Source organism: Camelus dromedarius, chromosome 32 (assembly GCF_036321535.1).
Source record: "Camelus dromedarius isolate mCamDro1 chromosome 32, mCamDro1.pat, whole genome shotgun sequence".
Lineage (NCBI taxonomy): Eukaryota > Metazoa > Chordata > Mammalia > Artiodactyla > Camelidae > Camelus > Camelus dromedarius.
This window is the reverse complement of record NC_087467.1, coordinates 15,439,279-15,510,904: the sequence shown is the minus strand read 5'-3', so window position 1 is coordinate 15,510,904 and position 71,626 is coordinate 15,439,279. Positions and strand designations below refer to the sequence as shown.

Below are 71,626 nucleotides of genomic sequence, written 5' to 3'. Positions count from 1 at the left end.
CCTGCAGAGCCAACTTCTGCGGGGCAGACATTCTGAGTGCGATGGACACAGCGATTCTGGAGACCGTTTAGACTCCAGGGCCATTGGTGAGCACTCCAATGACCTCACTCCAGGATGGAAAGCGTAACCGGAGAAGTAACTGCTAGCTCAGAATCACAAAACTTTGAAGGGGGAAGGGACTGCAAAGCTCAGAGCCTAATGTCACTGTTTCACACCAGAGGACACTGAGAGACTTTCCCAAGGTGGAACTTGGTTCCTGCTGAGTGAGTCTAGGGTACTTGCAGCCCACAGGGATCGTCCCCACATACTGCAGGCTCCAAGGACGTTAGAGAACAACAAGGAAGATTAGAGACACCGCCCAACACAGTTAGTTCCCCAGGTCACCGCGTTCTCCTCATGCTCAGGAAGTTCTAGGCATCCTTTCATCAACCTCAAAAGTTGTTTTAATCATGAAGCGTCCCCCAGTGAAGACAAGAGCCTTTCCAGGTACAAGTGAGGAATGTCTGTTTTTCAGGGTCTCCAGGGGGGCCCTTTTGTTCAGGTGAAATGCAAAGACCTTACCTTTTCTTAGTTGGATAAATAACTAAAACCATCTTTTCCCGACTCTGGTCATCACCTTAGTAGAATCCTAACTCCAAAGGAGTGGTAACAATCAGGTTTCAGATGAGAAAGCTTTTCCTCACCCCACCTCAGGGCACATCCTTTCTGGGAACAGTCTGTACTTCCTTTGGGAGTCTCACTAATTGTTGCTGTTTTGGAGGCATTGGCTTTCCTGGGGACCTGATCGCAAGCATCTGTACCAGTCTTCCCTGAAAGGTTGACTTCTGGCTGAGTAGTAGGCTGGGAGGTTTGATAATACTAGCGGGGACGGAGTGTCGGGGAAGTGAGGAAAGAAGGGGGATCCTGGCCTGGTCCTGGACTAAATCTTTTGGGAAGAGACTTACTGGGAATGTTAGTGGGGTAGGGGCGGAGCTTGCAGAATTGCCATCTAACAGCTGATGTTCTTGGAGCAACAAGACAGAAACTTCCAAGGACCAGGGCTACCCCACTCCACCTCAGCACTTTGGTCCTGCCATCCCTATTGTTAGAATTTGGAAAATATTTAGAATCCTCCTAGGGCATTTATCCTTGAGCCTCTCTCATCAAAAATTCTACCAAATGGTCTTCCTTTAAAGAAAAATAAAAGGTAAATCTGCAATTCTGGTTTTACTCTTATTTGGAGTTAAGAGTAATTTTGATACTTTTGACAGTAAGAGGAGAGTAAAGGATAAAAGATGGAGAAATCTGCCCTGCCTCACAACTCCCAGATCCCCTTTCCAGCTCAGAGGTGGAGCAGAGGGAGCCCGAGTGTGTGAGAGCCCTGCCGGACAGGACCATGGGGCTGGGAGGGAACACATTCGTGACCACCCTTCCATGGTCCTTCCGTGACCTCTGGACTCGAACTTCTCTAGAAGGGAAGACAACAGTATTGAGAGGGGAGGGGAGAGGGGGCAGGAGGCAGTGGAGAAGGATCGTTGGAGCCATTTCTCGGTCGTTTCTGGCACAGGCCGCAGCAGGGCACCGAACTGCCCTGAAATAAGAATGGTGTGGTCACCACTCACCAGAAGCCCAAGTGAGGCTCCAGCAGCCCAACCAGAGCTGATCACTTCTCCTGGCAGAACCGTTCCCATTTTCAGCATCTTTCAGAATTCCAGGTTGCCTTCAATCACCAGAATAAAAGCTGTTTTAAAACCCCACACGTCCGTGCAGTGCACCACCACCAGAACCATCCTAAACCCTCCACGCCCTGGCGTGTGACTAGCCTGCATGAGGTGAAAGATCAGCCTTCTATTATTTGTTGAAGCACTCAGCAACCCAGAAATAAACACGGACGCTGAAGTTGATTTGAGAACTAAGGATATCTTTCAAGTCTAATAAAAGTGATAAAAATAAACAACATCCTTTCATAAATTTAATGGAGCATGGCTCTGTGTTTATCTTGTGTCATGTACTTGAGATTACCCCTTTGGAAGAAGAAAACACTTGATTAATGCAGGGAGTCTATTTTGTAATCTGCAGTGGTTGGAAAATATTTTTCTACTTCCTGCCATGCTCTTTTTTGCTTCTCTAAGGAAGTTGTTAGTGGTATTCTTTATAATAATGAAAACACAGCAATTTCTAGTGAGAAATTGAACACATTCCTGAGTCACAGCTGCTCTTCCATTCGGCAGTTGGTTGAAAAAGGATTCCATGTTCTTTTTCTTCCATCCTGTGGCTGAGGAGTTTGACTTTGGGTGTTTATTATCTGAGAGTAACAATAGCAAAAACATTAAATTTAAGTATCATTTATTGAAGTTCTGGACAAAGCACTCTCTAGAAATTATTTAGCCACATAATCCTACGAGATGGGGACTGTTACTATTCCCATTTTACTGATGAGAACCTAAAGTTTTGCGGTTAGGTGTCTTGCTCAAGGTCATACAGCTAGTAAATGGCAGCCAACAGGGTTTAAGACCAGTACTAATGCCTATTTTCCCTTGAATGACATCAGTCCCCTACAGGACTAAGGCACTGAATGAAGGGTGTTCACCTTTTTCATTTATTTATTGAGCTTGAATATGATTAGAGCGTCTCCTAGGTACCAGACATTGTTCTAGGCCCTGGAGATATGGGGCCAAAGCAGACAAAACCTCTTCCCTTCTTACATTCTTAGAGCTTACATTCTAGTGAGGTCAGTGAGATGAGATGTAAAATCAACAAATGATCAAATATATACTAGTTAAGTGGTGACATATGATATGGAGAAAAATACATCAAGAAATGAATATATAGAATAGGGTTGCGATCAGGGAGGGGTTAGTTAAGATGGTGAGATTTTAAGAACTGAAGGAGGTGAGGCAGTGAGCCATATGGCTATCTAGGGAAGGGCCATCTAGGAGATGGAACGTGCAAAAGCCCTAGGGTAGGGCTGTGCTTGGCATGTTTGAGGAACCAAAAGGAGACCAGTATGGCTGCAGAAGTAGCTGAGTAAGGGGGAGAAGAGTAGATGAGATGAGAGAGGTACACGGAGGCCATACAGTCACCCTCACATCCCCATCCTTGGGGAATACCTTCCAAGACTCCCAGTGAATGCCTGAAACTGCAGATAGTACTGAATCTTCTCTAAGCTATGTTTTTCCTATGTATACACAAAACTATGATAAAGTTTAATTTGTAAATTAGACACAGTAAGGGAATACCCAAATTGCCAGTATCACTACTTTTGTGTTTTGGGGCCATTATTAAGTAAAACAAGCCACTAGAACACAAGCCCTGTGACACTGTGAGTCATCTGATGACCACGTAACTAATGGGTGTGATACGTGGATGATTCACCTCCCTGGAGGGACAGAGCCGGGTTTCATCACACGACTCAGACCAGCGGGCTATTTAAAACTTACAAATTGTTTGTTTCTGGAATTTAATATTTTCAGACCACAACTAGCCGAGGGTAACTTGAAATCACGGACGGTGAAACAGCAGATAAGGGGGGCCAACTGTACAGGGACTTCACCATTTACTCAGAATGCGATGGGGAGTCATTGGAGGGTTCTGAGCAGAGAAGTGACATGCGCTCTGACTTAAGTCTTCCAATGATCCCGCTGGCTGCTGTGTGTGATGGACTCGAGAGGGGCAGGACTCGTTTTTGTACCGAGTATTTTAGATGATCAGGAACTGGCGGGGAGCCCAGTTAGGAGACTTTCGCAGTAAACCGGGTGAGGTAATGGTGGCTTGTCCCATGGCTGGAACAAGGGAGGATGAGCAGAGGATGGGTTCTGAACATAAATGGAGGTGAATTGGAATCTGCTGATGGACTGTGGGATGTGAGATACAAGTAGAATGCCCTGGAGGTTTTCATTTCGGTTTGAGTCCCCTGTGAGGAGTTCTGAGACAGTGACTTAAAATCAAACTAGAAGTAGAGGAGGATATATCTCAGCGGTAGAATGCATGAGGTCCTGGGCTCAATCCCCAGTACCTCCAATAAAAAATAAATGATAAATATTAACCCCAAATCAAGCTAGAGATATATTTTACTGTGGAAGCGAGCATAGAGGCTTGAGGAAGGAAAGGGGGATTTATTAAGACGGGCTCTTGTGAATAACTTTGACTCCATGCACTGAGCTCATTGTCAAGCAGGAGTCACTGGAAGGGGCCTTCCGAGACTATACTTGGTGCACGTGCACTGACAGGTTATCCTGTGTGATAGAAAATTCTCCAAAGGTAAGACCTTTTCCTGTCTTTTTTCTTCTAGAGACTATCTTGTCTAAGCCAGCCTGAGGGAAGAACGTTTGTCACACAAACCCTCATCACGCAGGAACCCATACTTTTGCTTGAATGGGGACCGGTCAGTTTGTAGCTTACAGAGGAGAATATTCTGAGGTTGAGGGTGGGTTCTGAGATATGCAGAGCCTGGCTGCGAATGGAGATAGGCTTATCAGACCAGAGGAAGTAGGGAGCAAGGAATGGGGAAGGTTTAGGGGCAGCTGGGGAAGGGAGCAGAAGGACCTTTATCTAGGTTGGGAGGCCTAATCCAGAAGCCATTGAATACTCTAAACAAGCCTGGAGGTCATTTCCATGGATCAAGGTAGTTTGGGGATTGGGAAACTAAATCAGGCCGGAATTTCCAGGAAATTCTTTCTTCTATCCCCACCTCCACCCTCACCTACCAAAGTGCTCTACATTCGACAGAGATTTTAAAATGAACTCTATTTCTTTAAGGGCCTTGGGAGGCTTTCTTGACACTCCATGGGGATAACTGCAAAACTCTGGGGTGCCCAAGATTGGAAAACTCTGGGGAAAACCAGTGGTCTGTGGTATGGTGATAACCAGAGCTTACCTTTAGGAAATGCTTGCAAAATGCCAGGTGCTGTGGAGGCAACGAAGGTGCATTTTCTCATCCAGTCCTCACACAGTCTGAGGAGACAAGTGCTACTATTTTCTGTATTTTGCAAACAAAAAAAAGGAGACTTGGGAACTCATTTGCCCAATCTCATCGAGCCAGTTAGAGGCAGATCCGAAAGCCTAACTAACCTCCATCCAGGTGACCCTAAATCCTCCTCTCACTCTGAGGCCGGGCAGGGGACACGGCAAAAAGAGACGGAAGGACTTTTTTGGGGGAGGAGGAATTTCTTTTCCCTAACTTTCTCAGAAATAAGCCCCAAGAGGCTGAAAGCCAGTCAACCTCGATTTCAAATTAAGGAGTTGTTAGTTTTCTCAACATCTGATCAGAAAGAAACACCTCCCTTCTTCTTTCTTGCAGTAATTTAATTTTCACATTATACTTGAAGGGAAATCCTCTATTTACCTAATGCTTTCCTGTTCGGTCCTTTCAGGCTATGAATCTTGTATATTTTATATACACAAAGGTGACTTTTCCTTCCTTGAATAACCAATGCTTATCAGCACGAGCAACTGATACCAAGCTCATAAATATGTCACTCCAAGTTCACCCTCAGCCCTTCTCTCCTCTCAGCCGAATTCTCTTATGACAGCGTTTCTCCTCCTTTCTTTTCCTGACCCCGTGCAGACAGCGCTCAGGCCCCACGGGCACCCCTGGAGTCTGATTTGGTTTCACTCCCCACCAGCAAATAGAAGAGCAAGTGGCCACTGCTTACACACCAAAGTCGTTTTGGTGGAAGCCTGCAGACGATATAAAACGAGGCCCGTGGAGCCAGCGCCTTCCGATTCCAATTAAATATTTCCTGTAAATCTGTGCCAATTGTGCATCTTGGAAGAACATTTGAAAGCAGAAGTTTGAACTCACAGGGACCCTATTGCCTTAAAAACCTGTTTCCTGTTTGACAAGATTTTACTAGGAGGAGCAAAGTAGCACATTCAGCAACAAAAGTCATTGTTAGTGGTTCAGATGTGCAAAGGTGGTGGTTTCCTCTCCTGCTGGCCCACCAGCACAGCTGCATTCACTTGAGGATTTCTCTCTTCCAGATAAATCTCTCTGAACATTAGATCCTGATTCCCAAGGGCCCTAATGACATTTCCAGGATTACAGGAAATATTTGCTTATCTCCCTATCTGTACATCCTACCCTGTGCTACCTTATCAAGTTTGAAAAGCTCTTCAGGACAACCTCGTAGATGTTATTACCTCCATTTTACAGATGAGAAAAGTGAGGCTCAGGGTTCCTATGTTATTTCGTTTTTGTACCAAGTATTTTAGATGATCAGGAACTAGATGTTCAAGGTGCCCTGGTGTTATAACTTTTCATAAGATACTGAAACACTTGCTGTCTTAGTTTCCTGATCCATAAAACAGGATAAATGGCAGCAAGAATTTGATAGCATGGGCTGGAAAGACCTTTAAGTTGGTCATAAGAAAGGCACCACAATAATCACAACATGGCAATATTGTTATTTTTTAAATCATCATTATCATTATTAAAAATTATCTTAAGCTTGAAACTTAAAGCACTCCATGATCTGGCCCTCACTGGCTAGTCTACCAGTCTTTTTTCCAACCACGATTCCCTCTTCCCACTCCCCCATCACACACACACAGAGGCTGTCCCTTTTGTCAAACTTTGTCCTCTGGATCTTTGTCCACATGATCCCTTCTCCTTGGGACTCTTAGTCCTCCCTACTGTGGTCCCAGGAACTTCAGGAGGCCTTCCCCTCCCACCTGGGGATCAGGCTGGTGTGTAACAAAGTGTTAATATGACAACTGGAAACATCTTGTTTTATCAGTACGGCTTCAGCATGATACTCAGCCTCTCCGAGTCTCCAGGCTCATCTCTCAGCTAGGCTAACACCCTTCCCTTCACGATAGCATGAGGACTAAGTGAGACAAGCCACGTAACACCCAGAACCCAGGATGGCACAGAATACACCTGAGCCCCTGCTTCCCACCCCCGCGGATAAAACTCTCTCCCCCCTTATACTGTGAATGTACTTTGCTTATACCTGTCTCACAACAATCTCTGAATTCTAGTTTTCGTTATTGTCCCTCATGTACATCTTGTTGCCTGCATGAAACTGTAAGCTCTTTGAGAGCCAGGGAAATATTGATTTATTTTTGTGTCCCCCACTGTCCTTGCCTCACAGTAAGTCCTCCGTGCTATTGATAGAACTCCAGGAATGTTATCGACTGGCTCTCCCTCTCCCAGACCTGCTTGCCTTGTTGGGTGGGTGTGACTAATACTCCCGGCTGATTTGTAGGGCATGGAAGCTAAGCCACAGAGGGTCCAAGTGAGTGAGCATTCCAGAACTCATTCCAAGGCTCTGCCTCCAAACTGCCTGCTCTCACTGTGTCCACTTTGCACAAATTCAAACAAGTGAAATTTCTGCATGAACATGTGAGTAAAATTTGATAGAGGAGATTCAAGCATTCATTTAACAAACATGTCACACTGATACTTTTAATGGATAGGTCTACATTTGAGGCAGTCAGATCTCCTACCCATACCATATTCATCTCATGAAAATCCTGAGAGGTGGTATCCCCCCCCCCCATTTTTGCAGCACAATGATGCTTAGACAGTACTTGTGATATCCCTTGCTAGTTTCTAGAGCTATCCTTCAGTGAATTCCAAGCTCCTGCTTGTTAAGATCACAGTGTAGCAGCAGAGACAGGCAAACAGATCATTAAATGCATCATGAGGTACGTATACTAAGTTATAAAGCAGGGACACAGAAAGGAGAATTATGAACATTTTTGGGAATGAGAAACTATCAAGAAAGCAGGCAATATTTGAACAGAGTCCTGAAGGATGAGAGTTCAGAGGACAGATAAAGGAGAAAAGGCAATTCTAAGAATAGAGAACAGCATGTTCAAGGTCAAAGAGGAAAGAACAAAGCCTGTTTCAGGTGCACTGGGAAGAGGGGGGTGAAACAGGCTAGGGCAGGACTATGTGCCATGCCAAAGATCTTGGCCTTTTTTCTGTAGGCAATGGGGAGCCATTGAGGGTTGTATACCAGGGGGAAATTACTCTGGTGTTTTCTTTTTTTTTTTTTTTTTTTAATTGTGTTTTCTTATTATTTTTATTTATTTTTTTACACTGGTGATTTCTAATGATTACTTTGGTGGTCTTGGAGCAGGAGGAGATCATTAAGATGCCCTGAGCACACTGGCTATAAAGTTATATCAACATTGAAAGTTATTCTCATACAAATAGAAATTAGTAATTATTATCTTTCTGCATGACCATGTGAGTAAAATTTGATACAGTGAGACTCAAGCATTCATTTGACCGGCATATAATATTGATACTTTTAACAAATAGATCTGCATTCTAGGTAGCTAGACATTTTACTCATATCATGTTAATGGTATGGATATTAGCAAAATTATACTCTTTCCATTTCAATGCTTATTTTTTCTAAAATTGAGAGGAAATATGCTGTATATCCAAAACACTTCTGATAGAGGCAAAAGATCTCAAAGAAAGTTCACTTTGTGGAATGTTTTGGGCCACAGGATGGTAATTGTTCATCTTTTGCATGACTGTATTTCGTTCTTTAATGGAAATTCAGTTTGTCTGAGGGGATCTCTTAGGACAGGTTCCCCGGCATTCTCTTCCCAAAGCTGCCACCCCCACCGCTGCTATAGGCAGGGCATTTTGTGGCATCCAACTACCCTGACCCAGGCCCATTTGCCCAAAACAAGTGAAATCTTCAGACACATACTATGCATGCGTGTGTTTCCTGTGCATATGTATTTGTATATTTTTAAAATGGGGATGGAGAAGAATACATAGGGTTTGGGGGAAAGAAAATCCAGAAACTTCATTGAGCCCAAAGTTTCCAAAAACTTCACTTGATTTGACCAGCCCAATTCCCGCCCAAGCAGCATCCTGGCTACAGAGCCCCTATGTTCCCAGCCCTCGCAGCCCCAGGGAGGGCCCGGGGCGCTTGCCCCTCTCGGCCCCCTGCGGCTGCCTCATGTGACCAACCCTGCCTAGGAAATGTCCTTGAACAGTTTTTTTTCTGTCTATCTTTTTAAAAACCACTCCTGACTGATCTCATGTGAAATGTCCTTAACAAAGTGAGCTCACCAACTGATGGAGCTGCTGGGACGGGTCCCTGTATAAACAACCTCCTCATCCTTGGCATCAGGTGTATATTTTCAACGATTTCTATTTATGGCAAGGATTAAAAGGTCCCCAGGCTGGCGTTAACCTGATGTTTAGCAGTGTATGAGTGCAGGCACCTGCTTTGTAAATACATTGGGTGTTTCCCTTGATGTGTGAGATACACAGTGTTCCGTGGGAGCATTTCCTACATGATGCCATGGCTTACTTTGTATGAATTGCTGCCACACTTATTTTATCTAGGGTTACCTGGAACATTTGGGCCTCCTTGATTTGTATGAGTGAAAGAAAACCATTACTATATCTAAATAACAAAAAGATAGCAGATGAGGCAGCCAAGCCCAGTAGTGAGGACACCAGATTCCTGCAGAGTTTCCTACTTACCATGGACACACTGGAGGTGGCCCTGTGCCTGGAGATGACTGGCATTGCCCCCGGGTCACCAGTCCAGAGCACTCTGGGTGTTCAGCCTGAGACTGGGGGACCTGGTTTCACCGGAGAAGCACTGAGAGGGTGTACTGCTTCCTGTGACGGGCGGTTCATTCTCCCTATGCGGTAAGTGGTACCTGGCTTCCCTGAGGTCTAAAGAAGATCGCGGAGTTAGCTAGTTAGCTGAACTTTGGTCATTAAGCTCTTGGAGTACCAAAGAGTACCAATCACTTGGAGTACCAAAGAAAATGGGAGTGAAACCCTGAGGTTTCTTTCCCTGCATTTGAATTCCTATCCACGAGGCAGCCCAGAAAGGGAAAATTACGGTGCTCCAATATTTTATTTAATAAATTTTGGAGCATCCATTTATTATGGGGTGGTTCTGTGTATATAGGTTGTATGTCTTTAGATCCATCCCCTAATAATCAGCACCCTGGTCCAGGAGGCAAATGCCCTGTGCTCCTCTGCACCCGTCTGGCTTAGTGTCGTCCTCCTGAGGCATCTTCCCTCCCTCCGCTTTCCTCTCTTTGCAGAGTTCACTAGCAGCAGAGTTCATCTGGAAGAACATATTCATGGAAAGGAGGGAGTTGTTCGGTGCCTCGTACCCCACCGGGGACAGCAGCTTCTCTAACGTACTGTTTCTAGGATTGGGAGTGAGTTTCCAGAAATACCTATTTGAATACACTCAAAGCATATGGACTTCCTTGCTGCTCTTTCATCAGATACCTTTAAAAGCCTTATTCATAAATAGAATGATTAACAAATAGAATGGTAGGTGTAGACCAGTGGTTTGTGGCTCTGACCAGGGGTTTTATAGCTCCTCTGATGAACTAAAAACAGAAAACGGTGATCCCAGCAGGCTATTTCTCTCTGAAACCGCCCACCAGTGCCTCGCTTGCCCTTAATTAATTTTATTAGAGTTGACTCAAAGAAAAACGAATCTCATTCACCTCCCTTACCTGCCACCCACTGACAGTGTTAGGAAGCAGCCTGGTGACACTGTGCATACCTGCTAACACCCAAGTCAGTGGGGATGCTCTGATGAGTCAGGAGCAGCCCTTCCCTCAGCTGGAGATTCTTCCTGCAGAGTCAGAAACACTGGCACTTCTAACCCAGCCATTCTCCTGAGCCACACACCTGCTTCCAGTCACTTCAATGGGAAGGAAGGTCAAGAGCAGGAAAACAGCCCCTTTCTTCTGCACAAGGCATCTCAGTGAGGGAAGTGGGACTGCCTAAATATCATCCTGTACTTTGCAACAAAGAAAAATAAAAAAAAGACCCCAGGAATGTTACTGAGAAAAGGGGAAAATTTCTGTCAGTGATGATGGTCACCGTATCCTAGCTGAGAAGGAATCGCCAGGGCTGGATGACTGGAGAATCAGAAGTCGGGAGAGCTAGGGATTGACGTGTTCTTCTCGACGTGTGATTTTTAAGTGTGTTTGGCTTGTGCTTCTGCAGAAGAAGACATAAGTAAAAAGAAGGGGAGGTTAAAATTGAGTCTTGAGAGAACTAAAGGCTCAAGCAATCCTTTTTTTGGTTGATGCTATGGGTTATTTATTTTACAGTTAGTCCATAAACAGGGCAGATGTGCAAGGGGAAATTTAACCCCTTACATCACTGGTTTTCTGAGCAGCCTGGTTTGAGTGAAGCTTTAGTTGCCCGGGAAGGGAGAGCAGACAGACTGTATGGGGAAACCCTCTTTCAGATTGGTTTGGGAATCCGGTGTGCTTTTTTCACTCCAGAACATATTTGTTGTCATCCCTCTAGGTAACCGTAGTTCGACAAATATCTTAGTGGTAATGTTGTAAAGGAAAACCTGAGCGACAGACCACTTAGCTTCATTGTAGACAGCATTCACATCACTTTGAAAGTGTAGGACATTAGGAGAATCTAGTTTAAGTCACACAGAGGACAGTTTCACACCCTGTCCTTTAGGGCTCGCTTAGCTGTATAATAGGCAAGGTTTGATCTTGTCATAGTTACAGAGATATTGCAAAAAAAAAAAAAAAAACCCAAAACTAATTCAAAACAAACAAAAACAAAAAAAGCTTCAGTGTCGACTTCATTGAGGAATATAAAAGGGTGGCAAAGGCACTATGGTCATGTGACTTTACAGCTTCCGAAGTCTGTGCTGGTGCTTTGTGAATATTTAGGTAGGAAGGAAGGGTTTGGTCAGGCTGGAGGGGAGACTCAGAGGAAAGGGGTGGGGGAGCTGCTTATTGCCTTGGGAACATGAGAGGGGAGCGTGGCACCTCCTTGGCTGGGGCGGGGGACCCAAGACAAGATCCAGGTATAGGCGCAGGTATATGTCCCTGAAATATGTGCATGGCACTCTAGAGAGGGGCTCATCACGTTTACTGAGCCAGGCAGGGTCCAGAAGTGATCCAGGGATGTGTGTGACCCCTTCAAGCTGCCTAGGACTGTGGCATCTTTTCTCAAACACTTTCCAGATTCAAAAATGAATACTTTCAGCAGAGAGGGTATAGCTCAAGTGGTAGAGCACATGCTTGGTGTGTATGAAGTCCTAGGTTCAATCCCCAGTACCTCCACTAAAAAAAAAATAAATAAATAAATTACCACCGCACCTCCTGTGAATACTTTCAAAGAGGAATTAACATATTTGGGGGGCAAAAATCAAACTTTGCTTTAAACTTTCAAACATAGAAATTTAAAGAAATGGTATCCCAGTGATCATAGATGCAGAAAGAAGGTACTTAAGAATCTTCAGTCTTCCCACCTTGTGTCCTGTTCCCTGTTTTACAATTGAAAACTATAGTTGGGAAATACTAAATAAGGAAATCCGTGAGCCTCTTGGAGTGTTTAACGTTGAGGGGGTGGTGTGGAATAGAAAAAATAGAATTGCTGTGTTTCTAAGCAGTCAGTAGCAGTTTCCAAAAACCTTACGTGTCACATTAAAAAAAAAAAACTTTCCAGGTCAAGGATATTTCCAAAAGTTATTAAGTAATGTAGGAACGTCATTGTATCCCCATAAAACAACTCCATTCAAAAGAAGAAGTAAAAATATCCTATAGGGGTGGCAAAGGAAGGACACTGTGACGTGTATCCAAGCACAAATGGGTGAGAATAGCCCGATTAAAAGGGGGCCACCCCACCCCCACATTCTAGAACCTCCACTTTGGGGACTGGGAGCACTCGAACTGTTTGTCTCTTGAGAAATTAGGAATCCACAGTATATCTTTGCTCAGATTTTAGAAATCTTCATTCTAGGGCTCAACCTCTTTTCTCTTTCACTTAAAATCAAATGGTGACCTTGTCCCAGTGATCTGGGCTTCACCACATCCAGCCCTTTCTAATGTAGTTTCTTCCTCCAAATTGTGAGCTCTCTCTGGTTGATGTCAGTCGTAGTCACAGAAGAACATTTGAGAAATCAAAACATTCACCTAAAGAACTCTTACCTAGTGAAATTATTAGCTACCATCCAATGAGCTCTAATAGTCTGATGTGGGATGGCCAGATCGAGGCTGTGGATCACCTTGGCTTACTCAGATTAGTAGGTGCAGCCTGGTAGCAGAGGATTCTGAACCTGAAAAAGTGATCCCTGAGGCGGAGATCTGTGGAGCCAGGCAAGGTGGCCACTTCCCAGGGGCGGGATTTGCTGCACCTGTGAACAGTGAATAGCGTGATTGCTCCTTGAGGTAGAGTGGGTGGAGTTCTGCATCTCAGATTTTCCCTCCACTTACAATGTCCTTATTCAGGCCTTCCTTGGCCAGACCCCAGGCTGGAGAGGGTCCCCTCCCCTGAAGGAAGCTAAGAGGTTTTACTCCATAATCATGCCCCTGCCTGGTGGCTCCCGACCATTCCTCTCCCGCCCCCTCCAGTGCACACTCACACCAGACAGAACCACCTTCAAACATCTCAAAGGAATTTTAGATCCTGGAAGGACTGCTGCTCTTTAGGAAGAACTATATTCATCGAACTTAACATCCTAGGCACAGTGACTCAGAACTTTAGGGACCCCCTTTCAATTCATCTTTTTTTTCCCTCAACCTTTTTTTCCTTGAAAATTTCAAGCTTACATAAAAGTTGAAAGAACAGTACAAGGAATAGCATGATATCCTTCACCTAGATTCACTGATTCCTTCAGTTGACATTTATTGAGCATCCGTCAAGGACATTTTCTTAATGTCCTTCAGATAGGATGGTGTGGGCGGTCTCACTTTAGGAGGGGCTGCGGCAGACAGTAGGGCAGGGGTTGCTGGAAGAAACCTCACTCTTTCAGCTTCTGGGCATTGGACTTGTTAAATACGGTGCTGGGGTAGCCTTTGGATAAACAAATATGAGCTGGTTGTGCTTTGTGTTGCTCATGGCCTATGGGAAAAGTGAGACCATAAAACAAACAAACAAACAAATACTATGATATGGCCTGATCATGGTGATATTCCAGGGAAATGTATTTTGGGCAAACAGAGCAACATGGCTGAAAGCATGGGAATTTGACAAGACCTGGGAAATTTGGGGGAGTGAGTCTCAGTGATGGACTAAGTGATTCTGAGCAGAGAGAAGCCTGGGAGGCAGTGAAGGATCCACCCACAGAGTACAGCCAGCTCTGGAAGATACTGAAGCTAACCACTCTGTTAAGTGTTAAGCCCCCCTTTTTTTTTTTTTGAAATTAGTCGAGAGGTTGCCTATGCTTTTTTGGGAAAGAAAAAGAAAATGGTTGCCAGAGTTAGTGTCTGCCAGGGATCCTGCCTGAAGTTTCTTAGACTTACTCTGCTGATGTGTCAGCCCTGGCATTGTTAATGCACACATTTGGGGACCCCTGGCCTTAATGAGTGAGATCTGGGGGCCTTGTCCTCTACCAGTAACTTGCTTCCCATATGCTGGAATCTATCAGGAGTAAGCCTTATACTATAATTACCCTAAATTGTTATAACTAAGTTTTGAATGAAAGAGGATAAACCTCTTACTTATTTGAAAAAAAGAAAAGGATGACAATTGAAATGTAAGAAGACTTTAAAAGGATGCAGGACTCCTTTCTCCTTCACAGGGGAACAGCATCTCCTAGTTTTTCCAGTTGGCTCTGAAGTGACTGATGGTACAGCGTAGTCTTAGCTGCGGCTTCTCATCTCTGGGGAAGACTGAACTGCTTTTCTTATATTGCAGTCAGATGGACCAAGTCCCTTCATGCATATCTGTATTTACTTTAACTTTTTCATCTAACACTTGAGGAAACAACGCATAAGGACTAAAATTTGTGGCCTTTATCACCTCATCTCAGATATCTAAATTTTATTTTATAGGAAGGGCTGGTTTACTTTGCTTGATTTGTTTAAATATACTACAGACTTTTCCTTAATGTCCTTCAGATAGGATGGTGTGGGCGGTCTCACTTTAGGAGGGGCTGCGGCAGACAGTAGGGCAGGGGTTGCTGGAAGAAACCTCACTCTTTCTGCTTCTAGGCATTGGACTTGTTAAATATGACCTCTTCTCTGTATTTGAAATTTGGTTCTGCAACCCAGTGGGATCTCACTTTGACCCTCAAGCTGTGTCACAGTGCCTTGCTGCGCACAGCAGAGGAGATCTGCTGGCCAGATGGCAACTCTGCACCCAGGGGGAAAGGCTGCTTAGCATGAGAATCTCAACTGAGAGCCTGAAGTTTCTCTCTTAACACTGTGCGGCTCCAGGCTGGCTGTGACTAGGGAGAGGTGGGGGCCTTACCTAACTAAAGACATGCCAATAGATCGCAACTTAATCTGTTTCCTTGTCTTTAAGTCCCTGACCAAGGCACTGTGGTACCCTGAGGAAGCTGAAGTTGTCCTTTATATATATAAAAAAAGAACTCCCCACCAAGTGCTTATTGTTTGCATACCTTCGTATCTAATGCTATATTCAGACAGCACTGGATGATTCCTAGCAGGTTTTGGATCAAAGAATGAAACAATCGACATTTTTGAGGATCTATTCTTTTTATTCTATTTAAATATTTTTCCAGCTTTATTGAGATGTGATTTGATATATAACAGTGTATACGTTTGAGGTGTTCAACACGATGATTTGATAAACATATGTATTGCGAAATGATTACTGCAATAAAGTGAGTTAACACCGTCATCTCATATAACTACCATTTGTGTGTGTGTGTGTGGTGAGAACATTTAAGGTCTGTTCTCTTAGCAACTTTCAAGTATATAACGCAGAATTGTTAACTATAGTCACTGTGATATATGTTAGATCCTTGGAACTTTCTCATTTTAATGAGGGTTGTCCGATCAGTAGAAAATACAGGCATTTAATGGTATCTTTCTCCAAACAATTGAAAATCTTACTAACAAAAAGCACACAGAAGTTAGAAATGATGTCATGGGTGCTGAAGGCAGTCAGAGGAAAGTCACAGTAATGATGGAAGGAGCAGCTTGAGAAAGCTTCTTGGCTGAGAGGTCATGAGTGCACAGGCTTACACTCGGCAAATGTTACAATACACAAAACGTGTGGAAAAGGGTCTGGAAAATGCACACCAAACTGTTTAGTTCTGGGGAGGATACTGGGACCGAGTATGGGAGGTTTTAAAGGGGACAGTTGATTTGGGCGGCAGTCGTGTTTTAGATGTACATTCAGTGATGTGCTGGTAAATGTTTAAGAAGCAACTCTCCAAAAGAAAAGAAAAAAGCTTCTATTGGAGTGTTGTCCTAGTGCAGTTTTCCATGGTATAAATACTTTCACTATGGCTAATTTCAAACAACCAACGTAAAGTCAACTGGCTCACAAACTCTTCGAAATTTAACAATTCAAGCAATGATTATGTGCCAGGCTACCTGAAGTGCTGGAGAAGATGGAGGAGAGAGTTTGAGGCAGTCCTTGTTTGCTAGACAACAGAAATTGGGGTGGGGGAGCTAGAAGACGAACTAGAGGAAGAGGAGATTAACTTCAGCAAGGAGTGGAGAAGGAAGAGAATTGAAGGGTCCCAGAATGAGCTCTGAAAGATGGAATAATAGGTCACTGGAGGATGGGAAAAGGCCCCAAAGCACAGAAGCACATGATCCATTCAGGGCATTGCAAATTGCTCACTTTGCACAAATTATTGGCACAAGATGTAGGATGAGGGCAGAAAAGAAACCCTCTGAGGCCATGTTGTCAAAGGTGATGAATTTCATTCTGTAGTACTGTGAGCTACTGATTGTCTGAGAACCATCAGGCAATGATTCTGATGGTAGTGTGGAGACTAAACTGTAAAAGAGACCAGTGCAATGTTTCAGACAGGATATAAGGAGGGCTTCCATTAAGACAATCCAGTAGAGACAGACATGGGGCAGATCAAGAAACATTTCTGAGGAAGAATTAACAGGGTAATGGATAGGCTGAAGTGAGTGAAAGAGATCGGTTGCCTGACAGTAATACCCAGGACTTTGAAAAATGATCACACTGTCTCCTGTTTGAATGAATGACTTCATCAGCAAACAAAGGAAGCATTTTTAAGAGACTATAAAGTTTAAGACTTGGGAGCTTACCTGGTTATTTATTTTGTATCTTACTAGTGACGTGTAAGTTTCAAGGTCTGAGATTTGAGTGGCAGGCTGTGAAGATGGTTTTGTTTTCCTGTATTTGGATTTATGGATCTTGATTCTGGATAGTTATGAAAATGATGCACTTTTGATTTGGTATGGAGGGCAGCTCACAAAATTAGGAAATAATAGTTAACTCAGGGGTTTACCTGATAAATAATAATTTATACATGGCACTTGAAAAGAGAATAAATAAGGGAAGGGAGGAAAGAACCTAGGTAAATCCAGTTACTCTGAAGAGTAATAGGCGTAAGGTAGACAGAATAAGGGAGCGGGAGGTGCCTGATAATTCATGTGAGAAACCAGCTGAGAAGGAGGAGGGAAACAGTACTTAGGGCCTTAGCTGTCTGTGTACAGACTCACAGGGCACAGGCAACAGGCAGAATAAACTCGAGAGTCTAACACCAGGGGTAAACAAGACGATCACATTGAAACTTTGTAGATGGGACTCAAGACTGACATACAGTGATGCAATCAAATCTATGCCTGTTAGAGAGCATAAAGATGACTATTTAGGAGAGGGATCAGAGCATTAAAGCAATTACTATACACCATTTGGCCAGAAGGTAATAGGGAAAAAATTGAACATCAAATTTGTATATAACATTCAGATAAAATCCTTTCAAAATTGTGAATGGGAAATCTGACCCTGATTTTATGAACATAGCTTTTTTTTAATGTCCATTTTTATGTTTGAAATAGCTACATGTAGATCCTAAGGAAGACTTTAAAAATGTCCTCTTGAAATTCTCCATAATATCTGTCAAGAAAAAAATTTCTTTGTATAAGTGGGTGAAGAAAAATTAAAATGTTTTTATAAAGATTTGTAAACATACAATTGAGACTATAGAAAATTGAACAGTACTTCCTTGTTTTCATTGACAAATGTAATGTTGAAATTCATGTGAAAAGGCAAACTTTTTTTTTGTATATAAGTATTTTTATTAAAGTATAGTCAGTTTACAATGTTGTGTCAATTTCTGGTGTACAGCATAATGATCAGTCATACATGAACATATGTATATTCTTTTTCACCAAAAGTTACTACAAGATATCAAATATAGTTCTCTGTGTTATACAGTGTGAACTTGTTGTTTATCCATTTTATATATATATTAGTGTCTGAAAATCTCGAACTCCTAATTTATTCTTTCCTATCCCCTTCCCTGCCCCCCTCCGGTAACCATAAGTTTGTTTTCTATGTCTGTGACTATGTCTGTTTCTGTTTTGTAAATAAATTTGTTCATCTTTTTGTTTGGATTCTGCATATAAGTGATATTATATGTTATTTTTCTTTCTCTGTCTGGCTTCCTTCACTTAGAATGACATTCTCCAGGTCCATCCATGTTGCTGCAAATGGCATTATTTTATTATTTTTCATGGCTGAGTAGTATTCCATTGTATAAATATCCAGTCATCTGTCAATGGACATTTAGATTGTTTCCATGTCATCTGTCAATGGACATTTAGACTGTTTCCATGTCATCTGTCAATGGACATTTAGATTGTTTCCATGTCTTGGCTATTGTAAATAGTGCTGCTATGAACATTGGGGTGCATGTCTTTTTAAAAATTTTTTTTTTATTGAGGTATAGTCAGTTTACAATGTTGTTTCAATTTCTGGTGTACAGCACAATTCTACCTGTGTTTTCTTGAATTAAAATTCTCTCTGGATATATGCCCAGGAGTGGGATTGCTGGACTATAAGGAGTCTATTTTTAGTCTTTTGAGGAATCTCCATACTGTTTTCCATAATGGTTGCACCAAACTACATTCCCACAAGCAGTGTAGGAGGGCTCCCTTTTCTCCACAGCCTCTCCAGCATTTATCATTTATGGACTTTTTAAGGATAGTCGTTTTGATTGGTGTGAGGTTTTTTGTAGCTTTGTAGTTTTTGTAGTTTTGATTTGCATTTCTCTGATAATTAGCAATATTGAGCATTTTTTAATGTGCCTATTGGCCATTTGTATGTATATCTTCACAGAGAATTGCTTGTTCTTGTTATCAAAACACACGCGGACTGCCAAAGGTGGAGTTGCCTAGACAATGGCCAGGAGGTGATGCAGCACCTTCATGTATCTGCACTGACCCCTGATTTTCTGAGTCTCAGCTAATTATCACTTGTTCTGCCAAGGAATCACAGGCACTTTTTAATACATTATTTATCCTTAAGTCATAAGGATAAATAAGGAAGTAGCCATTACCAATTTCCATTCTACAGATGAGAAAAATGAAACCCAGGTGTGTTGATACACTGGCCCAGATCAGATAGTCACATCACTGGGACCAGTTTTCAGTGACTGAAGTTTTTCAGTTCCTATCTGGGCTGTCTAGACATTATATTGCTTCCATTTGTATTTGACAACAAGATATGCCTTCAAGAAAAGACATCACTTTTGAATAAAGTTATTATCAATGAGACTATCATTCTTTTGGCTAATTATTATGTATATTTTAACTCATTATAATCCAATCGGTCATTTGCAAAAAACAATGATAACAGTTATTTACACAGAAGCTTCTTACAGACATAAATTCCAAAAATTTGTTTTATCTCAAGCTGAATTCTTGATGATCTGACGTTCTAAATACAGACTCTTCCATTTATCTAGAATGGTTAAGAGGTTCTGGTTAACTAAACATTACTCTATGTAGCACTCTTCAAAGAATCTAAACCCAAAGATGAAGAAAAAGTATTCTTTCAAATCAAATATACATTTTAAGCCATTCCTCAGATGTGCAAGATTAGTCAAGTTACTATAAATAAGAAGAGAATGAGATTTGGCTGGGAAAAAAATCGGACAATATCTTATATTAGTATGAAGGCAACTCTCATCGCATAGTTCCATTAAAAAGGAAGTAGGAGGTGAGCTGATTTTTTTTTTTAAATTCACTGTGTTACCTGGTTTCCTTACCATTTATCCTTTTCTTCTAGAAATGGCATATAGGAAAAATAAACTTTAGATTCGGTTGACTTTTTGGTGATTGGTATCTTGGATTTTTTTTTCCTTAGTGGAGATACTTGGGATTGAACCCAGAAGCTTTTGTTATACCAGCTTTTTTCCTTAGGGAACTAGTAATTAGAGTTGGCCAATGGGACACCAAGCACCACACTGGTGCACACAATCAAGACTCACCGTTAACTGTAGGGTGCCTTAGTCCAACCACCTCACCTGGGTGGTGGTGTTTTGGTTTATTTTTAAGTCATTTTTGTGTCATGAGTGTTTGTCCCCATGCCTGGCACAAAGCAGGCACTGGATATGTACTGCTCCCTGATCCACTGACCCACTGACAGCCAGACTTCACACCCAGAGTGAGGGTCCAGCCTAGCCCTCCTGAATTCCTGGAATTTTTTTATTTCAAAACCAATGAATGCTCATTATAGACATTTGTGAAATAGAGAAACTCACGCTCACACATAAGAGAAAATAAATGTTTATTTCACCAGCCGGTAGGCATGATGATGCCATACAGATTTTCCCATTTATTAAATATCCTTCAGAAACACGTTTTTAATGGCAACAGAATGGTCCATTGTGTGAATGTGCCATGTTTAACCATTTCCTTGTTGTGGGACATATAAATTCTTTACAGTTGACCACCATTGGAGATAATGTTGTAAGCTTGCACAATAAACTCCCTTGCTATTAAAGCTGATTATCAAGTTACTTTCCAAAAGATTATATCCATTTAAGTCCATTTGTGACTGCTGCATATATTTTAAACGCTGACAGTTGAGAAATGAGGGTTTCGAAACAGCTCCTTTCCTTTTAAACAGCCTCCAGTTTGATGAGAGTGAACTAACCTTTTCCTCCAGACTTAACTCTGGGCCCCTGCTAAGGGTAGGGTAAATAACAAGGGAGTGAATAATTTGGAAAACATTCCTGGAAACCTAAACCTAAATTGAGGAGAGAACTCACCCTTTTAAAAAAGGCTCGTTCAATAAAGCAGAGGGACAATGACACCCCAAATTGAGCTTCTAAGTAACACAAAACAACTAATATCATTATGCTGATGGTTGTCACTGCATTCATGGCCCCCATGGAAAAACGAATTTCTCTCTACAGAGGTAAAATCATGCTAGTGAAAAAGAGGAACTATTTGAGAGAGAAATCAATCAAAAGGGGAGATGACTGTAAGAAAAATTCACTTCTACTCTGAGGAATATATTTGTTTCATTCGGAAACAAAAACTTCATTTTCAAAAATGATATATAATAAAAGCCTAAACTTTCAAAAATTGTTTGCCATTATCATAAAGAAAAACTCCATTCTGGTACTTTTCTTTTTCTGCAACTGCATATTCCGCCTCAGAGACCGCAGACCAGGTGTCAGCTTTGCTGGGTACCTACGGCAGGTACGTCCATTCCTACACAGCACGGGTGCCTCTCTTCACTAAGTCAGCATTTTAAATGACTGTGAGCCATTACAAACATCTAAATTATTATTATCGCAATATGATAGCTTAACTCTTTTCAATTTAACACTTAATAGGACAGTTTATTTCCAGCCTTCCACTTCCAGTCAAGCAAAGACTGCATTACTTGGAACTCTGTGGAAAGCTCTAGAGATAGAGGCCTGGGCTTTGAGCCAGTGGGAAACCACCATTTTAGAAAGTGGGCTTTTTGGAGCACAGTGGGAGTGAGATTGAAATCAATCTTTTTGTGGGACAATTTTGCAGAGAAGCCTGAGTAATGGGCCTTTTCTTTACTTTACTTTTGTGTCTTCATTGATTGTTGTAAATTTGTAGCTTGTGTTTTCCAATCACAAGCCTATTTATTATACTTTACAGCTTGATGGCTCAGGGATGAACATTGTGACCGCTGTTAGTCAGAAAGAGGATATTCTGTAAAGGTGGGTAAATGTAATTTTATTAATCTGAGGGTAGTTGGGAAAGCATCATTAATCCCACTTTCTTTGTACATTTCTTTAGCCAGCCTCATGGTTAAGCTTGCAATTTTTAGTGTGTGATTGACTAAAGACAGACCATTAAAAAGTGGATTCAAAGCCACCACGGTTTTGTCCCAAAGCATGCTGGGAAGTCAGTAGGTCACAAAGCCACTTAGACAGGGGACAAAGCATGAGTCATATTCCTTGGACCCTTGAGTTTCCCTTTGACAAGGAAGTGGAATGAAGAGGAAGATGGAAGACATGTAGCCACTTCTAAATGAGGCAGGAAGAGATATTTTTCGATTGATATTTCCCTTTCTTGTGGTGGTGGTCAATCCTAAAGTTCTAAGGTAGAGTGAAAGTCTGAGTAGCTGGGATTTGAGACGGAGTAGGGATTTAAGGCCTGGGCTCCTGGAGGATGAGGGTAGAGTGTACACTAGGATGGAGTGACCAGAGCAGAACATTTCCATTTCCTTTTTCTGATCCCCACCCTTGTGCACCTGCCCCTGCTAATCCACTTCCTTAGCTCTACCCTGCTACCTTCTTCAGTGGCTAGGGCTGGGGTCAACAGGGAAAGATGGGTTAGTGGATATTGTTGGTTATCTATCCATTTCTCCCCATCACCCACCTCAGTGGGTCCACAATTTCATTTGCGTTTACATCATCACCCATGTACTTTGAGGGGAGACAATCTCAACCTTAACTCTTGATTGTCTTAACCCAATCAGCCCATTCTATTCCCGAGCTCAGGTCATTGATTCAGAGCCGGCATATGACTTAAAGGTTCCAGTCAAGGTGAATCTCAGGACTCCTGTTTGGAATCCTGTGACTGGGGTTTTCTCCCTTTTCTTCTGGGTGCCATAAAAAGTCCTTTTGCCACCTGACAAAAGTGACCTGAAGATGAAATCAATGAATGGGAGAGACACAGAAAGAAGAGAGTGGCAGAGAAATGGGGAAGGAGCTCCTGGATTAAACTGACCCTGAACTTTCAGTTACATCAAGATTTGGATATTCTCATTGCTCCATCCAGTTGCTGTGTCTTGGGACCGTCACAGCGGGTTGGAGGTGTCTTGTATCCAGGCATTGTATGTACCATCTCTAGGGGCTATGTCTTCCTTCTGACATCTTATGGATGGTAGTCAATTGCACATATTCACCAGGAACAGAGATAAAATGGTGTACACTTGCAGGAAACAATACTAGACAACAATACTGCTCAAGTGTGCAATATTGTATACTAGTGAGGTGAGGTAAGCGCCCTAGCCATCACTTATTACAGTATTCCTATGACAAAAGCTGCTCCAAATTCCAAATAAGCAACTTACAAGTGAACTTCTGGATCTCAGGTTTCTCGTGAGGGTGTAATACTAGATGAGGATTAAGGCATCTCCTATCTTTAACATTCTGTGATTCTTCATTACTGGTTCATTTGAAGTAGGTAAAATTGAATCCCTGTAATAGGACAGAATTCTTGAATAATACGACATCTGACAACTGTTCTTTTGCCGTTCAGCAAGCTGTATCCTGTTTGCTTTCACAGAGGTTGAGGATTTACCATCGTTACTTGAACCATTTTTGAATTTTTAACATCATGCTCACATCTTGCCTCTAAATGTTTATACACAGAACACCTTATTTTATACAGCAAAGTCACCTTCTGATTTGTCAGTTTTAGGGACACCTGAGAGATCCTAACAGGCTCACATTTCTATGCAAAAGCAAACAATAATTTTCTTCTTCTCCACCCATGGGTTAGTCAAAGCAAGGAGTTTTTCTCAGATTAGAGATATTTGTCATCTTTGGATGGTTTCGACATAAAAATGCAATGGTTCATAATACTTTGGGTTCAACGCTTAAGTTATAGGTTGAAAAACAAGTGACCAGGTAAGCTCAGAGAGTGCCTTGAAATGAAAAGATCCATGCTCAGAATAGTGATTAGGTAAAGCCTCCTTTACATGTAGGGGTGGCAGGTGATGGCCTACCTGAATTAAGTGTTACTAAGAGATTTTTCCCCCACAAAACTCTCCCACAGGACTGCCAAGAAGTCTAAAATTCCACCAATCCCTGTTTTAAGAAACTGCACTATACAAAGTCTCCACTGAACCAGCAGTAGGTCACTTCTGATGGGCTGGTTATTAACCCATGAACTCCCAATAGCACCCTAACTTAGGTTAGCGTGGGGGCTAACTTTTTGGGGTGGGTTGTTGGAAGAGGGGAGAGAGGGAGGACTGAATGTAGGGTAATTGATGAGGGTCCCTGTTGGTTACACAGCACCGGGTACGGGAACAAGAGACTGAAGATAATCTGACCTCTTTCATAGCATGGCCTTGGGCTTTCCTTGCATCTCTCGATTCCAAAGAAGTCAATAATAGATCTCATTTTCTTTCCTGAGTCTCAGAGGGTATGGATTGGAGTAGCAGTTCCTTCCACATCATTCCTACTCTCTGCCCTGTGGTTCCTCACTATATAGTCATCTACATACAGAATCCTGGTCCAGGTCTCACCAGACCCCCATGTGTAGCCTGGCAGTTGCTCTGTAGGCAAAAGAATAGCTGTTTGGATGCTTCTTCTCTCCCTTGAATGAATTACCGATTATGTCCAGAGCTAACACCTCTTCTGTGAGCCCCTGGTTCGGTACATGGAGGGAGGAAGTGAGAGACAATTCTTTTTCATCTCTTCCTCGTGGCCAGCCCCCAGTCCCTGCATCACTGTGAGAGATGAAATCAAGAAGAGAAAATATGATACTGGCGTTTGTTCTTGATGTTGCGTTACAGAAGTATAGTTGAACTGATGTGGCTCTAGGACTGTGCTATGAACCTATTTGGGGTGCTTCTAATTAGGTAGGATATTTTATGGTGACAAGTCTTTAAAAAAGGATTCTGCAGGGCAGGAAATTTATCTGCAGTACTTTTGTAAGGTGCTCTACTTTTTGCGATGTTGGATGAGAACATATGAATTTCATTTCCATAACATGTCTTGTTTCCTGTGTATTTGGGGGGCTTCCAGGGAGGGAGGACCCATGGTGTGGTTGATGGCTGGCTTTCTTCAGCTAGGGCAGTAGGTCTCAAGCTAGGCAAATCCCCACCATTGAAGAGAAATCTGGGCTAAGCAGAACCACACAATGGAAAACATAAGGGAAAGGAACTTGACATTGTATCTGAATGTATCCTTCAGAAGGGACCCTTGTTTCTGTTGTACTGTTTTCCCCTTCTTTGGTATGACCTTATCCTATTTTATTTTGGATAGGTACCATTCATAAATCTATTCCTTTGTTATACCTATTGGCAAAAGGCAGTTGCTCTCAAGACTGACATCTGTTTCTTAACATCAGAATGATGGAAACAAAGAATGAGTATGTGGCCAGTACTCAAAATGTGATTTACCCCCTGCTTCGTGTTCTTGGTGCTAGAGATGTTGTTCACGTTTAATAAATTCTTGCTGACTATTAGCCATTGATTCTTCTTTTAAAGTGCTCTTTCTAATAGGTTTAATAAATTATTGGCCAATATAGAATCCTGATTATGGACAGTATAATGTTCTTAAGTGGCTGAATTAAGAGAAAAAAATGTGGAAATTTTTTTGAAGTTGGAGGTAGTAGAACATGGTGAAATATAAAGTCCATAAAAACTGAGATAGAGTCTGGGGAGTTACACACCTGCTGCAGTAATAGCCTCATAGTAGTCCTGTAAGGACCAACCATACAATGCCTGGGATTAGCAAATTTCCACAGGCTACAGTCAGGATTTGTTTGTATTTAGATTATTGGATCAGAAAATGGTTTATAAACATGTCATTTGATAATCAACACTATTCAATATAGAATCCCCCCAAAAGTTGATATTCAAACCTTCTGGTTGAGAATTCTATTTAGGAGGACGTAGAAGAAAAAAACTTAGGGGGCAGGGCATAGCTTAAATGGTAGAGGGTGTGCTTACCACACACAGGGTCCTAGGTTCAATACCCAGTACCTTCTTTAAAATAAGTAAACCTAATTACTTCCTCCACAAAAAAAAAAAAAAAAAAAAAAGATTTAAAAAAAAATTTAATTTTAAAGCTTCAGATAAAGAGATCATTATCTTTTTTGGTGGGGGGAGAGGTGGTAATTAAGTTTATTTATTTTTTGATTACTTTTTTTTAAATGGAGGTACTGGCGATTGAACCCAGAACCTCATGCATGCTAAGCATCCACTCTACCTCTTGAGCTATACCCTGTCCCCAGGAGATCATTGTCTTTAGTGTAGAATAATGTGATATTGATAACGTTGGAATTCATGCCTTGGGCTTGGAGCATTATATCTTAAAACTTTCAAAATGATCGCATTCAACAGCCTGTTCAACTAGGCAGGGTCTAGAGTGTTATGTACTAGACGCTGTGTGTGTCCATGAGGATACAAAGATAAAAGAGATGCGATCGGGGCCCCTCAAGTCTCACAGACCAGAGGAGCATGGCGACTCAGTAGAGATGAGCCACGTGTGATCCACCTCATGTTCCAGTGACCAGAGTGCTGCCTGAGCCTTCTTTGTGGTAGCATGGTGGGGTGGGTGGAGAAAGAAGAGGGCCGCTGTGTGACAGAGAAACACGTGGCAGCCTTCGCTGGTTTTAGGATGGGTTTCACAGCCATCAGAGTCACACCAGTTGTGACTGTGGACACACTGGGGGAGCTCACAAGGACAGATTGGGTGCTGCAACCCCAGGGCTGAGTTCTAGCCATCAAGCAGGGCTTCTTCAAGTGAGAAATGTTACCGACGCACCAGAAAGAAGAAACTTTTATATTTGTTAGTTGTGAAAATATTTGGCCCGAGCGTTTTACTGCCTCTGCAACCTTCTCTTTTGCCTCTCATATAAACACGATACACTGGGCAGAAGCCTATGACTCCACTGATCAAGATATTGGCACATTTGTCATTGCAATGACAGCACATTGGAAGGTTTTATCCTCAGAAAGGGTGTGCTTATGATCTTAAATAATCCCCATAGGAAATGTCTGACATTCTTAAAGGCTTTTGCTCATACCTTTTCTCTTTTTTTGCATTATTATTATTATTATTATTATTATTATTATTATTATTATTATTATTATTATTATTATTATTATTATTTTTAGAGGGAGGTAATTAGATTTTTTTTTAATGGAGGTACTGAGGATTGAATCCAGGACATCATCCATACTAAGCATGGCTCTACCTCTGAGCTATACCCTCGACCCCCCTCGTATCGTTTCTGTATGCCTTTGATCACCTTCCTACCCAACATTTTTGAGGCTTTCGTATGTCCTTTCTTCCCCCATCTCCCTCCCCGTTGAGAGGTGGTCTGAAAAAGAAGTTTGCATTTTTCTTCTTGATCCAGTGGTTCAAATAGTCTGCATGTTGAGCTGGGCACTCTTCTAAGCACTTTACAAATACTAACTCATGTAGTCTTCATAACAATTCTTAGAGGTGGCTGCTGTTCTTGCCATCCTCTTTTTACAGCTGAGGAAAATGACAAGTGGGGACATCAAGGAGCTGGCACAAGGACACACAGCCGGAGAGCTAGCGAGCTGCAGAGCTGCGATTCCAACCCAGACCTCCATGTTCTCAGCCTCCACGTGGGAGCTTGATCCAGCCACAGTGCTGCCATGTGGACAGATTATGCTGCTGGCCCACCATCTCAGCCACTGGGTAGGCTTTTTCCTGTTGGCCAAGCCTTTTTCACTTCTGCCCCGAGCAAGCTGAGCTTTCCCCAGAAAGGTGCCTTTGAAATGCAAAGATTGACAGCTTTACTTGTGGCTCTACACTGTGGTTTTTGGCTAGAGATGGCTGGGCACTGGCTATGTGGTAGTCAGTCTTTTAAAATGGTGTAATATTCACAGTTTTTGTTGGATAATTGCATGTCTTTAATTTGTGGTATTATAAACAGAGCAGTAACTTAGCTCAGGAGTTACCAGAAAAAGTTACTTGGTATCCAAGTTAAGTTTCTATTTGTATTAACTCCTGTAGATGTATCATTATAGTCAAAAAAAAAAAAAAAAAAAGCATCATAATATACTCTAATTGGTGTCACAGGCAATAATTCAGCTTCTTTCCCTAACTGATGTATATATTTTTACTCTTAGATATTATGACAGTTTAGTTGTCTTTACAATATGAATTTTATTTTTTTATTTTTGTTTCTGTTTGGGGGGAGGTAATTAAGTTTATTTATTTACTTATTTTAATAGAGGTACTGGGATTGAACCCAGGTCTTTGTGCTTTCTAGGCATGCACTCTGCCACTGAGCTAGACCCTACCCCTTAGAATATGAATTTTAAAGGGGGAAAAATTAAAAAAAAAACTTTTTTAGTTCATGGATTTGGAACAGTGATTACAAATAAAAAGACCTACTTAAAGTGTTGCTTACCTTACTCAGAAAATTCTGATAGGTCAAGATAAATAAAAACATTAAATCATGTAAAATAATTACTTATTTTGTAAATATGAAGTCCCCATATAGTCACCATTTTGGAAATAAGGGCATTCATGGTCAGTAATTGCTTTTCGCCACTGTTCTGTGATTTAGTTGACTTATTACATTTTTATAGGCAAAGAATATTTAGATAGCATCTTCCATCAGAAGAGATTTCAGGGGTTTGAAAACTTGAGCCTAATTTAACTGCTCAGTCTTTGCAGATGAATCACTTCTTTTGCTTAGCCCATTGGTATAGTATTTAGATTAACTTGTAGGTTTGTTTTAACCTGACAGAATCCAAACAGCCAGATCAGACACATGCTAGTGGTTCTCCTGGGACCTTGACAGAGCAGTACCCAGGGAGGAGGACTCAAGTCATTAGTTCGTGATTAACGTTTGTAGAAAGTAATATTTCTACTATTTTATGGATGGAGCAACTGAGGCACTGAGAGTTTAAGTGGCTTGCCCTTGATCACAAGGCTGTTTAGTAGGTCCAGGAGAATCATGGAAGCTGATCAAGATTTTACATCCAATTCTCACTAGTTATAAAATTTGCAAGTTACCAATCCAGTCGCTGCCCACAAGCAGGTTACAGACTGGAAGCTGGAGCGAAAATAAGACCGCAGTCACTTTCTAGGGGAAGGAAGCTACCAAGGTTCGCTTTGACTAACAGAGCTGATGTGGGGCTAACGTTCCTTGTAGATCCAACCCTCGTGGACCTGCTGGCTCTCTGCTGATCCCCCATGGCTTCTGTCCATGAGGATTCAATCAGCCTTGGGACCATTGGCCGGGGTGGGGGGCAGTGGGACTGTAAATCTGGGAAAGCTGTGAGTATTCAGGGTCTTGAACTTTATCAGGTTTGAATGTGTGATTGTGAAAGTAAAGAGCAGAGAAATGACAGCACTCAGTAAATCAAACCCAGGGAAGATCAGGACTGTCAGAGACAAGAGAAAAACAGGCTCTGGGCACTAACCCACCAGAAAACCTGTGTAGAGGGGAACACTTTTATGCTCCCTCCTGAAAAACAAACCTCTTTCCCTGTCATTTAATCTAGAGAATGGTATTCTTTGTTATGTCCCATGGATTTCTTTTTTAAAATTTTTGTTAGTGAGGTTTAGATCTCTTTTTAGAAGACTGGGTGCTATAAGAAAAAAACAAAATAAAACAGAAAATCAGTTGAAAAAATTCTGGAATGGTCTAGATTTTCCTCTGCCAATAATGGGTCCCCTAGCTTCTCATAGATCTTTACTTTTTTTTTTTAAAATTCCTTAACAAAATGTGATTAATGTAGAATAAGTCTCCAGCACAAACAGCAATACCAAATTGAAAGGTAAAAACATGAAAGTAGTTAGATGACCAGATCACTTTAATTAGTTCTTTTTTTCCCCTTATATCTAATGCCGGTCCTCAAGGTTGCCCTTTTCTGTGGCCCCATTTGTTAATTCATTCCTATCTCCTGCCAGTAAGAAGTTCCCAAGGAGGGGTGCTGCTGAGGACTGGGGTCTTCTTTTTCTTTTTAAATTGAAGTATAGTTGGTTTACAATGTTGTGTTAATTTCTAGTGTACAGCATAGTGATTCAGTTCTATATATTTATTCCTTTTCATATTCTTTTTCATTATAGGCTATTGCAAGGTATTGAACATAGTCCCCTGTGCTAGGATCTTGTCATTGATCTATGGGGTTCTTTTCTTGGAGCAGAGGATGAGCGTCAAGATTATTATCTTTGTCCTGTAGAAGACATTGGAGTCTGCTGCTGGCATTTGCAAGGGGAACAACAAGGAATTTTTCATCTTCAAAGGAACCAAAAGCAAGTAAAAGATCTATGTTTGTCTCGCCCCCTGCCCTTTCCTACCATAATGCAATAGATAAAATCCTCATTGCTCGTACATAGGAAAAGCTTGACACCTCTGGTGAATGAAAGGTCTCTGAGTTGAATGAGTGCTCCCAGAAGTTCTTTCCTGGGAATTAATTTAGCTCCAGGGGACAGATAGGTCACCCAAGAAACTGAAATTTGATGCAGCATATGTGAATCTATTACAATATAGATATTGGAAATAACAGTTCACACTTAGTGCTTACTCTGTGCTGGGTATTCTTAGCCCTTTACATCTAAGAAATCATTTAATCCTCCCAACAATACTTTTATCAAACCCATTTTACAGATGAGGAAATTGAGGCAGAGAGATTAGGTGACTTGTCTTGGTCACTCAGCTAGGAAGGGGTGAGGTCAGGATTCAAACCCAGGCAGGTTGGCCCAGAGTTTGGGCTCCTAGGAATATCCTCAGTGTGTGGGCTAGAGCAACCCCCTTGTTTATAAACTCACTGTGAAGCTTAGAGGAAAAGCTGAGCCTGGGTACTTTCCTAGAGAAAGAAAAAAGGCTCAGACATCTCCCTCCATCTTGGAAGTTGTGGTACTTTGCCTAACCGGCTCTACAGAAGTGCCAACCTTCTAGACTGTAAACACTTCAAAACTGGTAGCTAACTCTCCTAGTTCTTCTCTGTGCAGTGCCTACTCAGTACTGCTGGGCAAGTGCAGGAAACTGGAGGACTGCATATGGGTCCTAATTCTCTGCATATTTGCAACATAGCTGAAGGGAGAGGTCATATTTCTGGGTGACAAATGCAGTAATTTTTTATTTCTTGGGCATTTTTTTTTCTTAATTGACTCAGGAAGGAGCATTAGCTATTTAGCAAATCTCCAAAAGCCTATTTTCTGCTTCCCTTAGCAACACCCAATGCCCCCTGCCCCACTGGAAAAAGAAAACCAGTCCCAAAGCTCTCTGAGCTGTGACAGCTCTGGGCCAGTGGCATCTGGACCCTGACCCTAGAATTGGCAATGCCTAAAAGACCTAATGATACCTGCAAAATCTGAGGTCTAAGCCCAAGTTTTGGCTGTCTAGTGGGATGGAAATTTCTGCATCTCTCTCACCTTCTTAAGAGTATAAATGGTCCCTTTCCCTCTGATGTTCTAATTTTTCCCACCCCTGGAGGGTGGGTAAGAAGTAAAGAGTAGATAAGGTAGATGATTTTGGAGTTCACCTTATTTGGAGAAGGGGATGAGAAAAGAGAGGAATCCTTAACTTCTGAGGGACAGCGTGAGGGACAGACAGAAGCTGAAGGTGCTGAATTGCCTTTTGGAATTCTGTCCTGTCTCCAAGGTTGCCAGAGAAGAACAGGCAGGGAGGGCAGAGATGGCGGAAGAAGCCCAGTAGGAGGGAAGTCAAGGGGCGGAGGTCTCATCTTCTACCTCACCTGCTACAAAGTGGTAGAAAAGGCTTATGTGGGCCTGGAGTATGGAGATGCTCCAACCACTTAAGGCAAGAAGTGACTCAGTGCAGGAGACTGAAAACATGGCCTCTGACTCCCCAGACCTACTTTTCTGTCCTGGATCAGGAAACTGGCCATTCCCTGCTTCACCTTTGGTAAAAGGGAGGGGATGACTCCAGGGGTAGGGCCTCAGCCCAGCTGGCAGCCCTAAGCTTCATGTGGTGATGACAGTAGTAGATAAAAATAATAACAGTGACAACAACAACAACAACAACAACATAACAAAAAATACCACACTTCATAACCAGACAACCTGAGGATGACCAAATATTTGGACCTCTGACTCCCCCTTGCACACTGTTATTCTGCATGTCCAACCTTCTTCCTCAACCTCACTGTGAGTCAGGTGGTGTTCCTTCCACCCACCATGTTCTGAGTAGGATTGGAAAGGTCTGCTTCCGACGCCCAGAAATGGGGAGCAACACTGCCCCTCGGCAGAACCGCCAGGAGTGGGAGCGAGAAAGTAAGGGTGGTCTGGCTTTGTAGTATTATTCAGTATCAGAAAATAATCAAAATGGGACAGTGATGTGGGTCTCACTGAGCTCGGTTTAGTTTTTCTGTCTAGTGCAGCGGGGCTGTTTGGGGAGGCCAGCTCCGGCCCGGAGTCCCACAGCTCCCGGGATCCCTGGGCTTGGTCCTCGCCGGCCAGGCGGCTGGGGACCTCCGCACTCCCTGGTCAGCGGCCGCAAGTCCCGCGGGGCCTATCCGAGATCTGGGCCGCCAAGTGGGGATCTCAGGGAGTCGGGACGCAAGCAGGCCGCGAGGAGGGAGGCCGGCGCCGGTGTGGAATGTCTTTATCGGGATCCGAGAGCTACAAGCTTCTCCTTCGCTTCTTTAAGCGATCATGGAAAGACACCTTTCGATCTTTTGTCAGACATCGTGGCCCTTAATAGCTAAATTTATTTGGTTTAAAGCGGCCTTGGGAGAAGCAGGGAGGGAAAATCTCTCGTCGGTCATTGGGTGGCCTAGATAACAAGCTTTAAAAGAGAGAGGGAAGAAGAAAGTAAAAAGGTTAATGGATGAGGGGAGGGCTGGAAGGCGCCCAGCTTGGGGCTTTTACAGCGACCCTCCCCCGGCCGCCCCCTTATCGCGGCCCTAACTTACCCGCGGCGGATGAAGTACATTAAGTCACGTAAACAGCGCGCGGAGAGGAATGCCACCGCGGTGACCTTTCGCGCGCCGCCGCAGCGAGCCCACCTCCGCGCCGTGCTGGCGGCCGCCGGCGGCGCGCGAGGTCGGCCCGGGGCTGCGGGGCGCGGGGCCGCCGGGCCTGACCCGGATCGCGACTGCCCGGGGCCCGGCGTGGGTACTGCGTGTTTCGAGCCCAGTGACCCTCGGCGGGCGGGGGCAGGGAGCCAGGGTATGCGGTTGGGGCGACCTCTAGGTTGCGTACTTGCCGCGCTTCCGTCGTCACCACCTGATGTTTCTAACTAATTATTTTGGGATTTTTGAGAATTTAAACAACAAACCCCGCAAAACCCACCATCAAGACTGTAAGCGATCGCCTCCATTGGACTGACAGCCGTCGAGTCCGGGGACGCGCCGCCCTGACCCGGCTGGTGGGCCCGGGTGGTGGCGGGGGTGGGAGTCGCCGAGGCGACCCCATATCCTTCGGCCAAAGTGTCCCCAGGATGGGAAGAAATATGGTACAAGAAAGAAGGGCCCATAAACTTGTTTTTTTTTTTTTTAAAAATCCGCTCAACTTAAAACGATAAGCCAGAAATTGTATGTATTCTTTTTCTTCCTGAAACGTTGCTGGAGCTCCCAGAAGCTTTGTGAAATGACAACAGTTTGCGGGGATAAAGGCGGATCGTGACCCGTGTCCTCTCCTGGGTCTTGCAACTCCTCCGGAAGCGGCGCACGACTGGGTCCCCAAACACCCTTTCCCGTTTGGCCGCCGAGCCCCCGCCCCCTGCCCTATTGGCGGCAGGGTTCTGGCTGGATTCGAATCGCAAAGAGCGGTGTGGCGCGCGCGGCCCAAATAAATCAGCTCTGGGGACAGGCGGCTCCCGAAAGCCAGCCCCTCTCCGAGGGTGAAGAGGGCCGTTCGGAGAGACAGGCTCGCTCCAGAGGGGCCACTCCTTGCATCCGAAGAGTCCTGAGAGAAACGATTTCGTTTCAGATCAGCAAATGTCCAAAGAAGAGAGCGGCGGAGGGAAAAGAAAAGGAGAAAAAAAGAAAGGAAACACGAAGAAAACGGCAACTTCAAGGAGCCCGTCTACCTGGAGCACTCTGAGGGCCTTCGCCAGCTCTTGGGGTGCAGTTCTCCCTCCTTACCCCTTATCTCCCCGCGCCTTCTCAGACCAGCTGGGACGCTCAGAGGAAGCGCAGAGCGCCGGGCCTGGGGCCCGTGGGGGTGGCTTTAAAAATATGCGGCTCCCCGGGGGTGTTGTCCCCAGGGCCAAAGCCGATGCGTTGGGAAAACTGCGAACTGAAAGAGTCAGGCAACCTGGCTTTCTGTCTGAATAAACTCCACGGGTCAGTTTTGTTTTATTTTTAAATTAACTGACAAGTAAAGCATTTCATTACCCATTCTCTTCTTTGGTTGGAAAACCAGTCTAAATAAAACGAAAAAACAATTCGTGAACCTGCAGAAGAGCAATGACCTCCCTGCCTTCACCTTTGTTTTAGGCAATGTTAAAAAGTAATTGCGAATCTCGAGGGTCCCTTCGTGCCTTAGAATGAGCACGTTGTGGTCTGCGTCCCGCCGCTCACCTCTGCCTCAGCGGTGCCGGGGCCAGCGCACCCTCTCCCCGCTGTTGCAGAGCGGCGGGAAAAGCAGGTCCCTGGGGGTCAGCTATTGTCCAAGGAGATTCACACGGACACCCCCATACTTGAAATAGAAATACACACAGCAGGAGTCAGGTTCGCGCTCGGATCTCCTCAGGGGGCTCAGATCTCCTTGGGGCTTAGGCTTTGGAGGCCGTTCACAGCCTGAACTCTTAGTTGAAGGATTTATTTGTTAACTTGTCTTCATTAGAAATCACCTAACCGAGATAAGAATTTTAAAAATGAAAACTTTGCTTTTGAGAGCAAACCCCCAAAATATTTAAGAACAATTGGACTCAGAGAAAATCAAATGCCCACAACCTTTCTGTAACTGCTTACAAATGAGCTTCTGCAGAACCCAGACTACGTAAAAATTTGGTCGGAACGCAGGTAAAAACCAAAAGAAAGGCATTGGAAGCCCTGGTCAGAGTTAAGTGGATGGCGGACGCAGGGTTATCTCTTCTGGTAGACCTATTCGATCGAACTCGGGTTAAATTTTAAAGCTCCTGGATCCTGCTCCAGTCGGCAGCCTCCGTTCCAGAGTTTTCTACCTTCAGTCTTTCGGAATTGCGGCCGCGCTGAAACTGGGAGACGCCGCAGTGATAGGGGGAGGCAAAAAGGAATGTAATAAAAGTGACTAAATTGGATGAGAACGGTTTATGGACCTTTTCGGTAGCAATTTAAAATTCAGAAGTGTTTAGCAGCAATTTACAACGAAGAATGAAAAAAAAAAAAAAAAAGAATCGTTGACTTCCTCGATTTCCCACCCTCCTCCCCCGCGCTGCCAGGCCCTGTCCCCTTGTCCCCCCAGGATACGCAGGTTCACAGCTCACAGTTACATCGAGAGGAAGCACATTTAGCCACGAGGTCTCACAATCTCTCGAAACCCTATTTTACTGTGCTCCTACCTACCCCAGTTCAACTCTGCTCAGGCTCCTCTCCCTTCCCCAACTGGACACACACACACACACACACACACACACACACACACACACACACACAGACCCCAAACGCTTTCAGGGAGACTGACCTTTAGAAAATCATTTACTTCGATTTACCTGGAAAAAAAAAGTGTAAAAATCCATTCCCACAAAACAACTCCTCCTGCCCTAGTTAAAATTCTCTCCCGACAGGCTTCTGGGGTCACAGCTGTCGGAAGAAATCCTTTTTGTGGGCGAAAGGGAGCGAGACATATATCACGGCTCCTGCCGCGGACAAACCTACGGCCGCGCGACTCCCTGCTGACAGATCGGCGCTGATAACCCCGCGACGTTCATTTCCAGTCCCTTTGCCGGCTAAGGACCGTATCAGTTTGTACACACTTGTGATAACCATTTGGAGGGAGCGAAGAAGGGGTGTGTATGCGAGGGTGGGGGTGGGGAAGCGGTATTTCAAGCTGGGACCAGGGAAGGTGACCCCCTCCTCTTTCCAACGACTTATCTGAGACTTACCTGAAGTTCTCCAGGGAAAGCTCAAAGTAAACGGGACGCCAAAACTCGGAGAGCACCTCCGGGCGCGACTGGTGTGGAAGCCCTTTTCCATTCTGCTCACCTCAGGGACTGACCTTACGTACACAATGGCCCCGAATTAAAAGTTCCCGAAGGTTAGCTGAGGAGTGCCGACGTGAAACTTCCCAGGAATTTAGTACATTTCTAAAAGGCAGGGCAGAGTCAGGGAGCTGGGCACTCGAGTTCCTTTTTTCCTAGATCACAGGAGACTAGACCCCAGACGGCCACCACGACCTGAGCCCTAGGGTCTCAAGAAGAGTTCTGGAAAGTTTAAGGTCGATCACACAACTGCGGAGCAGAAAGCTCATTTAATGTGGAAGGAGGAGCGGGGAAGGCCACTTTCCCCTCTCATTCTGGGGGCGCGTTGACCCAGGAACTGGCGCGTCTCTCTAGCAGCGGTGGCCGCATGGGGCTGTGCAGTCATCGCCCTCCCCGCAAACTCCGCTCCCCTGAGTGCGCGTGTAACCGGGGGCGGGGGAATGGGTGTGGGTCGCTAGCCAGGTCTGGCGTTCTGCCACCTCAGCCCCTCCCCCGGCGTCCCGGCGATCGGCGCCCCCTGGATGGACTCGCCCCCACTCCCAGGGCTGTGCTCGCAGCTCAGCCCACAACCGCAGGCTGCGCGGGGCTCATTGTCTGCCCGGGCGGCGTGCTCCCCTCCCCCCGCCGTCCCCTCCCCACCCTCTTTTCTCTCCTCCCCTGGCTCCCTCCTCCTCCTCCTCCTCCTCCTCCTCTTCACCTCCAGCGCCCAGCTGCTCACAGAGCGCAGTTCCGACCCACAGCCTGGCACCCTTCGGCGAGCGCTGTTTGTTTAGGGCTCGGTGAGTCCAATCAGGAGCGCAGGCTGCAGTTTTCCGGCAGAGCAGTAAGAGGCGCCTCCTCTCTCCTTTTTATTCACCAGCAGCACCGCGCAGACCCCGGACTCGCGCTTGCCTACCGGCGCCCTCGGCCTCTCTCCGCGCTCGGGAGCACCCTCTGCCACCGCCGTTCTCCATGCGCAGCGCCCACCCGAGGTTCGACTGCTTCCTCTCTTGCTCGAGCTTCCCTCTTTCCTCCTCTGTCCCCCCACCCTTCGCAGGCCCCTCAGCCTCGGCTCTCCGGCCCTCTGCGGACCGCGGGCGGCTCCGAGGGTGTCTGCCTTCTCCGCTCCCGGCAGGCTGTAGCGACTCCCAGGTTCCTGGGACACCGCAGACCAACTTCTGCTGTCTTTTCCTCTCCACGAAGCGCTTATCTGTGCGCAGCCTTATCTCCAAGTTATCTCGGCGCAAAGGGGCGGGAGCCGGCAGTCAGGCGGGCAGAGACTTCTTTCTTGCTATCTAGCCCGGGTCTGTGTGTGGGTATTAATTTTAGTATGGTTATCTCCGATGAGCCTAAGTGATTTGGAGAAGCAGCCCTGAGGAGGCCAGCTCGGCTGCATTTCGCCTCCCTCCTCCACCCCCTCCTAGGCTCCCTGTCATTCTTCCTGCTCTCCCCTTTGGGGTGGCCTTGGCTCCAGGGCGGTCTTACGTCCCCCCTTGCATTTACCCCTCCTTTTCTCTGCGCTCTGCTCCACCCCGCTACGTTCGATTCCGGAATGGTCTGGCCTTTCTGCGGCTGGGGATGACTGCGGGATGGGCCGGGGTGGCCCGGCCGGCGTGAGTGCACGCGCTGGTGGCTGCAAAGGCGAGCCGTATCTAAGGTGTGCGGCGCGGCGGGGACGCGGGTTGGGCATGAGACTCCAGCTCTGCAAGCACCCTGGACTGCCCGTGCCCCTAAGCTCTGAGACTGAGGTCTCCGCCCTGGCGCCCCACCTTCCTTGGGCTGGGTTACATTTCTCTATCGGCGTTCTGTCTCGTCAGCGCAGTCCGGGAAGCTCTGGGAAAGCCAGTATGGGAGAAAGCGGCGGTTTCGTTTTCGGGGACAGGTTGCCTTTCCTGCGCGAATGATTTCCACGCAGGCAACCCTCACACTGTGGCATTCCCGGCGAAGGATTCCCGTATTGAGGCGGGATAAGGCAGCGCCAACACACAGAGCTACTTTAAAAGTTCCTTTGTGCGCCATCGGCCGGGAGGGAGCCACTTTGGGGCGGAAGGAAAACCTCGGCCAGCCTCGCAGTCACCTCTGGGATCTGGCTTGCGCGTGAAGGAAGGATGCTGCGGAGGAGGTGGGAGGGGAAGGCGAGGGGACCCGAGCGATGCAGGTGAGGGAGAGCGGGTAGCCCGGTCCTGGGAGGACCCTGTGGCTGCTGCGCAGGCTCCATGCCCCTCTCCTACCCCACCCCTCGAGCCCGGGGCAGGAACGAGATTTTGAGGAGTCTCATTAGCTAGGGAGCGTAGTAGAAGTGAGACGTTGTACCTACGCTTTTGATAACTTTTTTATTTCTCCTCTCGACCCTGTCTCCTTCCCCACCCGGTCTCAGGAGCTAGAAGTCAGCTTGGAGCGGTTCCAAACCGTGGATGGCCTTGACTGACGGCGGCTGGTGCCTGCCGAAGCGCTTCGGGGCCGCGGCTGCGGACGCCAGCGACTCCGGAGCCTTTCCAGCTCGGGATCCCTCCACGCCGCCTTCTCCCATCTCCTCCTCTTCTTCCTGCTGCTCTCGGGGTGGGGAACGCGGCCCCGGCGGCGCCAACAATTGCAGGACGCCTCAGCTCGACACGGAGGCGGCGGCGGGACCCACGGCCCGCTCGCTGCTACTCAGTCCCTACGCCTCGCATCCCTTTGGGGCTCCCCACGGACCTTCGGCGCCCGGGGTCTCTGGCCCCGGGGGCGCCCTGTCGAGCTGGGAGGACCTATTGCTCTTCACTGACCTCGACCAGGCCGCGACCGCCAGCAAGCTGCTGTGGTCCAGCCGCGGCGCCAAGCTGAGCCCTTTCGCACCCGAGCAGCCCGAGGAGATGTACCAGACCCTCGCCGCCCTCTCCAGCCAGGGGCCTGCCGCTTACGACGGCGCGCCCGGCGGCTTCGTGCACTCGGCTGCCGCGGCGGCTGCGGCCGCGGCCGCGGCGAGCTCCCCAGTCTACGTTCCCACCACGCGCGTGGGCTCTATGCTGCCCGGCCTGCCGTACCTGCAGGGGGCGAGCAGCGGGCCCGCCAACCACGCGGGCGGCGCGGGCGCGCACCCGGGCTGGCCCCAGGCTTCAGCCGACAGCCCCCCGTACGGCAGCGGAGGCGGCGCGGCGGGCAGCGGGGCGGCGGGGCCCGGCAGCGCCGGCTCCGCCGCGGCGCACGTCTCTGCGCGCTTCCCCTACTCCCCCAGCCCGCCCATGGCCAACGGTGCGGCTCGGGACCCGGGGGGCTACGCGGCGGCCGGCGGCGGGGGCGCAGGCGGCGTGAGCGGCGGCAGCAGCAGCCTGGCGGCCATGGGCGGCCGCGAGCACCAGTACAGCTCGCTGTCGGCGGCGCGGCCGCTGAACGGGACGTACCATCACCATCACCACCACCACCCGAGCGCCTACTCGCCCTACGTGGGAGCACCGCTGACGCCCGCCTGGCCTGCCGGACCGTTTGAGACCCCGGTGCTGCATAGCCTGCAGAGCCGCGCCGGAGCCCCGCTCCCGGTGCCGCGAGGCCCCAGCGCAGGTAAGGGTCGCGCCACAGCGTTGGGGCGGGGGCCTGAGGCGCTGGGGCGCAAGTGGGTGTGCAGCAGCTCAGTGACTTGCGCCCTGTTTCCAGAGCTTTCCTATTTGGGTGCCAGAGTCGGCCTGGCCCCAGGCAGGATCTGCAGACCTGAGCAGGGTGATCCAGAACCTGGCAGTGTTGGTGTGGTGCTTCTGTTTTGCGGACTGTCTCAGTGCCTTTCCGCGGGAGAGAGAGATGCGCAGATAGACCTCAGTGCCTGGGAGGAGGCCCAGCGATTTGATGAATAGTGACTGGGGTGGGCAACTGGGGACAAAAGAGTCCAGGAGGGAACTGACAGGGCCTGAGCCCTGTAGCAGACCCTAGTGTGTGTGGGATGAAAGAGTGAGACTCCATTTGGGGGGTAACTTTAGGAGAGTGTTGGGCATTTGATTCACCCTCTCCTCAGATTCTCACACAGCCTCATCCAGTTCAACTCTCGGAAGCTGTTTGCTTTCCTCTAGGAGAATGTTGAAAAGAGCTCTACAATGGAAAAGGACCTAGTTGGCATCTACCTGCCCCTCAATGAGTGGGAAAGAAGAGAGGTCAGCCTTGTGACTGTCCGGGGGGAAAGCTGGTGGAGGGGCCCTTTTGCTTGGCATCAGCGAGCCGCGTGTCTGGGGGTGCTGCTCCCGCCTGCGCCTGCCAGGCTGGGACCAGGGGTCCTGGAGCACCCACAGCTAGTCTTGCGAGTTCAGCCCAACAATTTTCCAGTTTCCAGACCCATTCATGGTTTCCATTTCAGTGACCGGGGGCAGTTTGGAGCTAACTGGGAAAACACAATTGTCAAAATACCTGGAAATGCCCCGTCTTGAAAAGCGTTTGTCCTGCTCAAGCAGGGAGGGTGTGAACTATTGTTGTCTGGCCTGAAAAAGGCACGTTGGCTTCTTTCCTGGGCCGCAGCATTCTGAGTCCTTGGTGGTTTCACAGGTCTCTCTTCTTTGTATTCATTTGTTTGATAAAACCTGACAGCCTCCTAAGACCAAAAAAATGTTTTTTAGTTGGTTTATTTTGCCCATTGTTTGAGGGGAACCGCAGGAGTCACAAAGGTGGCAAAGATGAAGGAGGCACATCAGCCCAAATGATCCTACCTGGTGCTCTCACACCCCAGGGTGGGGATTTTCGTAGCCCTTCATTTAGGGATAGCAAGTCTCTTAGGGGCCCTGATTAGTTAGCATCAAGTGAGGCATTGCCAGCCTGTGTTCAGAGACAAGCTGAGTGTAAGTGGCCTTAAAGATCAGATTTGGACCACCCTCTCTCAGTAACATTGGGCTTCCTCTCCTCTCCCCTGTAAAGCTGGCCTTGGAGACTGCCTTTTTACGGTCTATGTAGAGGCAGTGGGTGGGAGCCCTGTTGAGGTTTGGAGAGAGCAGAGCACTGTCACCTTTCCTGCTGCATAGGGACCCGCGTCTGGCTCCTGGGAGCAGAGAGACAAGAAGTTGAATCTTCAAAGGATGGGAAGGGGGTGGTGGTTAGGGTGTGAGGCTTTTGTCAGGAATCCAGCAGGGAATCTGAAAAGCTGTGTGAATTGGGTAGGGGGCAGCTATGACTGCTTTGGGACACACCTTAGCGTGATCTCCATACTGCTTTGCCCTTGTCTGCCAGCATTTCAGAGGACAGAGAAACAGTCCAAAAGTCATAATCTTTGAGTCTTTGGAGATTTAAAGTCATTGACTTTGTGAGGAAAATCCTTATAGAGGCAGGAGGGTGCAATTGCAGACAAGTCAAGTTTTTCACTTGAAACTTAGCCTATCCTTTCACTAATTTTTTCACTTTCTAGGTAGGACACTGCAAAGTTAGAAAAATCTTCTATAGACCCAGAGTATGTTAAAAAAAAAAAAAAGAAAAAAGGAAAGGGGTTTGGGAACACCCAGCTTTTACATGGAGTCTTTTAAGAAGGCAGGAAGGTGTTGAGAATAAGTCAGTCTGGGGTCTGGGGTGGGGAGGCAATGACCCTAACTCTGCTTATCCTTAAGGTGTTCTCATGTTGGAGAGACCTCCACCCCCAGCCCCACTCTTCCTGGCTTCCTAACTGATTGTCTGCTTCTCCACTTTGATTTTTTTTTTTTAAATAAACCATTTTGGGAGGCACTCTAATTGACTTGAGCAAACAGCAGGGCTAAAATCTGATCCCTGAGCTTTGTCAACCTGCACAGTGCGGACAGCCTCCGGGAACCTGCTCCATTCACTTCTCTCTGGTGCTGGTAGTGGTGGTGGGTGGTGGGGAGTCGTCGTAGGATGAGCTCTGTCCCCGGGTCCAGTGGTGCCCAAGCTCCCGCGGAATCAGGTTCTATAATCTGGGTCCTTGGATGACATTCGCTGGCAGTGCCCTTCTCCCCTGAGCCTTTCACTCCCCAGAGGCACCCAAAGCAGCCGAGTTAGGAGAGAGAGGATGAATAGGGGGCAACCTGTGAATGAGCTTCCATCACAATCAGATTTTGTGGTTTATAGAAAGTAGCATTTTTCTTATTTTAGTGGGAAAAAGTGGAGGGAAATGAGAGCTGTAGATTTTACTTAATTAAAAATAAACTAACTTCCTAAATTTTATTTCTCCGAAATGGACTTTAATTTTTGTCGTTCAGTTTTCAGCTGACTAAAGAGATTGACCTAGGACATCCACACTATCTTCTCCTGGGAGTCTTTATTGTTTCCAGCCTGGGAGAAGGAGGCCAGGCATGGGGCTGGGTTCTCCAGGGAATGTCCCACTTCTTCATGGAGAGGGGCTCTGATAGGTAACATTTTAAAGTCAACAACAAAGACAAATACCTTGTTTAACTTCAATGTCCTTGAAGTCCTGAGCATTTTACTGATTACCGTAGTCAATAGTGGCTTTTAGGGCGGAGAAGAATAAATCTTTGTGATGTGTTGTAAGTTGCAGTATCCGCATGACAACTTTGAACTCGAGTTATGTGGGATGGTAGTTCCTTTTAAACTCATTTCTTGATGAGGAAGGAGACCTGTTTTGCAGGGTAAATTAATATTGATGGAATTAAGGATTTTTGTGTGCCAAAGTCACATTTAAATATCTTTGCAAAAGTAGATGGTAGACACAAGCTGTAAACTGCTTGGGCAAGAGAAAGAATAGAAAGTCTCGCTAGTACACACAATCTTCAAATAAAACTATTTGAATATTTACTTCAAAAATTGATTCAGAAATGCTCCTGAATGAAAGCCAGATTGTAACATTTAAACATAAAAACTCTAAACAGGAGATCTTCTTTAAAAGTCTACTTAAAAGTACATAATACATACATATCTCATTTTAGATAATTTGTTCATATTTAACTGATTCAAGGGGAAGTAATAGAGATTGCAACCATTTAGTATAAAGACTTTTTTTTCTAATTACTAGGTTTAAGTTAGTTGTGAACTTCAGAAAACTAAGCAAATAGCAAAATGACAAATACAATTTAAACAGATTGCATGAATTAAAATTTTAGTGTAGGAAAATAGGAAATACTTTTATTTACCATTGGAACAATCTTAGTAATTTTCTGAATCTATAAAATATCAACCATCTGTAGAAATTTTGTAGATTGAAGCAATCAGACTCACTTTGAGATCATAATATTTTAGTGTTTGGCCCCTGTGGCATGAAAATCAAACATTTGTCTCTGCTTATTAATCTTAGTGCCTACCCCCCACCCCAGGAGACCTGAGTCATTTTCTAATTAACTGGCAAAAGTGCCCAAGAACAGTATTTCTAATTTCATTTGTCTTTTTTATTGAGGAAAGGGAAAGCTGGCAGATAGGGCAAATACTTTCAAAAAATTACTTGAGATAAAAGTGAAAAAGGCAGCCTCCCCATGTCCAGGGATATTTGCAGGTTGGGGCGGGGGTCATGACCACTGTTAATATTGCACGAGTTGCTGGGGTTTGGCAAGTGGCACGTTGTAATTATGATGGATTTCAGTTTTGAAAAACTTGGGAACAGCCGGAAAAGAGGGGTCAGGGGACCCAAACCGACCTCCCCACGGCTCATCTCAACTCTGAGGTTCTTGGAGACAGAAGGCAGATGATTCGGGCCGGGCTTCCAGCTCTGTCTCCGATTTCCCTGGGGTCTGCGTCGGGCGCGCCCAGGGCTGCAGAAGTATGGGGCAAGTAAATGGTCAGCAGCTCGATCGCGTGGACAACAGCCGGCTCCCGGCTGGACGGCTGAGCAGAAAGCCGGTGGGGAAGGGAGCGGGGTGGCGGGGAGCCGTGGGGAGGGCGGGCGCGGCGCGACCTCACCGGCCTCTCGTCCCGCAGACCTGCTGGAGGACCTGCCGGAGAGCCGCGAGTGTGTGAACTGCGGCTCCATCCAGACGCCGCTGTGGCGGCGGGACGGCACCGGCCACTACTTGTGCAACGCCTGCGGCCTCTACAGCAAGATGAACGGCCTCAGCCGGCCCCTCATCAAGCCGCAGAAGCGCGTGGTGAGTGCGAGCGCCGCCCTCCCCTGCGGCGCGGCCCGGAGCGGCGCTCTTCGCGCGGGGCCCCGGGTCTCCCCGCCCGGCCTGCCGGGCCGCACCGCACCTGTCCCCGCGGGGGCGCCCGGGGCGTGCCGAGCGCAGGGCCCGCGGGACTCTCGGTTCCCCAGTCATTTCATCATCCCGAAACCAGCGGCCGGGGGACAAAGGCAGCCTCCTGCCCAAATTTGCATGTAGAGAATGACGTTCTTAAATGGCGGGATAAAAGGGAAGGTGTAGTGTGCTTCCATCTTTTCAAAGTACAAAATCCCCCTGTATTTACATATCTCTAGGCGTCCTTGTAAATGCACTGAAAAAATTCCGAAAGGAGACTCAAGAAATTAGTAACGATGGTAACCTCTGAGGAGAAAAACTGAGTATACTTCCCCAGGTCAGGTGAGGGAAGGAGTTTTTCTTCCCTGTAGACCCTGGTCTGGTTTGGATTTTATTCTTGAAAAAAACACGCTTGTTTGTAACACCCCCTCAAATGGAATACGGCAGCAAGGAACCCACCCTCCCTTTCTCCCCACATCCTTTGATTCTATGCCGTCTACCTCTGGTTCCCTTCCACCTCTTCTCCTAGTCAGACTAGTTTTAGCTCCAAATTCCATCCGTCTTTTGGATTGTCCTTGAGTCTGGTGAAAAATTTGTTTACTCTAACCTTTGTTATTTTGAAATCTGGCTGTTCAGAGAACTACATAGAACTTGAGAAAAAATGCAGTCTCCATGTTTTTCTCAAGTAGACGATTTTCACCATCCCCACACGTTTTAAAGTGTGGGAATTCTGATTTTCTTCAGGCATTAATCTCTTATTGTCATGTGTGTTTTTTAGAAGGAGAGGGTATTTAGTGCTCTAGTGTTTAGAGAAAATAAATGAAAGCTTCCACAAGCCCCACTGTAAGGCTAACATTTGTTTAGCCCAGCTCTCATACTCTAATACCTTTTAAAGTAAAATATTTTACAGTTAGATGCCAGACATCTTAAGTATCCAAGTAATTTATTTAATTGTTATACTCTAATTAGCAGGAACAAACGCTGCACATGTTGTTTGTGTTAAATAGATTAGAGTGAAATTGCATCACAATGTAAGTCTGACACCTTAAAGAGAAGCAATTAGTTTTATGGTTGTTTTGTTTTTAATGCATTTAAAATAAAGTGGCCGAGGTTAATTTAATGAGTGTATGTGCCTTAGACTTGTTATAGCCTCCCACAGCTTAAACTTCTCTTCAAAGGGCATCTTTAACTTCAGTACTTGACTCCCTATAGTTTTTATTTTTCTTACATGCATCATATTAAAAAAGAAAAAGTGCTAGCCGGAAAATATTCCAAGGAAGTTCCTTGTTTTCATATATTAGCTAGTGTATGAACAATGAAACTGATTCTTATTTTTTTGGAAAGGCACATTGAGCTGAGTACTAACTAGCTGAGCTTGGAAAGGTAATATTTTCTCGAGATTGAGCAAAAACTGGCAGAATAGGAGCCATTTAGGTTCTAGTGGCATTATAAACTTGATCTAGTAACATCCATATTTAGATCGTGGTGTGAGTTTTGTGCACTTACAGTAAAAAAAAAACAAAACACCTCAGTTTTTAACATCTCTGAGTCTATTAGTTTTCCTTCTGTGTGGCAGGTGTCTGGGCAGTGACCAAGGTCAGCCAATGTGCTTTGTAAATGGGTTATAAATGATACCAATTGAAGGGTGTGTCTATCAATTACTTCTCCTTGTGAGCTTCTTATTTATGGTTTTGCTGGATCTAGGTTAGTTCTCAGAAATAGAATATTGAACCGAAGTTTGTTTAGCCAGCAATACAGAACCAATCACTGTGAATTTGAACCTGTAATACATTGCAAAATAAGAGATTTATGGTGTAACTTGAATTCCTTGTCAGTGATGAATATAACTGAGATCGCTTGTTACAAGGAACTTTTATAACCCACTCACCTTCATTTCACATGTTTATGGGGACTGACTTCACTTATGATCTGCAGTTGACTGTCATAAAGCCCTTTGTTATAATGGCAAATTCTGATAACAAGTTTGCCTCACATTGGCTCCAAATTCCACTGGAAACTGTCATAAATGACCTGTTTATAAAATGAAGACCTTCCTGTCCCTAGTTTACTGATTTCACATTTATGAAGAGACAGGAGTGTTCTCCTGGGAAATTATTTTCTTTTAACCATAAAGGCTGGGGCTGGGGGAAGGAAATAAAGAAGTCCTGGTGTGTACTTTTTTTTTTTTTTTAATGTTTTCATCATTTTAACAAAGCAATTCCCCCAAATAGTTCTGTTAGCTAGGCATGCTCATTTCAACCAAAAATGTGGTAGTGTTAAGAGGCTGCCTAGTCTACCTTTGGTTTTATAGCTTGTCTGTAAAGGTAATGTTGCAGTAATATTGACAGGATGTGAATTGTAAATGCAAAATTCAATTTTAGTTTTTAAATCTGCCAACAAAGAATTTGGAAATCTGTCTTTTAACCTGAATGTTCAATAGATGCTCAATCTATATTTTTGTTTTCCATTCTTTATATTTTCTTAAATTAATCATAATGGCTGACTTCCCTGATTCTGTATCTTTCAACTTGCTTTGGTCCCTGGATTTTCCCCATAGTCATGGCACAATTTTTAGTTGCCTGGCTAGGTAATTTAAAGACAAATTTAGATTTTTGCCACTATAGGCAGAAATTTATCCTAGCTTAAATTCCCCCTCTTTATAATTCACACATAATAATTTAGAGGAAATAAATTCCATTTAAGGATGTTATGGGTATAAAGGGAACAGGGAAATCAGAGTGACAATGCCAGGCTGTTGGTCTTTTCTGATAATACCATTTAACCCTTTGAGCGAAAGTTGAGTACTATACTGACAGTAATAAAATATAGCAGTATCACCATATATAAGACAATGTCAGCACTAACACCATGTCGTAAAATTTGCATTTCCTTTGTAAAATGGATAATACAGAAATTCAGGCAATAGGCGGTCATGATAATTAATGAGATGTATTAAATATATTTTACAAAAATTTTGTGCATTTTCCAAAATCCATTTCTATTAATACATATCAGCCCTTCTACAATTTCTGGTTTATTCCTCTGCAAATATCTGAGAACTGATTATCTCAGTTTTCAGATTAGGTGGGGACTCCCCTAAGTCATTTAACACATTGGCAGGCAGTTTTTGACTGCATTTCCTTACCCTTATATCTCAGGCCTCTGACAACTGTGTGGTGCGTGCAGTCATTGGCAACATTGTGACTGCTGTAATCTATGCTAATAGGCTGGAGCAAGTCAAACGTATACATTGGATGGAGCACTCTATGGTCCAGAAAGGGCAACCTAATTACACTTCAACTTTTTTCTCAGGGAACCTCTTATTTGTAATAACCAGGTACATGCTTGTTGATGGCAGAGACGAGACATGGTGATGTATGTAGCATATGCATACAAACCACTTGTATCTGTACACTTAACTTTCTTCTGCTGCTTTCTAGCCTTCCTCCCGGCGGCTTGGATTGTCCTGTGCCAACTGTCACACCACAACCACCACTTTGTGGCGCAGAAACGCTGAGGGTGAACCCGTGTGCAATGCTTGTGGACTCTACATGAAACTCCATGGGGTGCGCTGCATACTCTCTCTGTTCATGTGTATACGTGTCTGGTGTCTTGTTTGTACATGGTTTCAGTTAAAATAAAATCAAAGGAGAGGGCATGAAGATGAAAAATCTGATATTCTATATGAACTTTTGTGAATTTAGGGTCCTGTTAATTATAATAGAAACTATTATCTTACATACTAGTAAGAAACAAACAAAATGCTGCCAATTAAACTTTCGCACATCCAGAGTAGGACATCCCAATTTTAGAAATACCAAAATGTGGGAAATGTATATTTTAGAATTGATAACATGGTATTAACCCCTTAAAAAGTAGTACATTTAAGAAGAAAAAAAGTATGGAACAAACTAGAAGTGCACTAGTTTATATCTTAAAGTTAAACTAGTTTGTATCTTAAAATTTTGAATATAATCAAATACTTTATACAAAAAGTAATAATATATTTGACACTTATAGTTGGCACAAGGATAGCACAGGATATTATAAATACATCAGTTTTAAAAAAGAAAAATAACCTTGGTATATGTAAGAAAAACAATACATGATCTCTTTGAAATAAAAGTATGTATTCAGTGGTTTTACTCTGTAATTGAAGTTATTTAAAACAATAAACATTAAGTTGAAGGAATACATTCTCCCTGGCAAATCACCCCATTTTTTTCTGGAGGAATCTCTGCATTTGATGGGGAAAGTGTAGTCTTTGTGCAGCTGAAATCTATGAAGTGTGTATAAAAATTGGATTGAAATTTATGCCAAGTTCTTTTAAATGAGGGCTTTCAGTACTGATGTTGGGTCTTTAGTTAGTTTGGTTTTTCTTCAATATATTTATTAAACTTATGGCCTATGTGAAATTTTTTAGGTGCCTCGACCGCTTGCTATGAAAAAAGAGGGAATTCAAACCAGGAAACGAAAACCTAAGAACATAAATAAGTCAAAAGCTTGCTCTGGTAAATATAACAAAATGCTATTTGACTGTAAAGTATTTGCCAACCTTAGCAGTTGAGTATATGTGTATTTATGAGGTCAATTTTGACTATTGCAGGTAATAGCAATAATTCTGTTCCCATGACTCCAACTTCCACCTCTTCTAACTCCGATGATTGCAGCAAAAATACTTCCCCTACAACACAACCGACAGCTTCGGGGGTAAGTGTATAGACTCTTTCTAAGCTGGAGAGTTGGTATATTATCTCAAATTTTATCTTATCTGGTAGTACAATAATCTAAACCAACAGTTCAGTGTAGGTAGCTGATACCTAAGAATAGTTTTTAGAGGAAATTACATTTAATTGTCAACAAAATGACAAACTTAAGTACTTTACAAACCTCTTAATTAAGAGCTACGTCATTTTTTTATGGTTAAATTGACCCAAGTAAAAGCAAGAAGTTTTGGTTTGAAGTGCTTTAAATTGTTTTATTTCCTGGTTTTTATCTGTGTTGATACCTATATTTGTCTGTCTATCTATATATATATTTCTAATATAGATCAGAAAAAGTACCAGCTCAGTGGTTTCATATATCCCAGTGTCCATGACATTCAGATTGCTTTTGTTTGTCCTGTCATCTCCAGCCTTCTTTTCCTCTCTTTTCTTTTCTCTTCTCTTCCTTCCTTTTTTTTTTTTAAATCTACCCAAAGCAAAGTGCATCACAATGCGTCACGTGCTGCTGTATTCACAGATCTTCCCCTAACTGTCCTGCTGGGCTAGACAGCATTGCCTTCTTCTAATGCACCCTAATTGTACCCAGGCCTACCTCAACCTTGCGACCTGCCTGTAAGCAATTCGCTTTGTGAGTGATTTATGCAGAGGACAAGGATGCCAGCCAGGCTCTTTGTGAAGATCACAGACTTAGTTTCAGTAAAACTGATTGAAACTCAGTTTTTCTCAAGTGAAGAGCAGTTTCCCACCCTCATGTTTCCCAAATTTACCTGGAATGTCCTTTAGAAATGACCCGGCCTCACCCGGGTCCTCAGGGATACCCAGGGTGGGACCTGGGCGGGTGCCCCAGGTGATTCGTAGGATTACACTGAGACTAGTTTAGGACGAAACATCAGCATTACAATCCCTACATACTTAGTAATTGTTTTCCACAATTAATTTTGCATTATTTCTGGTACTTTGAAATACTACGGATTCCTGGGCCCCACCTTGGGTTTTCTGAGTCAGAGCCTCTGGGGGTGGGGCTTGGAAATTTGTGCTGCAGGTAAAATTAAACTGCTGCTCTCAAGGTGTCTTTGAACTAGGAACCGTAGATTTTCGTCATTATTTTTACTGGCTTAAACAAAGAAAAATTAAGCATTAAATTTTTTTAAAAGAACTGTTTAAAACTATATTTGATATTGTTATTTGCCCTCTGACTCAAACCCTTGGGCTTTTTCCTTCATGAATGAGACGTTTTTCGGAGTTTCACAAGGCAAAAAAACCTTTCTGTTTCTGTTTGTTGCAGACACATGTTCTTAAAGAACGTGTCTATTCTTTTTAAAGGTGGACTCTGGTGAATGACGGTTTTACAGGAGAGTAAGATGTAACTTTAAGGATCTAAAATGGTAAATAAAACAGTTACTTGTGAGGAACTGAAAAGATCAACATTATTTTAAAATCTTCTTGATTATGCTCTAAGCCCTCAGAAGCAGTTATCTAGCTTAAATGAAGCAAAACAGTGCAGTATTGTGGTTTTCCAGAGTGTTGATCAGCCAGGGTTTTGGTCTCGGCTTCAGTGTCTGTCTGAAATGTGGACTGCCAGCTCGGTGATACAGTCCAGCCTTAGCATGGCAAAAGCTAAATCTGAATGATAAACGGCGAAGAAATAGAGATATTTGCCCAACAATGGGCTTTGGAACCATAGTGGGTGGAGTCTGTTTTGCTCTCTTGGTTTTGTGATGTAAAATTTCAAAATTGGCTATTTGCAAGTCTGATCAGTTTTGCCCTCCAGGGGAGGAAAAGTGCAAAGGCAGTGATGGGGTCTGGCCCGGGCCTGTCTGGTAGGGGACCTCAGGAGTTCTGCAGCTGGTCCTAGGGCAACTTTGGTGTCCGGGCATCTCTCACTCAGGACCCAGTAAGCCAGAGGCGGCTGGCTGGCCAGAGCCTTCGGGGGAATGCTCAGTTCCCTACTAGAGGCCAGGAGGCAAGGCAATTTTAGTATTAAAAAAAAAAAAAACTTTAAAAAGTACTTTAGAGATTGGGGGAGTCGGAGAACAGTTCCCTACAAGGTCTTTTACTGCAGGTTCCCTGTCACTCCCAGAGCCCGGGCAGCCTCCACAGGAGCAGCTGTGTGAGCTGCAGACAGGGAGGCAGTTCTCCGAGTCCAGGTGGCCTCCCTCTGAAATGCTTTTCTTGAAACACCGGGGTTGGGGTGGGGGGGTTGGAGGATTGCCTTCCCTCTTTTCCTCCCTCCGGGGATCCAGCCCTCCTGGCCTGGCTGGCACCGGGGCTAGTGGGTTTTCTGCCGTCGGTGAGCCCATCCTGGATGTCTCCCTCCATCAGTGCCTACCTGATGTGGTTGTGGTGGGAACCAGGCCTACCTGGCAATCTGCTGGCTGCCTTCGGAAACTGTCCCCCTCCAAGAATAATTATAGTAGACTCAGTGGTTTCCCCGGGGGTGCCAGTGTGTGTCCTTTGGTTGGTCCCTTGGCACTTTTCAGAGCCTTCTCTGGGCCGGTGGATTCCTTGTGGTCAGCATGGCAGCTGAGGAGCCGTGGGGCAGAAGCATTTGTGAAAGGCGTTCTGTTGACAAAAGATGTTTCATTTTCTCATTTTGGGTCCCAGTTTATGACATTGGAGGGCAGCTGACTGCTTGCTTATGGGATTCTGTGAGGTGTCATAGGTGAGGGGCTGTTATATCCACGTGGCAAGGTTGTATCTGGGACGCAGTAGGAGGTGCCTTCTTCAGCGTGGCAGTTAAGCTTCCTGTGATGACGGTCTGTCCTGCTGATCTCCAGCGGCCCCTGTGACTGGAAGTTAGTAGTGCAGGGTTGTCTTAGGTTAATAGGGACAACCAGCTACAAAACAAAGGGCAATCTTTGACATACTCCCAGGGGAACAAGGAAACTGGGGTCACACGTTCTATGTAGAGATGTTTAAGTGGCAACATAGCTGCTCCTCCACCTTTTCCTTAATGATTGTGAGTTACTGCACAGAAGTCGGAGACTGTTGCGGCATAGGATCACACTTGCTCTTTTAATTCCTCTCTTGGAAGTCAGCTTAGGAGATCACCAGGAGGCGTTTCCAGCAGGCTTCTTCTAAGCCCTGATGGCCCTGCCCTGCCTTGCATGTGGGTGTATTCAGTGGTGGTACCAGGTCAGCATGTAGCCTGGTTCCGAGCAAGTCTGGCAGGGCCTGAGTGTACTGGAGGAAGGCACTGAGAGTGGGGGCTCCAGGGCTCCCTCCCCAGCAGGAGTGAAGGTGTGGACAGGACTCCTAGGACACAGTGTTCTTCCAGAACAAATGTCTAAGTGCCATGAAAATCATTTTTGCACTGCTCTGAAGCCTCATTTCGTTGACTTTTTGGCATTTCTTCTCTTTACGTGCTTTTACTCCTCTGCGTTTTTTAAAAACTAGACCTCTGTCTTATTCCTTCTGGTGGTCATCAGGTTGCTAACTCAGCTCCCTTGTGACTCAGTTTCTGGGTTGCAGGCTGTGCAGGTGTAGGTTCTGGGGGCAGCTGGGAGGGCAGCTTCCTGGGTGAGAACAGGAAGACCTGCTGCTGCTCCTGCACAGCCTGGTGTTAAAGTAGCCCCCGTCTTGCTCCTTTGGAATTCTTTTTTTTAAGTTGCAATAAGTGATTTATTTGCTTTCGTTTATATAGTATTTGCTATTCATTGGACCTTATTACTTTTCATTTTTTCCTTATTTTTTTCTGTATTGATTAGAAACTTAATCAGTTTCTTGTATGGGAAGTCTTTGTGTTAAGAAATACGCTGAACTTAATTTTTGATAGAGTTGATTAATTTTTGTGACTTTTGAGCTTAAAGATAAATTTCCCCAGAATAATCTTTCTGTCTAAAATTTTCTTTCATGTGTAGATTTACTGAAAAATGACCCAAATACACACCAGATTTTCTTTGGTATTTATATTCTCTATGGATTATAAGAATATTTACATCTTTCATTGAATTCCATTTATTGACTGAGTTATATTCTACAGTGTTCATTGTTATTATTCTTAGGAGGCAAATATGGTAACATTCTATTTCCAAATAAGGTTTAATAAGTAGTCTCTATATTCCTATCCCTCTTACGACAAGTAACTAAAATTTTATAAAACTAGAGGATACTTCACACACATACATGTATATAAAAAACTTGTATATATAGTTACATATGTATGTAAAATAATGTATATAAGCTTTCTAACTTAATGCCCCACTTTTAAAGGTAAAAGGTATTTTTCTTAATTTCCTTTGGGACAGGAAGGCTTAATCTGGTGGTAAAATGAGCAGTAAGGCAATGTCTCAGAATAAGAAGTCACTGAGCATAATTTGCCTTCCTAAAAGTAGTTCTATAATTATTTAACAGAAATTAAAACCCACTTAAGTTTGTATTAAAACTGCAAATATGTTGACGTTATCATTAAATATGTAATGTTGAAATAGACGGAGGTGAACTATTTCTGACTAGCCCTTGCCTTATGGTCATTGTTCCATTTAAGAAGTATTGGGCCGTGGGAGGCCCTGTTTACCATTGAGTAAAACAAGGTTCTGGATGTTGGATTGTTCCTAACATAGGTAGTGGTAGTGGTAGTGGTGGGGCACCTACGTAGAGACAGTTCTTACTGCTGCTCAGATTTGGAAGTGCTTTAAAATGAGCAACGAAGTGGGGAGCTGTGAATTGTGACTGCAGAGCTGGGAATGGCTTCACAGAGGAGAGGACATTTGGATTGGTTGAGTGGGGTGTTTGCAGGGGAAAAACTGGGATAGGTGTCTCTAGGAAGGAGAAGAACATGGGCAGCTATGATACTTCAGGGACATAATTTTAGGAATTCAGTATGGCTGGACTGTAGGGTGTAAAAAGCCAAAGGCAGGAGATGAGGTGGATAAATTAGATGTAAGGCAGATAATTAAAGCTGTTTGAAGTCAATATTAAGTCAGCCTTAAGTAGGATCCACACTACATTCATTTCTAAAAGATGGTCTTTCTCTAACACCCAGTGCAGTGATGAATGTGTTTTTGCTACGCTATGGTCCAACAATTAAAACATTCTTAACTGGGAGTGTTTTGATTGTTGATGCCAGCAAATGCTAGCATGCTCCTGTTTCTACATTTTACAAGCAGGGTTTCCTCTCACAATAAGTAAGGAAAACTACTTCCTCCGAGCTGGTGATGTGTCCTGACCTCAGGACTTAGAATGTTTAGTTTCTTGGTCCCCAGGGCTCCTCGGGGCAAGATGGTTTCAGGGTGGCTGCCTGGTGACACTTGAATGGAAACGTCTTAGGGATGATGTGTTAGTGATAGGAATTCTTTCCCTCACCTTTGTGGTTTGTTGTTGGTGACAGATAGCTTCCACAAAGAGAGGCAGGCGTCCTTAGACTGAGACCCAGACCTCATCTCAGATTCCTCTCTGGTTCTCTGCTTTTCGGCAGCCCCTACCCATTTTTGGTCAGTTTCTTGATGTTAAGTAGGTATCTTCATTCCTGCCTCATTTATCCTTCTGGGACACTGTGTGCCTAGCCAGACCTGCTTCCCTTCTTCAGTCACTGCTTGGTAATAACCTTATTCAGTGATCTTGTCAGGAGAAATACCACTGAGCTGCATGGTGCTAAATCTTGTACTAGAAGCAGTCTGAAATAGTTAAGTGCTTATAGCCGGCGGGCAGTGATTTAGGGACTGAGCCTTGTTGGGATATCTGGATATCTTTGTAAGGCCTTCTGAAGAAGAGTTGAGTACTTGTGCAGGTTAACATTTAAAATTCTTTTTATAGATTTTATTTTATATGTTAATATTTGCATCCTATGATAAAAGTTGGAAAACATCACTTGAGTCACATAGCTTATATCTATGAGCACATTTATATCCTATTGTCTTTTTCTCCGAGTAGTTGAATCACTTTGGATTTACTATGACATTATGATTGGTCACAAAATAGCTTCTATTATTAACTAAAGGAACATTCACAAAGCATCTACATATGGACAAGTTGCTTTCACTCAGAGGAACTTGAATGTGAAGAGAAGATTCCAGAGGCTGCTGGAGTAGGAACAGAAGTTTCTGCTTAACTCTTACCTTGACTCTTCCACACACGCCTGTAGGGTTCCCGAGCGCCAGGCACTAGTGGATTCGTCTCTAGATGAATCATTATGGTGCTTTCGGGGAGTTTTCTCCCTTTCCCGTACTTTCTCATTTATAAGACAGTGGATGTAGGAAAGCAGGAAATCAGCTTCTGTCAAGTACCTTTTCCATGCCTGGTGTTTGATGTGCCTTTTCTCTTTTACTCCCAATTGTCACTCTACAAATGAGGTGTTTTGCTTCCAATTTCTACGTGGTGGAGAGAGACTCGGTAATAGGCCCAAGATTATGTATTGAATTAAGAAACGTGACTTGGATTTGGACCCAAGTCTGGCAGATGCAGAGCCAGTGTTTTTATCACTATGGCACACTGGATTTAATATGTGAGAGTATATGTGATATTGAAGTCTCTAGAGAGAAGAAATAACATTTTCTTAAATAAATCTAATTTGGTTAGTAATATCAGCATCAAAGAAGGCCAGGAAAATAGCTCCAGAGAAGTGATCTGCTCATAAGGAAATATATAAGGCACATTATATAAATTTTCTTGTTAAACATTATACTTAGTCAATAAAATGTAGTCCTAAGACTTGTGTTAGTCAAGTAATAGGAAAAATAATAGGCAGTAAAATTTAACTGTTATGTGCCTAGTGTGATGAGAGTCTCTCTTAAAATATGAAATACAAGATTATAGTGCTAAAGTCCTTCTAGTGGTGTGATTTAAACCCATACACAGTGAGTGCTAAGTTAGTTGGAACTTTCAGAATGTCCAAATTGCTTTCACTTTAATTTTTAAAAAATCATTAAAAAAGCATTTCTTAAGAAGCAAATGTCCATTTGTTTTTCCCAGAGTTTATAGTCCAAGATACTTTTTTCTAAATGAATTTAAAAAGGCATTAATCTCCCAACAGGGTCTGTGAGAGAGCTGCAGTTAGGTATTATTATTGCCTCATTTATAAACCAGGACCCGGAGTGACTCCATAAGGTCACCAAACCAGCCCGTGTTGCAGCCGCGGCTGGAACCGACGTCTCCCACCGCTCCCAGGGAGTCGACCAATCATCACGGTTATTAATATCCCACTTGCCACTTGCTGCAAGCCATGAACATAAATATTTTGTTGGCATTTTATCTTCACGCTCCTTACGTGCCAGGCTCCCTTTCTTTCTTCTTTCGCAGCCCTTCCTAATAACTCACTCACGTTCCTGTCTGACCACATCGGCCCTCGCCGTGGAAGTCACACGTCACCCTGGCAGGGAACGCTGAAGCATGTGGAGTTCACATACTTTCATTTTGATCTGGAGGCCTTTTCTAGACTTCCCTCTTTTTTTTCCTTGTGTGTGTGCACGCGTGCATATGTCCTGAAGGATGGTGAGGAGTGGTTAGAAATACCTTGTGCTATATTAATATCCAATGACTCCGTGTGTGTATATATATATATTAGGAAACAGCAAAACTGTATTGCTCTTTAAATAGCTTATAACATATATGCCTACCCAATTTGTCACAGGACTGTGGTTTATTTAATAAGTGACTCATCACAATCTGAAAGCCAGAATGCTAGGTAAAGACTAAATGTAGGCAGAGTGTCACTCTTTTCATATGGCCTCGGGTTAGAAGACTTCATCTCAGAACACAATTTTTCTTTGCTGATTATGGATGCTTTGCAGTTCCCCCACCCTTCCCTCTAAAAGAATATACAAAATTGTCACAAACCATGAAATAATGTTACGGGAAAACAGGGCCAAATTTAAGAAATCTGGCTTAGAATGCTCTGAAATGTTATTGCTAAATGAATCTTCGAAGAAAATGAATTCCTTTACTGGAACAAAAGTAATTTATTATGCATTTCATGGGTGTCTGCCAAAGGAGTTACTAGCAATATGAAGATCTAATGGATATGAATTAAATACAATCTGTTAGCTCTGTGTTCAGACCTATCTGTTAATTTTCTCTGAAATTTTAATAATTTTAAAAAGCATCTTCAAAGACAGGTGTTGATGTAAGCGATCATTCATAATTCAGCTCTCTACTATACCAGGGCCAGTATTTAAGAGTTTGTGAGCCAGAGCACGAAGAGATTATTTTATTGACCACAGATTTTAAGAAAGATTTGAGCAAATAACAGGTATTGATTTCAGTGTCCTGTTGAAGTCTCTTGAGTATACAATTCGAAGTTATTATCTGACGATGTTTAAATGACAGTTTACTTAGGGTGCTGCCCCTTTGGTGGTTGTTAGCATGGCATGGTTTCACCAGAGCTGGTGCACATGCTTCACAATCCTAGTTTTATCCTATTAAACACAAATACTTTTCATTTAAAGCTCTCATTAAGTTTAGTCACTTGATTCATGGTGAAGCCTGAATATGGTCTGAAGTTTATTCTGGGGGTTCACGGATTAGCAGCTGGAAGGAAACAGCCAGGCAGCCGGGCGCTAGCTCCAGCTTTGTGTGTGACTAGCAAGCCGCCAAGGTTTTGTAAAGCCTCTGTTTTCCCGCTTCTACTAAAGGGGAAAAATAATTCCTACCATCTGGTCCTCTTAGGAGTATTGTGTAGCATAAGTGGGAGATGCCTGCAGACCTCTTTGAAGCTCAAGTAGAAAAGCACTATTTAAATATGACCTTGGAAGCTAATAGCGATGTGCTTTATTCACATGGCATTTTTTTTATCCCAAGACATTAGAAATAAATCCTAACTCTCCTAATGGGGGAGATTTAGAGATGTAGAACTATTGTGTTAACAATGTAACCATATTTAAATACTTTTATTTCCCTGAAAGCGACAATTTTTCATACATTATGATTCTTAGCATTTTCATGATGCTTTCTTGTGAGTGCTGCTTAGTTCTTGGACCACGGTGTTAGGCTGCTTGTCCAATTTCCTAAAAAGCCAGTTTTTAAAAGTTAAGATCATAATCAACCAGGTTTTAAATCTTGCGTCTTAATTTGACTAGAGTAGAGGCATGCATTCATTTTAGAAGATAAACTTTTTCTATAGCACACTAATGACTTCAAGTTGTGGGACAAACCCTTTCCCCTGTAATTTATATATGTGCATCAGTATTTTACTGATAGTCCAGAGTACTTAGAAACTTTGGGCCATGCCTGTCTGTCTCACAACATGCCTGCTGTCTGAGTGTGTACAGACGCATAAAGCAGTTTGCTTCTTTGTCCAGAGTAGATGGTGTGTGTAGACAAGTTCTTCCTCCTTGAAAAGGGCAGCATCTCGGGAATGGCTACAACCTGGCTGGCTCAGGCCCAGAAGGGGCAAGGGGGTCATGGGGGCATTCCTCAGTAAGGAATTTGCTAAATTACAAAAAAATAAACCATTCTGCTAAACACTGAGTTAGGTCATCAGCTGAGGTGACCGTGACTCTCCCTTCTTGAGCTTTATTGAGCCGTTATGGGAGATTTCGAGGGTTTTGTTGTGATTGATGGTTTTCACATGTCCTGGGGGAGACAGAACCTCTGTGCGTTTGTGTATCTTCCTGTGTCACCTCCTCAACTCTCATTGGGTCACTTTTGTGTATGGTCCTGTTACCTTCATCCAAACTGAAATGGCCGTGGTTTTTAGAGTGGAAGTTAGGGTTTATCTGAAAGTGTTTCTCCTGTGTTGGAACTTTTGCACAGTTCTTAATTTTACTTTTAAGGAAGGCTGCTATCAGGCACTGTCAGGGTCTAACCTAGAGGTTATGAAAGCAGACAAGAGGGCTTTGGCAGAGAGGGACGGCTGGCTTCCCCTCACACAGTCACACAAGGAAAAGCCGTAACCACAACTTACTTAGATGTGTAGGAAGGACAGATCAGAGGCCATGGAAGCTGACAGCCCGAATTCAAGCTAAGGAGACAGTGTAATCGTCTTCAAAGTCCTGGGCTCTGGGAATGATCACACTCACCCCCAGCCTGCCTGGGGTGCCACGTTTTGTTTCTCCAGATCGAGGCTGCACTGAGAGATTACAGCATGGTGGACCAAGCACACACCAGCCAGCTCTTCTTGTTTTATTTTGTTTGTTTTCTTCTTCAAAAATGAAATTTATAATTCATAAGCCTGAGAACCTTTATTCTTCTGGGAAGGCTGTGTCCTTTAAGGTTTTCCTTTGCTGGGATATATTGATTGCCTTTCCAGAGCTGCTGTGTGGGTATCGTGGGGGGCTGTCTCTGGGCCTGTCTATGATGGAAAATGACAAGTAAAGGAAAAGAAAAGGACTAACATTGTCGGTGAGCCCACTCTGAGCCGGACACTGCTGGGCACTGACTCCAGGAGTTCGTTGTCAGAAATCTTTGAGCTTCCAGATACAGGTCCAAAAATGAGCAAAGGCTTATAGTTACAGGAAAAAAAGAGGAGCTGTGCTACTTCCCAGGCTGGTGGATATTTTCCATGGCCACGTCTGCTGCAACATATTGTCCCTGAAGTCATTTATTCCTTCAGGAGGCCAGTTTCCAGCCCACTGCTCTGGATCTCCCACCTAACCTGCCCTGGCCTGCTCTCAGCACTAAGCCCGGGCTGGGTCTGGTGCTGATAACACATTCTTTCAACAGGAAGTGCCTCCATTTTCAGTGTCTGGGGGAGGGTGGAGGCCCATAAGCTGTGAGTGGAAACACAGAACAGATTTCTGCTCCACCCTCACATTGCACTTTGATCCGGGAAAGAGCCAGGACCTCCGCCTGCCCGAGCCGCCTCTGAAAGAAGGAAGGATGGTTCAACTGTGGGCGTTCGAAGCACCCTCCTCTGTTTTTGAACGTCCCGGGGATTAAGCTGATGGTGATTTAGGTTGCTGACCTGCCTGCTCTGGCTGCGTTGGGATGTCTGCGATCTGATCCTTTCAGGGATTTAACTAGATGTGGGAAAACCTTAATCAGTTGACATTTAAATTTGTCTTTGTATATGTATGTGTGTGTATACTGGGTCTAGGGGCATAATAAGTCATCTCTGATTTTTCTCCCCAAATTAAACTGACTCTCAAGAGGTAGCTCTTGAATATCCCCAGTGAGGGAAAGGCACTTAAGATGCACAATGTGACAGGCCAGGTTTCTTGAGGAGAGTGGTGGTGCCCATTCTAGACTTCTGCAGTTACAGTGCCAGTTTCAAGAGCACAAGATACGCTAAACCCCTCTGTGTACCGTGCTTGGTGTTCTCTCGTGCCTGGAGCCTGGTTTCATGTAACGGCGAGGGGCTGACTTCAGGGGTGCGTCGGGGGAGGGGGCCCTTCCAATCCTCCCTCCACTCTGATTATTTACTATTTTTCATGCTACTTTATGCCTCTGTCCAGGCTGACTCATCTCTCAAGGGCTGGTTCCTCACGTTTCTGGTGCTAATGTCTTCTGCCCTTCCCCAGAGTGAGACTGCACTGTGCCGTTCAAGTAAAAAGTTCACAAGCAAAGTACAGACGGCTGATAGGTTGGGCCCTCTCACATGGTGCCCTTGTCCCCCACCCCCCACCTGGGTCCCCTTGAAATACTTCTGCATGTGCATGGGTCAGTTGTAATTATGACCTAGTTAGAATTTATATCCTGCTGTTTTTCACTCAACATTGCCCTACAGGATTTTTTCCATTTTGCTGCATGATCTTATTATTTTTAATAATTGCATAATAGTTCGTTGAGCGGATGTCCCTTGCTTTCCCAAACCATCCCCATTTTATGAGACATTAGATTATTTCCATGGTTTCCATTATTATAAGTAACCCTGCAATGGATATCTTTCCCTCCCTGTGAATTCTTTCCTTATAACCCATTTCCAGAAGTGAAATTACCGAGTTAAGTAGGGTATAAAGTTCTTGATGGCTGTGCTGACTGCCTTCTAAGGCGTGTACCAGAATATGGCCCCACCATCCAGGGATGGGGGAACTGGGGTCATCAGTCCCATCAAATCTCATCAGCTCTCATCATGATGATATCATTGTGTATCGTGACATAAAATTTAAATTATTTTTTATTGAGTTATGATGACACAGAAAAATAAATGCTACACGTTGTAGCATTTCATGCTTAAATAGTATAACACCACTTAAAAATAAGGTTCTCAAACCTTGGGCACCAGTGCTTATTGTATTTTTTTCTGACAGACTCAGATGTTGCAACCTCAAACGAGCTGCTGTTTTTTTGGGAGTTCATCACTCATGTAAATTGGGGTTTGCCTGCCATATAGCTGGACTATTTTTTTTTTTGTCTGAACAAAGAAGACAATAGGTACTTAAACAGTAGCTTTTGGGACTGTAGTTTAGGTGCAAGAATAATGTTCAAGGTGGTAAGATTTCTTTAATGTGGCTGATTTGAAAAATGGTCAGTGAGCCCTTAGGGCTGTGGAAGCGCCTGGCTTTCTCTTCGTGAAGGGCTGTCAGTAACGATTAGGAGAAGGTCATCATTGAGGTGGTTTCCACTTAATTCTGGATAAGTTCTTAGGGCTGCCCCCACTCAGTGATGGTGGCAACTCACCTGGTGAAGGATGACACTGGGGACATTCAGTTAGGTCCACGCTCCTTCCTCTTCACCATGATAACACATTTCTAATAGTAGCGTGTATGGATCTAGTCTCTACTGTCTTCAGACACTTTTGCAAGGGCTTTACATATACTATCTAATTTAATTCTTGCAACAACCTGTTCCTGACATAGGTGCCTCTTTATGTCCATTTTCTAGGTGAGGAAGCTGAGGCACAGAAAGTTAGATCAGGCCTTTTGGTTCCCTCTTCCAGATTCTCTTCTGACTCGTTGCTTAATAAAATATCTTTCGCTTTCAGCTGTCTTGTCTCATGAACAGGACTCCCTGCATCCTGCATACTTCCAGTTCTGAACACCCCTTCCTCACCGGTAGCAGTAGGCTTCCATTTATGGGATGTTTAACATGGCAAGGCATTCTGACGCTTCTGCAACAAAGACAGCTCACTTAATTGTCACAAACGTACTTGAGGTAGGGCTGGTTTCCCAAGGAGGTGACCACATTGGTGGGTGGCTGAACCAGGGTAGAATCTGAAAGCCCAAGCTGGTCCCTTGGCCCCCGGGGAATCCTTTTCCCTCTGCGATTTCTTTTCTAGTTTCTTGTTCCACCCACCTCCCTGCCTCAGACACTCATCTCTCATGGTAACTGTTGAGTGGTCTTACTTTCAAGAGTGTGTGTGTCTGGGTTCCCCACACAACCTAAGGGCTCCTCTGGGAAGCTATTGTCTCGGGGGCTCACAGCCCCCATACCCAGCATTCCCCGTGGCTGACGGCAGACCCCTCTGCTAGCTCGGCCCTTCTGGCCATTTGAGGTGGGCTGCTTTCTGGACCATTCCAGGCACCCTCTCCATTTCAGAAAAGAGCACTTGCTGTGATGAAGTCAGATTTAGTCAGATAAATGCATGTGCTTCTAGGGGGGCTAGGTGGGTCATACAAAGTGGGTCTGACATTAATCATTTATAAGGGAGCTCATGCTTCTGGTTATATGATAGCTCTTTTCTAAAACAAAGACTTTTTTTGATTGAGTATCATCCATCCTTTTGTTTATTTCCCTGGGGGTTAAATCTAGATCTATGCTGAGTTTGCTTACAGTAGAAGTTCTAGGCTAAAGGTAATCCGCATGTTTATACCAGGATTGTTTTATCTATTTCAGAATTTTCACAAGTATCTTTATTAAATTTTAGACATCTCAATGAGTTTGTGAAACTTGCTTTTTTAAGGCACCCAAAGCCCCACGGTTTAAGTCTTTAAGTTTGTGTTATTTAAAAAAGTTTGGGGGCAGGGTACAGTTGTTGCTGGACTTTCACAAACCTTCACTTTTGCTAGGAAAGGGGAGGACTGGTTACCTGTGGCGCTGCTGGAGTTGGTCTGTCTAGCTGAGAGGAAGTTAGGATGGCAGACAGGAAGTTCCATGGTCAGACCTCCCGAAATCCTGCCTCCCAGCCCCATGCAGTTATTGTGAGGATTAGACAGAAAAGCAGATCTTCTCCGGGAAAGCTCAGGACGACATTTCCTTCCAGGCCCCTGAGTGGAGCGGTGGAGGCTCTGTGAACCTTCTGTTCAGTTTGCTCCATGTCTGGTGCCGTGTTTCTCTGAAGTGGATGTAGCATCAGTTTGGCCAGATAGATGGATGTTTTAAGGATTTAATGGGATTGTGTATGTAAAAAAGGAATGCTTTGAGAAGTACAAGATGTTCTACCTGTGTCAAAAAACAAGTATCTGATAGTTTATGGACTGGAACCCTGAAGGCTTGGAAGAAATGGTGAACTTCAGAGCTTTTAGAAGGGGAAAAAAAGCATGATTAAAAAGTATGTGACTATGATAGATTTTTTAAAAAGTCAAATGCAACTGTTTTCTCAAACCATAGTCTAAACATGATTTTAGTTATTTTGGTTTGATTCTGCTAAATTATATCATGTTTTCTATTTGGCCTTTCTTGTTTGGATGGAAGGAATGAATGAAATGAGGAAAGTGACCTTTTGCTTCGAGAAATAATTGCCACAATCATGACAGATATAGGATGTTAGCATTTTCCTTGCCACGTGGTCTGCTTGAATCATGGCCTGTTCCTCTTGGGAAGAATTCAAGCCTGTGTATGCATGGGTTAATTTTCCATGAAGTCAGTGCTCAAAAATTTCATTTATCAGGCCTTGCTGAACTGTGTATCTTTCCTTCTTAGACTGTGATGGAATTGCTGAGCCTCGTGGTTCTGCTGTGTGTGTGTGCACAGGGCTCTGCATTTTCTCTTTTGAAATGATTAGATTGTGTGGGCATCCTTAAGGCCTGTTTACCTACGTGGTGTGGTTTGTTTCACTGTCAGGATCTGAGCGTTTGGCACTTTTACGAACAGGCTCCCTCCAGTTCCCCTTTCCTACCTGTATTCAGCTGTGCATCCTGCTGGGTGGTTACTGCCACGAGTTAATAACGTTAACAGGAGGATGTTTCAAAGAGCTGCACTGACCAGGGTTAGGTCAGTGGCACTGCTCCACCCAGTGAGCAGCTCCGCCGGCTGCACCAGCATCTCACTTGTCTCCAAGCATTGACCTAGCAGAAGCCAGCCGCTTGACACATTTATCAGTAACTGTCTCCCCTTCTCTTTCTCCTTCTCTCGGTCCCCCTCTTCCACCAGGCAGGCGCCTCGGTGATGTCTGGTGCGGGGGAGAGCGCTAATCCCGAGAACAGCAGCGAGCTCAAGTACTCAGGTCAAGATGGGCTGTACATAGGCGTCAGCCTGGCCTCACCGGCCGAAGTCACATCGTCGGTGAGACAGGATTCTTGGTGCGCCCTAGCCCTGGCCTGAGCCCACTGCGGGAGCAGGAGGACGCGCCACAGCCGGCATCACCACAGCCGATGTTGACAAGCAGTCCAGGCTGGGCCCGGGATGCCGACGGGACGTTCTTCTCTGACACATGATTTTCGTGCCTTTATTTGAAAGAGATGTATCTCCTGAGGGGCTTGCTCTGCCTTATCACCCAGGCCCCGTCCTGAAGACCAGGGAGAAGATGGACCACTTCTGGGGAAGGGCCGCAGCAGCCCCCTCCCATGGCCACAGCCGCTTCCAGACTGCCTGTTTCTGGGCTGGCCAGGGGATTCAATGTCTACTTCCAGAAACCGGGACTAGGACCAGGGCTTTGCCTGCTGAGGAATATTGAGAGATTTTTTAAACACAGGTTTTATGTGTATTGCCGCAAATCATGTGCTTCTTCTGATCGGTATTGGTTATTCCAGAATTTCTTCATACCTTTTCCACCCCTGATTTCACATGTGTTCACGGAGAAGACCATTGGCTTGGTACACACCTCCGGAGGCTGAGTCGGTTCACGAAGTCTCTTGTCAAAAGGATCACTCAGTTTGCAAGACTGCATCGTGACTGTAACATACACTGTGACTGACGTTTCTCAAAGTTCATATCGTGTGACTGACCCAAAGTCAGTCGGAATTTGTAAACAGGGTAGCAAACAAGATATTTTTCTTCCATGTATACAATAATTTTTTTAAAAAGTGCAATTTGCGTTGCAGCAATCAGTGTTAAATCATTTGCGTAAGATTTAACAACATTTTTTATAATGAATGTAAACATTTTAACTTAATGGTACTTAAATAATTTAAAAGAAAAAATGTAAACTTAGACATTCTTACACTTCTTTTACAACTACATCCCATTTCTGTATTTCCCATTGTGAAAAGAAAAATATTTCAAGAACAAATCTTCTCTCAGGTAAATTGCCTTTATCCATTTGTTAAGATTTTTTATACAAGAACACCAGTATCTCCCCTTTATCTTACTGTGGAATATGTGCTGGAAAAGTGGCAACAGAACTTTACTACCTAACAGATAACATTTGTAAATACTCTAGGCATCTGTACACACTATGATGAAGTCTCTATAGTGTGACTAACCCACGGGCAGGTTGGTTTACGTTAATTTTTTTTTTAAATGGGATGTGCTATGGAAACCTATTTCACCAGAGTTTTAAAAATAAAAAGGGTATTGTTTTGTCTTCTGTACAGTGAATTCCTTCCCTTATCGTTTCATTTTGATACTGTATGTGGCTATAGATATTCATATAAAACAAGTGCATGTGATGTTTGCAAATTGCCTTATGGCTTTCCTTTCAATGAATTGTCCTTTTGGAGCTGTTTTATGCCTTGGTTCATTTGAAGTTGACACATGGAGTGAAGTTATCACTTTCAACTTACATTGGGGACAATTTATAGACGTGAAAAGGACCCAACAGTATATGACATCTGAGAGGAAAAGCATTCTGTTTAGGATCAATCCTTAAAAATATTTTAAAAGTCAGGCGTTTCTTTCCCTCTGAATGAAATATCCTCTGTGGCCCGGAAACAGAATGGTTTCCTTTCTAGTTCTTGGATTTTATAAAGCACTGTGAAGTCTCAAAGCTCCTCTGAGGTTGAAGTCTTTACACTCAGCAGAAGATGTAAAATGATTTGAACGGCCTCTTTGTATTCTCTGCGTTGCTGCATGGATTTCAGGAAATCAGGAGGCTGTTTCACAGACAAAATGGTGGCATTTCATTTTGGCTCCCTAACATGGAGTGTTTTTCATGTCCTGATTACAGCCCCTCTATGGGGTCCAGTATGAATCAAGGGAAGAGAAGTCTTCCTCTGGGATTGGGTGGTGCTGGGAGCCAGACCCGGGCTGAGGGGTGTGTGTGTGTGTGTGTCTGGGGATGTCACTGAAGCTCTTGCACCCTGACACCCTGTGGTGGGCTAGGACGACAGAGAAGAGGTGGGTCTAGAGTCAGACCAAGAGGTTTCAAGCCACTGCTTTGCATGCAGAGCTCTGTAACCTTGGGCAAGTTACCCAACTCTCATTTTTCTCATCTGTGAAATGTAACTCATAGATTAAGTGAGCTAATCCATGTGAAGTGCCCAGCATGGTGCCTGGCACATAGCCAGCATTAAGTGTTAACTTGACTTTGAAGGAGGGTGGTGTTGAGCACTTAGCACACAGGCATTTTGGATGTCTTACTCTTTGTGGAGTATCTGAAGCTTATCGTCTGTGAAAGTCCCTTGGCTTAACTTGCATAGAGCAAAGCTGGGGAGACTGGAATGAGGGTTCCCCCCACCCCCACCTGAGCCCAGGTGGTGGCAGAGATGGATGCTTGAGAGATACTAGTCTGAGTTCGGCTGATTGTTTTATAGAACAGGGATGGTCTGATGGCAGAAGAAAATTATCCCCACTGACTCATTTTTTTCCCCTTCCTCCTCTTACGGTTCTTATTACTTTGAGTGCTTTCTGGTGGGTTGGGAGATGTTAGAGCTAATACGCTTTGATTGGAAAATGAATTTTTCTTATTGGGTCTTCCAAAGGATTTTTTTTTCTGGGGATGGTCTCAAATATCGCTCCTTCCAATCCTAAGATGCCATTAGAGTCTAAAGTGCCTCTCTCTTCTTTTTAAACACAAAGTGGAAAGAATTCATGAAATAAATTCCAAGGGGTGGAAAGAGGGGGAGGGGCTTCTTATAGCCTGTGCTAACGCCATGAACTCCACTAATCTGGGCCTTGTCTGTGATTACTTGCTTACATATAGTTGTATGAAGCAGAAGTTTGATTTATTCCAAGCACACAATTTCAGCACCCCTCCCCCAAAGTATAACACAAAAAAAACAAGTCATTTCTCTATAGGGAGTACGTTTAAATAGAGGGTGTGCCTCAGCTTAAAGAACCCTCAGACCCATTACTGTGTGTTGCAGAATTTATGTCCCCTGTCACCCATGGCTGATTCTAGGTCATCTTATATAACTCTGTTGGCGGGGGTGGGCGAGGTGGGCTCTGGGTCTCTCTCTCTCTTCAGGGCTACTTCGTGTTGTTTCCCGGTGCCTGTGGGAGGGTCAGGAAAGCAGAGGGAGCCATTCATTTTCTCCTGCAAATAAATGAACTTCTTGCTCACGGGAAATGTTTTCCCCAGTCCTTGGAAATTCGATGTAATTTCAGATCATAGATAAATTTGCTGCCGGGAGGGTAATACAGCCAGCAAGTCTTTGGCCCTGCCAGATTCCAGGCTGCTTTCAATTTGAGGCAGAATGGTGGCTTCGGCATGTTAAGTTCTTTCTGTGTACCAGCTTTGTCCACAGGGTCTTCAGATCCCCATGACTCTGAGAAGGAAATGATAGTATGTGGGGGGAGAGGGTGGGAGAGCAGAGCAGGGATCATTTATTCAGAATAAGGCAGCTCTAGCCAATTAAGCTGCATTTTGTTTCTGGGTTGAGCTAGCAAGTCAGTTTAGCAACACTGGTTATCTTCTGTTGCTTGGAAGCTTTGATGGGCTTTCTCAGATATGAGTTTGATTATTTAAAATGAGAAGCAGGTATTAATAAATCTGCTAGGCCAAATCTTTCAAAGTATGGTTTGTGGGTAAAAAAAAAAAAAAAAAAAAAGTACGGTACTTGCAGCTCTGGCCAGTTGAGGCCTCAGGATGGATTCCGTGTGGCTGAATCTTTAACTGGAGCTGGGTTCTGAGCAGACCACCCTGCTCTGGTCTCAGGGGTGGTGGCGGGGAGGGGTGGGTATCGGGGACAAGGTGATAGCTGTCTGTGGGATCTGTAGACAAGAGGAATCACATGGTGTTTTCAGTTGGTTCAACTATAAGATAAGTAGGCTGAAAGCCAAAGTAAGTTCATAGGAACTTTGGGTAAATAAATTACAGTTGATAGTTCCAAAGAGCTTTGAAAGGAGAGTTTGGATGCTGCAGGTGAACCTTGGAGCCTCACAGCCGAGCAAGCAGCCACGAGCCCACCAAGTGCCCTACGGCATCTCCCAAATCTGCCCAGACCACTAGCCGGATGGCTGGTACTTCACCTTTCTTCCTGCTCAGGAGCCGTTACAGGGAAAGCATGGTTCCACAGTTGATGTCACTATTTTAAAGCAATACTTATTTTGCTTAGTGACTTTTTTTGAAAAGGATGGACATTTTAAGAATGTCTCACATATGGCAGTTAAAGATGAACTGACGCTTACTTAGTAGGAGGGCTTCCATCTCAGTTATCAGTGGTCCCTGTGGTAAGAGAATAGTCTAGCTGTCGCTGAGCTTTGGGCAGGTCATTTCCTCTCTCTGGACCTCAGTCTCCACAGCAGCCATAAAATGGAGAAACTGGGTGGTGTGGCCTCAAAGGTCTCTTCCATCTGCGTTTGTTGCCCACAGTCCTACATGCAAACTATGCACGAGGAGGTGACGGCCGATCTGTGGTCTGGTCTGGGTTCCCTGAGTCCAGGACCAGGGCAGCCGGTGGGACTGGAATTTCCTTGGAGCAACCTTCTGGGTCCCTCACCGCCTCAGGTTTTTCTATGGAGGCTGCATTCTCCTGCTGCTTTAGGGGACAGTAGGGGTGAGAGTCCTGCTCATACTCGTGAACATGGGGACTTGGTAAGAGGCGCTGCTGCCTCCTAACACCAAACCTGCTTGGTTTGGGGCCCCTGATATAAAACTTATACAGCGATACAGACCCAGACCGGAAAGTGGAAATGTCTGGCGGCCGAGCTGTCCGCAGAACAAGGAAAAAACAGCTTTGCTTTGCTTGGCCCGTTGCTTCAATATCTTGTGGTTGGTTTTTTATTTCTTGGAAACAACCAACTTTTCACTGTCGTCTGCCTTCAGTGTCTTCTCTTTAGCCATTCCAGGGTTTTCCTCCCTGTCTCTCTGCCCCTTCCCTGCATTTACCCTTATTTTTGTGAATTCTTTCCCTTTAATACTCCAAGACTGGTCTGAAAGAATCACAGCAAATATTTATCTAGCACTTACTGTGTGCCGGTTTCCATGCAGAGTGCTGCACATACATCTAATCCTCACACCAGGTGAGTGAGGTGCTGCTATCCCCACTTCACAGACATGTCTGCGGAGGCAGAGAGAAGTTAAGTAACTTGCCCAAGGTCGCACAGCAGCAGAACCGGGATTTGAACCCGGCAGTCTGGCTCCAGAGCACAGGCTCTTAGTCACTCCACCAGTGTTTTTTCATCTTAATTTAAAGGGGAAGAAATGGAAGAACACAGAAGGGAGCCAGGGCTGTCTGAGACTTGAGGCTATGCCCTTTTCCTCTCCCCTTGCATCTCAGAAAGACACAGTTGCGATTTGCAACACGAGCATGCCTAGACTGAAGAATCCTAGTAAATGTATGTGTTTCTTCTAGTCATCGGTTTCTTTTCAGCACAGAAGGCAGTGGGTGCACAGTTGTCTGCTGGAAGGTGGTGGTGTTTAGAGGCACTGTGTTGTCCCGGAGCAATTCACTTCCCTTGCTATGCCCTTACCTAGCTCAAAAGCTTAGGGTAAAGCTTTTTGCAAAGTATAAAATGCTGGCGAAATGATTAACAGTGGTTAAAGCTGAACACCAGAGAGAAGAAGGAATACTTCATTGTGATGTAAACTCTATGCGTGGTTGTGCCAAAGAATTTTTTTTCAGGGAATCTTGTGCAAGATTTGGCAGGGGTGTCTTATGCTTTATCTTTTAAAGTAAGTGTTCATAACTGCTGACATCACTGTTGCTATTATTGTTTTGATAAGCTGCATTACTAATGGTGTTCTCTGTAGAGGGGTTCTCAAACTCCTCTGTGCGGAAGAATCACATGCAGTGCTTATTAGAATCACAGCCCCAGAGAATCTGATTCTGCAGGTCCTGGGTAAGGTTGAAGAATCTGCATATTTTTGGCCTTTGCCTTAATCAAAATTTCTTTTTTTTTCATTTCTCTTTTTAAAAAATTATTTTCTTTTTTTCTTTTTTTTTGGTGGGGGGAGGTAATCAGGTTTATTAATTTTTGGAAGAGGTAGTAGGGATTAAACCCAGGACCTTGTGTATGCTAAGCATGCGACCTACCACTTGAACTATTCCCTGCCCCCTTGAAATTTCTTGAATAGAACAAAATTAAAAAGTTATAAATGGGAATACAGTGAAAAACAATTGCCCTTCTCATGCCTGTTACCCAGCTACTCAGTTCCTGTCCCAGATATAATTTCTTATTTCTTGTATTGATTATATGCACTGACAGTCCATGCAGATGCAAGCACATACAAGTATATATATTCAGTTTTTTTAACACATGTGGTGGCACACTATACACATTGCTTTGCATTTTACTTTTTTCACTGTGTATCTGGGTAGTCCGTTATTTAACCAGTGCCCCTTTGAGGAACCTGTTTCCAGTCTTCTCTTCAGGCAGCGTTGCAGTTTTTCTTTCCTGTCTGTGTCATTTCACTCATATGCAAATATACCTATGAGATGAGTTTCTACAAGTGGCATTATTGAGTCAAGGAGTATCTCTACTTTTTAATTTTGACAGATATTGCCAAATTGCTCCTGGAGGTTTTTCCAGTTTGCACTCCCACAGGCATTTTGAGTGCCTTTTTTCCCTCCCGAGTCAAATGAGTCCGTTATCAAACATTTTGCTTTTTGTTGATTTTGTATCTCTGAGCTTTGTTTTGCATTTATCTTATTCTGACTGAGGTTGACCATCTTATGATGAAGAGTCATGTGTAGTTCCTTTTACGTGAACTCTGCCCAATTCTGTTCCTATTCTTCACCTCTTCTTTCTATTGAGTTATTGGTCTTATTGATTTGGGAAGTTCTTTGCATATGAAGGAAATTTGTCTGATATATACTTAAAAGATATTTATTCCTGTTTTTTCATTTGACTTTGTTTTTAAAAAAATCGTGATGATCTTTCCTTTTTTTAAGGTAATTCAGTTTATCAATCTTTTCTTTTATGGTTTTGGAATTTTGTATAATATTTAGGAAAACGTTCTCCACTGTTAAGATTATGTTTTAAATCCTATGTTTTCTTCTAGGACTTTTGTGGTTTTGCTTTTGAGGTTTATATTTTGTTTTCATTTGGAATTTTTGTTTTTGGTTGTTTGTAACATGTAAAGTATACATATATTCAACCTTACGTTTTTCCAAACGGCAACCTAATTGTTCTAGCAGCATTTCCTGAATAATCCATTTACATTCCACTGATTCAAAATGGGAATTTAAAAAAAATGTAGATTCTCATGTGTATGTGTATTCTTGTATAAATTCTTATGTGGATATATATTTAACATAAATTTATATGTGTGTATGTGTGTGTGTGTCCATTTCTGTACTTCTCTATTCTGTGTCAATAATCTGTTTATTCATGCTTTGATACCAAATTGCTTTGACTATCATACTTTGCAATATATTTAGAGGGCTAGCCCCTTCTCATTAATCTTTAAAAAAATAAGAATTTGATTACTATTTTTGCTTATTTATTTTTCCATACAAACTTTAGAACCAACTTGTTCGGTTAAAAGAAAGGGTTGGTATTTTTATTGGGATATTAAAAGTTTAAATTAATTTGGGGAGAATTAATATCTTTATTTTGTTAAGTCTTCCTGTCGAAGATGAAGTGTGTCTT

The 71,626-nt window shown here is 44.2% G+C and overlaps 1 protein-coding gene across 3 annotated transcripts; it reads left to right on the top strand.

Annotated features, from left to right (window-relative positions):
* The first annotated feature begins 36,770 nt into the window (after positions 1 to 36,770).
* On the top strand, positions 36,771 to 65,244 carry GATA6 (GATA binding protein 6). 3 transcript variants are annotated; one of them, XM_031439083.2, is made up of 7 exons: positions 36,771 to 36,935; positions 38,321 to 39,480; positions 43,765 to 43,931; positions 47,459 to 47,584; positions 48,442 to 48,529; positions 48,625 to 48,728; positions 63,866 to 65,244. In XM_031439083.2, the coding sequence occupies exons 2-7, from the start codon at positions 38,358 to 38,360 to the stop codon at positions 64,034 to 64,036; spliced, it is 1,779 nt and encodes a 592-aa protein (XP_031294943.2). In that variant the 5' UTR covers positions 36,771 to 36,935; positions 38,321 to 38,357; the 3' UTR covers positions 64,037 to 65,244. The 3 variants fall into 3 exon arrangements, with proteins under 3 accessions (XP_031294943.2, XP_064337617.1, XP_064337616.1); XM_064481547.1 differs by having other exon boundaries at positions 63,870 to 63,949; XM_064481546.1 differs by lacking the exon at positions 36,771 to 36,935 and adding an exon at positions 38,002 to 38,101.
* Positions 65,245 to 71,626: the final 6,382 nt, after the last annotated feature.

Excerpts from the sequence above, each read along its gene's own strand:
- GATA6 (XM_031439083.2), top strand. The coding sequence starts at position 38,358 with ATGGCCTTGACTGACGGCGGCTGGTGCCTGCCGAAGCGCTTCGGGGCC. Across the intron at positions 39,481-43,764 it reads GCCGCGAGGCCCCAGCGCAG|ACCTGCTGGAGGACCTGCCG; the intron begins GTAAGGGTCGCG and ends CTCGTCCCGCAG. Across the intron at positions 43,932-47,458 it reads TCAAGCCGCAGAAGCGCGTG|CCTTCCTCCCGGCGGCTTGG; the intron begins GTGAGTGCGAGC and ends GCTGCTTTCTAG.